The following is a 72,089-nucleotide window of genomic DNA, read 5'->3' as shown; positions in this document are numbered from 1 at the left end:
GTATGGACTTTATGTACACATTACTTTATTATAATAAATTGGCCTATTTTTTTACCACAAGAAGAATATTTGATAAAATTGTCACATTCTCAATGATATGTGATAAAAATGAATGTCTCTGAATTGCAATGAATTCAGTTCCACTTCCTGTAATTCCAATTCAAATTCAATGTAACATCCTGTAGGGTGGATTCTATTCAAATTCAAATTCACTAATGGAATTGAATTAAATTCTGAAATTTGCACAGCCCTGCCTCTGAGGCAGCAGTCATAAGACAAATGTGCAGGAAATTACTTCATCCAAATCTACCTCAGAAGCAGCAGATCATTCTGAGGCACTGATTTACAGAACTACGTGTATAGTATATTGTATGTTTATTTCTTTCAATATCATGTCTGGCAGCTAGAGCAGGCAAACATGAGGGTCTAGACAAAGCATTATTGATTAATGTTGCTATATTTAAAAATCTCTGTCCAACGTGTGCTACCCAGTTATGTGCATCCCACCTGTTGGCTGGTAACCAATTACATTTCTTCTGCCTAAAATGCAGCACTTCCTCAGAACCATTTTGAGTATTGATTTTAAACACAGGCTCAGAATCTCACGAGCTCAGATTATTTGACCTGTTTACATTGGCATTTTAGTCCTGGTTTTCTTAGCATTCTCACAGAATTAGACTGATGATGAAAATAAGAGGCTACATCCACTCAGGATGTCAGTCATGAAACATGGAGTTTCTAATTTCATGTACAGTTCATTTAAATTGTATTCATTAAAAATGCACATAACAAAATACTTGGAGATGTAGAATTTGTTTGGGAACTCCCGTTCTGGAACAATAGTCATGAGTTACCCTGACCTTTTCACGTTGAATGGGCTGAAGTGGTTGTAACAAATGATTTAAGTGAATTTCTAAATGAATGAAACATGCATTAATGCTTCTATATGTATATGTTAAGTTTTGAAAGTGCAATAATCTTATTTTTAAAATGGAAGCTATCTGTTGTATATTTGCAGGCTCCTAAAAAAAAGATTAAATACATTAACATGACAAAACAGCAACAAACAATTCCTGAACAAGGGTTTGTTTGAGTAGATGCCAATAGGTCAATTTTAGTTTTACATTTCAAAGTGCACCAGAGTTTGAATCATAGTTTACTTGATCCAAGTCTTGATCCAATTTTAAATTGCAGTGTTCATAGTTGTTCTTATGAATCCTACTGACAGAGCAATCACAGTGGAGCTAGCAGACAAGTATGAACCAATCTCACTGCAGTGTGCACCTTTTAATAACGGTCACATAGCAAAGAGAAAGAATTAAGGTTAAATTGGCAAAAACATTCCACTGTAGATGGTTTAAAGTGTTAAATAAGTTAGTCTGCTTCTACAGTAAACTTCTACTGTTAATGTTTAATGGGATACAATCACTTAGTCAGTGTGTATGTCACTTATTCATTCACTTAATTTAATTTCTTACTTTTTTCAGGAAAATCAAAACTCACTCACATCATAATTCCAATCGTAGCTGTGCTTGGAAGTGCTCTTTTATTTGGAGGGATTTGTTATTTTATGAGCAAGAAATATAAGTAAGTCTAAGGAATATATATTATTTTTACATACAAACATTTGACATCATTTACATTCATTGTAATTATATGTTGCACTGTATTAGTGTTACAATGCAGTAGAAATATTTGTTGTTTTATTTATGACATTGTCTTGTGGTCTTGCTTTTTTCATATGCAACAGGAGACGTATTCAAGAGCTCCAGTCTAGAAATGAAAATGGGTAAGTAAATGCCTTGCTGACATTCAGTCTTTTTTTAATTAATTCCTGATAATGTTGAAACAACAGATTAAACTGTGCTTTTCATGGAGTTGTAATGTCTAAAAGACAGCTGCCATGTTAATTTCAAGAAGGGAAAAACCCATTAACCTGTACATTTTAATTAGGGCATGTAATACTCAACCAAAATTATACATATTTAAACGAAATATAAATTGACTTAAGTTTCCAGGAATGTACTTCTTCAGAATATGCCTTAGATGCAGCAGAGCATTATAACATTCTGCAGCTTCCTGTAAGGCAGGAAGTTTCATTATCCTTCATTCAAGTTAAACAACATACTGGGATTTTTGCAGCACTTTCAACACATTATGAAACAGAACTATATTTACAGCAACAACAAAAGTTACATTGCACATTTGTTCTTTCAGAAACATTTCTGACAAACAGAAAATCTCTCACAAACCAATCTGTGCCGAGTTGGTTTTAACCAATCACATTTATCCCTGGTATCCAGTTCTGTTCCTTCTGCCTCAAGGGCAGTGCTGCTTCCAGAACCATTTTAAATGATATTGCACACATGCTTCAGCATCACCACACAGCAGGTATTACTGCGGTGGTTGATCATTCATGACACACTAGGGACACAGTTTTGGTAGTGGCATGTATGTATGTATGTCTTGCACAGGTATGAGTGGATCAGACACAGTAGTGCTGTGGGTGTGTTTATACAGTGCCCATTCACAAGCCACTTGGAAATCACACCATAGTCCATCTGTTACTAAACACTTTCTGTTAACTGTCCTATCGTCCTTCACTAATGGTCACTGGATGCTGTCCATGCTCATGGAGAAATCACCACTCAAGATGGTTCTGAAGGCAGCACTTCCTTCAAGGAAGAACTAATGTGTTTGGTTACCAGCCAACAGATGGCATGAACATTGAACTGGGCAGAGATTTTCAAATACAGTGTCACAGGATGATGTTGACTGGGTAGTTTTTGGGTTGTAGGAGTTTTCTTACTCAGACAGTAACACTGATATGTTTTAAAATTCCACTCACACCGTGTCTGATCCATGGTTACCAGCACAACAATTACTGACATGTCACCCCCATGTCAATCTCACTGCAGTGCCAAGAATGAGCCACCACACAAATAATATTTGCTCCATTGTGGTCTTGGCCATTGAACAACAGGGTAAAAATGAGATAAGTATTCAGAGAAACAGATAGAAACCTGTCATAAATGGTGGAACTACAAGGTGTATCTATATGGTAATTCGAGCTGATGAAATGCACAAGTATAGAAACAAGTAATTTTTATAATATGACTAATCAGTGCATTATCTTTGGATTACCAGTCAAACGTATTACAACTTTAGCATAATGTTCTTTACAGAAACATTTCAAAGCACCTGAATATATTTATTTATTTGTTTATTTATTTATGTATATGCACAGACTTTGGAACCGAATGTCTAGAATGTCCCGAAGGTAAAGTAGATCTCATCCAAGGATTTATTTATTATTTTATTATTGTTGTTTTTACTGTTATCATTATTATGGTTATTGTTGTTGATGTTGTTTCTAAATGTATTCTGTCAAAAATCCTGATTGTATTCTCTCACTCTGTAATCAACAGGTTCAGGTGGGTGGATTCAAATTTTCAAGCACACCTCTTAGAACAAGGCTTTGAATGTCCCTAAGTGGTCTAAGTATCTCAACATTTTTATTTAAAAAAATAACTTAGTAATAGACGTTATTACAATTAAATGAGATTATCTGGAGCAGCTGCAAATGAGCCTATTGTCACCATGCTCATTGGCAAGTTCCTGCTAGGGGTCTATAAAGACTCGCTAACCTTTTTGAGTGGAGAAATGGAGCTGCAATCTCTCAAGTGACAGAGCGCAGGCTGTGAATGGTGGGCAGTCATTTTAAAATGAACTTGTAGTGTTTCTTTTTACTCACAAGTTCAAATCTGTCCATGACAGAATGGAATAAGAAAAGATGCAAAATTAAAAAGGCTCAAGTGGGTGTGTAGTATAAATTATTTTGAGTAATTCAAACATGCAAATGATTTTTCACTTCTGAGATGTTGCTGAGAATTCGCTCAATGGCTGTGGAGAAATCTGTTTAACATTGACATGTTTTTTAATAATGTAATCAATGGTGTATATTTGTTCTTGGCATTGGTGGGGACCTATGAATCTACCACTCTGTTTATAAATTTCAGCCTGCAGTAACCCTGTAGTTGGGTGCTATTCACTGGCTTGTACTCTCTGTATTTCTATGTTTTGTTCATTTTTGGTGACATTTGTACTATTCTTGTAAGCACTTTAAACACTATATAAATTCAAGGTATTGTTATTATTATTATTATTATTAAATATTCAATTGGGTTTTACTTTTTGGTGTGAGCTAAATGAGTGAGGGGTAGGGGTGACATTATTTCAAGATAATGATGTAATAGTGACCTACATTCTGCAACTGTAAGGAGAGCCCAGAAGCAAGTATTTCTTTAACTGTTCCAGAGGCTAATGTGTGGGGGCCTTATTGTAACTGTTTCATTCAAACATAGGACTATTTTGGAAGAGTGCACTACATTATTTTAATATTTGTATTCAAACAGTATGGCCTTTGTTGACTGTTTATTTGGCATACATTGTTAAACCTTAGGTTCAGGAAAAATTGTCAAGATCATAGCACTATGATATAGTATCAGATAACTTCTTTCTGCATTCTTCTGCTGGATCATTCTACACATCTGTCTCTACTGCAGTTTCCTTTTTAGTGTAGAATAAGAGACATATGTCTATATTCCTGGATACTGAGCTTTATTTGTGCCATTAACAATATTAATTATATGAATAAAGAATGCAATGTTAACACATTGGGGCAGATTTGACACCATTCATGGCCAGGAGCCAAAGACAGCTTTATTATCCTTACTCTGCTTGTGTGGAAAGTGGCCTCTCCCTCTCCCAACATCCCTCAGCATGACGCTAGTCAATAGACTGCTGTTAGCTAACAAAATGGAATTGCAAAATTTGAAAGGGCATTACAGATAAAAACAGTCACCAATTAACATGCATTTATTTATTTTGCCTTAACTCTGCTGAGTTTTTTTTAATCGCATTTAATGTTTAATCCCTGTATCTCATAAACCTAGTGTAATTAGTATTTTGTAGCTGGTAAGTATGATTTGATAAAGCCAGTTGATTTCTCAACTCACTGTTAACTTGTATTCACTGTCATTTTACAGTTACAGAAGCCGTCAGAGTCGTGAGCCTAACCTGAATATGGGCACAAAGTAAGGAACTTAGTTTGGCTTATGCTGTGTGATGTATGATGATGTAATTTTTAGTAAAACTTATCAGCATAAGATGTTTTCTGTGACTGAATAGTAAACCAACTATGTAAGTACTGTCTGGATCCAAATTATTCTCCAAACATATATTTTGACAGATTGGACTGATATTTATGTATAATGCATGGAAATGATCTGCTTTCTGTATTTAAAGATCATGACCAAAACCAAAATAATAAAATTGAAGCTAAAATAATTATATTTTAAAAGTATAGTATTTTGCAGGTCACTTTTATCTGAACATCGACTTGAAATTTTTACACTGTAGAAAATAATAGGCATTGGAGGTAATTATTTTCAGTTCTTTTTTTTTTCTCTCTCTCCTCCAAACTATCTCAGTGAGCAAACAACCTGCAACAAAAGTCAGTACAAACGATCTGGTGTAAGTATCATTAAATTTTATTTCACAAAAGTGTTATTGGTACAGGTGATAAATAATGTAAAATAAATAGCATTTTAAATCATATTGCAACTTTTTCAAATTTTGTATTTTCTGTATTCTATTATTATTATTATTATTATTATTATTATTATTATTATTATTATTATTATTATTGTGTGCCAGTTCAAATGTTATGTTTATATTGTTATAAATTTATCTGGTTAAAACCACCGAACTTAAGGTATTTAGTAGAATTCAAAGTGTTTTCAAAATGTTCTTAATTGTGAATGCTACAGTGTTTGTCTTTGTCATTTGTTTCTCAACAGGAAAAAGACAGCATTTATGAGTAGGGTAAAGCAGCGGTCCCCAACCTTTTTCGCGCCACGGACCGGTTTCATCTAAGACAATATTTTCACGGACCGGCCTTCATATGCTCAGGCCTACATTTGCTGATAATCGTTAATGACGTAATCTAATAATAAATCATCCGTAGTGGTCTTATGTCAAATGCAAACATCAACAGACAATAAACAACATTTGTTAATAAATTAATCAACAATATCTCTGTAACCGAAAATATTTATTTTAGAACGAAAAATCCTTTCTAATAAGAAATAATTATGATAAAAAACTAAACTCGATTCAAGTGACAATACTGGTCATTTCTATATAAAAGGGTGAACAAGTCAATCAAATAATAATAATAATTTCAATTAGTGAGAGCACTGAACCTTTAGCCGTTGATTCAGCTTTGAAATAACGTAATGACTGCCGTCTAATCAACGTTCTCCTTTGAGAACGTTGAAAATGAAACGTTCTCAAAATTTTCAGGTTGAAAATGAAAGTTGAAAAGACGCCCAAACACGGACATTGAAAAGACGACTATTAGACGTATTTTGGACGTCCATTGACGTTATTAATTGGTCCCGAAATAAACTACTTGTATGAAAAATAGACTCAAAAAAATCCTCTTTTGTAAGTCTTTGGATAAAAGCGTCTGCCAAATGCATAAATGTAAATGTAAATATAAACGCATTTTGGACGTCCACTGACGTTATCGATTGGTCACCACTTAACTAACTTATTAAGATGGATTTTGGACGTCCATTGACGTTTAAAAAATGTCCTTGACGGACAGGCTACTTTTAGACCTATTTTTAACGTCCAGGGACGTTCCTTGTTTACTGGGTGAGCTTGTTTCTCTGCAACAAGCTGGTCCCATCTCGGGGTAATGGGAGACAGTGACACCCGAAGTGTGTTCCGTACTGCTACGTACAGTCTGTTCCGTAGTTTCGTTTTGGTTGCGAATCACCTGTAGGAATAAACCCGTATTTTAAGTAGGAATCCTGATATTGTCTTTTAAATGCAGATTTCGTTTTCTTGGAAGTCGTAGGCTCTTCTTCTGTCTTCTTATTGGGTCTTTTCCCCTTTCCAAAGAAGCTCGCCAAAGATGTTTGTTTTTCACTCATTGTTGCTAGCTTTTGTGGTAACGGCTGGTTACGCATGTATGCGTCTGTGCGGAATGACTTTTCAGAGTGCAGAGTCACTTCTCAAAATAAAACATCAACATTTAGACTGATAATCAATAAAAAAAAAAGAAAAATTCAAACGTTCTGTGCGGCCCGGTACCTAATGGCCCACGGCCCGGTATCGGGGTAAAGACTGAAGAACAAACTGAGAAATATAATGGATCAAATTCCACTGTTTTCTTTATTCTTAATACACAGTAACATTTTATTTTTGATAAAAATGTCATTGATAACAAAGGAAAATCTATCTTCTAGATAATCGTATTAAATGCTTCAGTTTTCACTAATAAACTAAACTAGTTTATTTACATTTGTTACATTCTTAAAATTACTGTATCTCCATTATTATTTTAATAAACATTAATATGCAAAATGGTAATGTTCATAATGCCATGTGTGTGTGTGTTTTTTTTAAGAAATATACTTTGTAATACAAATATGTGTTATATGTAAATTTCTTTTAGTCTTATCTCCTTTCATCTGTGAACTCATGAGCAGCATTGCTCAGCTTTTTCAGTCACAGCACACTCTGCATCTATCTGATAGCAATAACACCCACAAAGACAGATTAATTGGAGATTTCAGTGAACATTTTGCTTGAAAAGTAAATTCATACTTTGTCTCACTTGTGAGTGAGTAAACATAAACATGAGTTAGCCTTTCCTCACTGTCCTTTACATCTAAAGTGTATTTATTTACAACTGACAATATCCGTGATGAGGTACTCTTCTGTTTAAACAAAACATTACTAATAACAATTTGGGAAACATATGGCGTTCAACCAAAGAGGGCAGTGTCTCTTTACAATTATATTCGAAGAAGAAATCAGTAAAATACCAGTAAATGTATGCAAGCATGCAATGCATTCTGCGCATGCGCAGTCCAAATCGGGCAGCAGCGCAGATCTGGTAGAGACAAGCCACTCCACCGCGAGTTGGAGCTGGCGCATGGCGCATCGACACCATGCCACCTAGGTTGAGAAAGGTTGCTTTAAAGTAATGTCCCGTGGAATGGTGCAATGTGCAACGCGTCATTCAGAAAACAGTCAGATTATATGGCAGCCTCTTTTAGGAGAGAGTCTGCAGTAAAGGAGGAGAGGAGACACATAAACATACTGGCCAGGAATGCTCTTTATTAAACCTTAGGGCATAGTGAATTAAGAAACAGATCTGATTGGGCTGGCTCTTAGTGGGTAAACCACAGATCTTTACGTGCCAGCCACACAAAACCCAAAAACATTACGTTCACACATACCTCTGTACTGGCTTACTAAGGTACACATTTCACTGCATAGCAGTTGATACAACACACAAATAAGAACCCCAAACATGTCTCAAACTCTACAAGTGGTGGAGCACTAAATATAAATCAGCTTTCCCTGATAGTTACCTGAAAATATCAGTGGAGGACACCACAATATTTTAAGCTCTGTCTTACTAGGCAAAGTAAAGTATTGTCTGGGGCCAAAGGATTCCCAAAATACACCATCAGGTATCATTTTCACAGATAGGACATAGCTGACAAACATATCAAAATGAACATGTTATCAGGTAACTGTTCTTAAACTGTGGGTCACAAGGTGAGCAGGCTAGTTTTTCCGAGTACTGTTCCTCCAAAATATAGAAATGGACCAGTGTGACGCTCGTACATGTAAATCCCCATTTTGTTCCCCCCTCTCTAAGGACCCTTGAGCACCTGATGTGATGTCTGATAAAAAACATGACTTACTCAAAGTCACACAGCTCCAGGGACCTGGAGGTTGTGGGTTCCAGTCCTGCTCCAGGTGACTGCCTGTGAGGAGTTTGGTGTGTTATCCCTGTGTCTATCTGCGTGGGTTTCCTCTGGGTGCTCTGGTTTCCAGAACTGGATAAGGTTTACAGACAATGAATATTATAAGGTATAGAATTTTGGTAACATTTTATAGGCCTAATACAGCCTGACAATCAGTGTATATTTTTTGTCCATACAGTGTAACAAACCATGTTTTAGAGTGTTATGGCAAGCCAAACAAGAAATATTTAATGAACTTTGATATATATAGAATGAACGCTGATATATATAGAATGAACTTTGATATATATAGAATGAACGCTGATATATATAGAATGAACTTTGATATATATAGAATGAACGCTGATATATATAGAATGAACGCTGATATATATAGAATGAACTTTGATATATATATAGAATGAACTTTGATATATATAGAATGAACGCTGATATATATAGAATGAAAGTTGATATATATATATACAATGAACTTTGATATATATAGAATGAACTTTGATATATATAGAATGAACGCTGAGATATATACAATGAACTTTGATATATATAGAATGAACGCTGATATATATAGAATGAAAGTTGATATATATAGAATGAACTTTGATATATATAGAATGAACGCTGATATATATACAATGAACTTTGATATATATAGAATGAATGCTGATATATATAGAATGAAAGTTGATATATATATATACAATGAACTTTGATATATATAGAATGAACTTTGATATATATAGAATGAACGCTGATATATATAGAATGAAAGTTGATATATATACAATGAACTTTGATATATATAGAATGAAAGTTGATATATATAGAATGAACTTTGATATATATAGAATGAACGCTGATATATATAGAATGAACATTGATATATATAGAATGAACGCTGATATATATAGAATGAACGCTGATATATATAGAATGAACTTTGATATATATATATAATGAACTTTGATATATATAGAATGAACGCTGATATATATATAGAATGAACATTGATATATATAGAATGAAATTTGATATATATAGAATGAACGCTGATATATATAGAATGAACTTTGATATATATAGAATGAACGCTGATATATATAGAATGAACTTTGATATATATAGAATGAACTTTGATATATATAGAATGAACGCTGATATATATAGAATGAACTTTGATATATATAGAATGAACGCTGATATATATAGAATGAACTTTGATATATATAGAATGAACGCTGATATATATAGAATGAACTTTGATATATATAGAATGAACGCTGATATATATAGAATGAACATTGATATATATAGAATGAACTTTGATATATATAGAATGAACATTGATATATATAGAATGAACTTTGATATATATAGAATGAACGCTGATATATATAGAATGAACTTTGATATATATAGAATGAACGCTGATATATATAGAATGAACTTTGATATATATAGAATGAACGCTGATATATATAGAATGAACATTGATATATATAGAATGAACGCTGATATATATAGAATGAAAGTTGATATATATAGAATGAACGCTGATATATATAGAATGAAAGTTGATATATATAGAATGAACTTTGATATATATAGAATGAAAGTTGATATATATAGAATGAACATTGATATATATAGAATGAACTTTGATATATATACAATGAACGCTGATATATATAGAATGAAAGTTGATATATATAGAATGAACTTTGATATATATAGAATGAACGCTGATATATATAGAATGAAAGTTGATATATATATAGAATGAACTTTGATATATATATAGAATGAAAGTTGATATATATAGAATGAACTTTGATATATATAGAATGAACGCTGATATATATAGAATGAAAGTTGATATATATATAGAATGAACTTTGATATATATAGAATGAACGCTGATATATATAGAATGAACATTGATATATATAGAATGAAAGTTGATATATATAGAATGAACTTTGATATATATAGAATGAACTTTGATATATATAGAATGAAAGTTTATATATATAGAATGAACATTGATATATGTAGAATGAACTATCTGTTTATTGTTGCCATGGAGGCAATCACCAGCCTCGCGGTGCGCGATTTCAAAATAAGAGCGGACAGCGCGATTGGAAAAAGAAAAATCATAATAAAAAAAAACTTTTCAAAACAGCTCTCGTGCCAGAAATAGATGCCCAATGGGCCTAAAAAGGCCAGGAGGCCGCTATTTGAGTATGGGGGATATAGAATGAACGCTGATATATATAGAATGATCATGGCCAAGGACTTCCGAACCATTCTGGAGGATCATGTGCATTCAATGGTTCAAACATTGTATCCTGAAGGCGATTCCGTGTATCAGGATGACAATGCACCAATACACACAGCAAAACTGGTGAAAGATTGGTTTGATGAACACGAAAGTGAAGTTGAACATCTCCCATAGCCTGCACAGTCACCAGATCTAAATATTATTGAGCCACTTTGGGGTGTTTTGGAGGAGCGAGTCAGGAAACGTTTTCCTCCACCAGCATCACGTAGAGACCTGGCCACTATCCTGCAAGAAGAATGGCTTAAAATCCCTCTGACCACTGTGCAGGACTTTCTCAAGACAAATTGCTGCTGTATTGGCCACAAAAGGAGGCCCTACACCACACTAATACATTATTGTTGTCTAAAACCAGGTGTTTTAGTTTCATTGTCCAACCCCTTTATGTCAGCTTTCATTCTATATATATCAGCGTTCATTCTATATATATCAAAGTTCATTCTATATATATCAGCGTTCATTCTATATATATCAGTGTTCATTCTAAATATATCAAAGTTCATTCTATATATATCAGTTTTCATTCTATATATATCAAAGTTCATTCTATATATATCAGTGTTCATTCTATATATATCAAAGTTCATTCTATATATATCAAAGTTCATTCTATATATATCAAAGTTCATTCTATATATATCAGCGTTCATTCTATATATATCAAAGTTCATTCTATATATATCAGCGTTCATTCTATATATATCAGCGTTCATTCTATATATATCAGTGTTCATTCTATATATATCAGCGTTCATTCTATATATATCAAAGTTCATTCTATATATATCAAAGTTCATTCTATATATATCAGCGTTCATTCTGTATATATCAAAGTTCATTCTATATATATCAGCTTTCATTTTATATATATCAGCGTTCATTCTATATATATCAGCGTTCATTCTATATATATATATCAGTTTTCATTCTATATATATCAAAGTTCATTCTATATATATCAGTGTTCATTCTATATATATGAAAGTTCATTCTATATATATCAAAGTTCATTCTATATATATCAGTGTTCATTCTATATATATCAAAGTTCATTCTATATATATCAGCGTTCATTCTATATATATCAAAGTTCATTCTATATATATCAGTGTTCATTCTATATATATCAGCGTTCATTCTATATATATCAAAGTTCATTCTATATATATCAGCGTTCATTCTATATATATCAGTGTTCATTCTATATATATCAGCGTTCATTCTATATATATCAAAGTTCATTCTATATATATCAGCGTTCATTCTATATATATCAAAGTTCATTCTATATATATCAAAGTTCATTCTATATATATCAGTGTTCATTCTATATATATCAAAGTTCATTCTATATATATCAGCGTTCATTCTATATATATCAGTTTTCATTCTATATATATCAAAGTTCATTCTATATATATCAGTGTTCATTCTATATATATATCAAAGTTCATTCTATATATATCAGCGTTCATTCTATATATATCAGCGTTCATTCTATATATAAAGTTCATTCTATATATATCAGTGTTCATTCTATATATATCAGCGTTCATTCTATATATATCAAAGTTCATTCTATATATATCAGTGTTCATTCTATATATATCAGAGTTCATTCTATATATATATCAAAGTTCATTCTATATATATCAGCGTTCATTCTATATATATCAGCGTTCATTCTATATATATCAAAGTTCATTCTATATATATCAGTGTTCATTCTATACATATCAGTGTTCATTCTATATATATCAGTGTTCATTCTATATATATCAGCGTTCATTCTATATATATCAGTGTTCATTCTATATCTATCAAAGTTCATTCTATATATATCAAAGTTCATTCTATATATATCAAAGTTCATTAAATATTTCCTTTTTGGCTTGCCATAGAGTGTACTTTACTGGTATTTATAGTGTAACTTCACCATAAGAATCTGTGTATAATACTACACACACAAACACAACTCATTTGTGCATGTTTGTGTGTGTGTATATACAAAAAAGGGCACTAGTGTGCTCGTGTGTGTATATAAAAAACTGTAGAAAACGAGCAAATGAACATTGTAGTATTTGGTCTTGGTGTATGGCAGGATTGGCAGAGTCATAATCCACTATCACACAAGCCCTCCTGAGAGTTTCCACTGCTCTGCCCACTTCAAATGCCACACACCAAGCTTAAACATACAACAAATTAATCCCAATAATCACAAATAGCAATCTCCAAAGGCATGGCATGCTGGGAGCTCCCCTGTAAGTCCCAGTCCCACCCAGTCTCTGGCCATCATCCCTCAACTACCCAGCCTCAATGGTCAAATGTTCTCATAGGCTCTAATGCCCCATCACTGTAAACAGTCAACCCACAGCCCCCATCTGTGGTTAAAGCTATCCCACACTATATTTCAAAGTTTCCCAGGACTGTTCATTTTGCCTGCCACCTGGCTCTGCGCCACAGTTCCTTGCAGATAGCCTCAGCCTTAGTTGTAAATTTAGTCTTAGCAGCATCACTAGCTACAAGTCCTCTCTGACTCCCACCGCCAGCTCCAACCTCCCCTGTGTCGTTAGATAAAGCCCCATGGCAAGCCCCAGTCTCTTGCTAGCATAAGCGGCTATTTCAATGGGATTCCTTACCTTGTTCTCCACAGCCCATGCATCTGGCTTTCCTCAGTAAATAATCCTTTCTCTGGTAGCTTGCACTGGGCCTGCTCAGCACACCATCCCACCATCAATAGGGTGCACTGTATAACATGGCACCTTGCACTGCAGTGGTCCCTGCATGCATTTCCATGACAATGGCCACCAAATGCCAGCCACAAATGACACTTTAAATCCCCTGGCATTAGTGCATTCACAAAGTTTTTGAGAACCAGTTCCTCTTATGCTTCCTTTTGTCATCACTCATGTCACTGCAGAACTGAAAATGATCCACCAGGAGTTGGACAGAATATAATGATGGAACAGGTGGCCAAAATGAAAATAGAGAAATTGGTGACGGCAAGTGGAAAATCACACTCACACAGAAAGGCATTGTGAAGTCTGAAACTCAGAGATTTGACTGTCTTGTCATACATACTGGTGGTCTCTCAGCTTCAGCTACCAAAAAACATACTGCAGAGTGTAAGTGGCTTTTCTGTATTTGTACATTTCTGAATTTAAAAAAATATATATATATTGTGTTGAAAGCAAGGAACATCAACAAGTGCTTTCTCATTTGCTTCTTTTCACCATTCGGTTACTCACTGGTAAACCAAATAAATTTGATCTGAATTATCATTAGGTCCCATTGACAGAGCTCAGATCACGCCTGGCTCCAGCACTGAGTTTCTTGAGGGTGTGAAAACAGATATTGTTTGCTCAGTCACCTACATGTGCCCCAAAGACCGACCTTCCATCGCATGGAACGATGGACAGTTATATGGAAGCACAACTCTGCAAACACGTGGAAGTAAAATAGAAGTTCGATCAACATTAAAATTCACTGCAAAGGCTAGTGACCATGGACGGGTCATTACCTGCAAAATTAATTTTGAAGAAAATATTCAAACAGAAAGAATTGTTTAAAGGTAAAACGTGAGTAATATCTTTTCTTAAGACTTCTATTCACTGATTCCACCATGACTCTTCTCATTTATTTAAGCTGCACAAGGTTTAGTTTTAGTACTTTGCATATGAAGACAAGTCAAAAACTGGAAGGACAAATCAGTGGTTATTAAATTAAGATCATTTCTTTACCACAGGTCTAAAGCAAGTTAGTAAATGAATCTGACACCACTTTGCCATCTAGTGTTTGAAATAATGTCATTTTACAACACTGGATCTTCCAATTGAAAATGGTAACACAAACAACATCTTACAGAGACTAAAGATTATTATAGAAGTAATATAAAACACTAGATAAATTGTATAGCAAGATAAGATATTACAATGAGGCTAATGCCCTTGTGAAGCAGTCATTAACTATGATGTGACTATTGCCCTGGAGGTAACAGGTAAGACCAGCACATTTAATTTCTTCATTCATTGTCTGTAAGCATTTATCCAGTTCAGGGTGGTGGTGAGTCCAGAGCCTACCTAGAATCACTGGGGAAAAGATGCAAACACACCCAGGAGGGGGCACCAGTCCTTCACAGGACGACACACACTCATACGTTCACACCTATTGTCACCAGTCCACCTACGAACGTGTGTTTTTGGACTGTGGGAGGAAACCACATGCAGCCGGAGGAAAACCACATGGACACTGGGAGAACACACCAAATTCCTCACAGACAGTTACCCAGAATGTGGCTCGAACCCCCAAACTACTACCTCCTGCGCCAACGTGCCGCCCCAGCACTTTTAAAACTTATTTTTATTATAGCCTGACACAACAGAACCTTACATCTCCAAAAAGATAAATTCACAGAACCTTTCAAACCACAAATAAATCTGAAGAATTTCTATTGATTCTTCTTTAAGAAATGGGCACATTAAATAAGATTATCTTCCAGCAGCATGGTTGATTAATTTTACTGTAGCTAGTGTATCATTGTACTGTATTAATTGCACTGTATAGATTGCTATGAAAATTGGATTGCATTCAAGAGCCTTAATAAGGTCAGATATTTTGGACTTATAGATACTGTTGATAAGCCAGTGGTGGACATTATTGGTAATGAGAAAGTGGGACAGCCAATCACCTTGTCCTGCAGCGTGATACACACCTGTCCTCCAGCACCCCCGACACTGAAGCTGAGTGTCTCTAGTGAAAATAAGCGTGATACACACGTACCCCTGAGTGATGGAAAATGGAAGTTAACCAAAGAAATTACTTGGAATATCCAGGAAGAAGATGTGTCCACTACGTGCACAGTTAGTTATTCGAATGGACTGAGTTCTGTGACTGAAGTTCAGCTGAATCTCTTGTGTGAGTCTGATATAGATCTCTTCATTACTACAAGCCTTATCAGTAAACTATGAATTAATAACATAATTATTATTGTCTTTAATGTTATTAAAATACATATTAATATTTAAACAGTTTACAGCCAATATTACCCAAAGTATGTGTGGTGTATTTTGTGATCGTATTGCACTTGTTGTTAGACTGAAAGCACCTCATGAAACTCACTTACATGTTCACATACACACTAACTCACTCACTCACTATTTGGCACACTCATATACAAACTCACCACTCATACTTAAGAATAGCACCATAAGGGGCATTATTGCAGACCGCTGACCAAGAGGATGAATATTCTAGAATATGTCGATCATGTTTTGCATCAGCCAGTTGCAAGATCAAGCTGTCCGTCATTTTCTGCTTGTTATTTTCAGCCCCCAGTGATTTTACAGCTATGTTTATCAGTTAGAATGTGATGTGGAAGTGATTTTGTCTCATGTGTGTGAACTCATGTCTGTTGGCACAGTCTTTTAAAGTGCATTTAAAAAGTTGTGGTGCTTGTTTCTGTCTTAAAATCTTTTATGTTAAGTCTCACCTTTAAGTTATTACGCATCGTGTTAACGTCTCTAGTGTTAAGCATTTTGTTAATGTGAGCTATAAAACCCTAAGTATAATTTAACAAGGACCATTACAATCTTTGTACAAACAAGATATTTGTGAAGAGGAGTCGTCTCTGCTTAAACCTTAATTTACATCTGGAGGATCTTAGTTACATGGACTTCCGTGAACTGGATGATAACCTGGACAAGGGGAAATAAGACACAGTGCTGTATTTGCACTTTATATACCCTAAGAAGGGTGTGGTAAACATGACCAAGAATTTAAACAGAATTGGGCTTAATGTGTGATGGGACTAAAGCCGGGGTTTGCACCTTCACATAAAACTTCGTAATGCTCTGCCCATGCTAGTCACCACACACACAAACACACAACAGAACAAATAACTCCCACACAATCTTAAACTTCCAAATAACCCCTAAATAGTCAGTGGGGGAGCTCTGTGGTGAGCCCCAGGCCTTCCTTTAGTTGATAAAAAAACAAAACAAACCAAAAAGCAGATAGACAAGTACTTCTCCCATTGGTCTCAAGACAGCAAATAATAAATTGTTCACATTTAGGAATTACTCCACTAAGTTGCTTTTCTCCACTAAGAAATGCTTCTTAGGGTCCCTCTTTGCTCTACTAATGTTTTAATATATATATATATATATATATATATATATATATATATATATATATTATTTTTATTTTTTTATTTTTTTTAAGAAATTACTCTTGAATCTGTGAATTCTTATGTTTTTTCCAACAGGTTCTTTTGAGAAACCTAAAATAAGCCCCACACAAAATGAACTCATGGAAGGAATAGAAAAGATCTTTACTTGTACAGTACACCACACGTGTCAAAAAAAGAAACCAATGCTCACCTGGAACTACCAAAGCATGCCAACCTCTGTTGCAACACAACAAATCTCCACCACCTGGAATACATTTTCTACATTAAAATTCAAAGCAGCCAAAGATGACAATGGGAAGATGTTGACCTGCACAGCTCAGCTTTCAGGGTTAGAGTCTGTGGTTTTAAAAGTGAAGAGTAAGTGCACTTACATCTTTCAGATTACAAGCATACACACATCTTTCTTTAGGCACAATGTTTCAGTTAGAACTATCAAAAAATGTAAATAATCTTTCACGAATAATCACACACCTGATCATGATGCAGTTCATCATGATCTACTGTATTTGTTTAAGTTTGTCAAGATAGTTTTGTAGGTCACAGTTCTATTGGTTTAGTTTGTTTGGCTGAAATTTTGAAAAAGCTGAGGTTTTTTTTCTTAATGTGTGATTCTACCTTGGATTGTACATGAACCACAATGAAACAGCTATATCTCTTAAGGTGAACCCACAAATATGAATAAAAAGCAGATTTAAGCTTCATGAAAAAGTGAATATTTGGTAAGTTTTGCATTCTCTGCTGATGGCATTCTTTGGTTCTACATTAAAGGAGGAATGTCTTCACTGGACTGGTGAAGACTCAATGCCGAGTAAAATCAAAGGACTTCAGGGCTCCTGCCTGATCATTCCCTGCAGCTTCACCTTCAAAACTACAATGCCCAGCAATGTCATGGTGAAGTTTTACGAGTACTCCACTACACAGTACCCTTTAGCGTTTAGTGAAGATAAAAGTGCAGAAATCACTGGAAAGTTCTGGAGAAAGACATAACTTTTTGGATCGCCGAGTGAGGGCAGTTGCAGTTTGAATATTAACCCACTAATACGGAGCATAACAGAGTGAGACTATATCCCTGGATGGATCCAAAACCAGTTAACACATTCCACAGGGAAAACTATGAGAATTGGGTTGAAGTCCAGGTAACAGGTAAACAGATTTCTTTTAATGATAAGTCAAGTTACACACAGACAAAGTATAATTGACTGAATTCCCCATTGTTACTGCTTTCTACTGACAGATCAAGCTGACGAACCCAAACTCAGCATTACTGGCATGCCTCGAGTGGGAGAGCAAATCACAGTGTCCTGCAGTGTCTTCCATTATTGTCAGCCCAGTCCTCCCACACTCGACATGGGAGAGGGTACACAGCACCTCACTACTGTAAACTCTGCAGTGCAGGATGCCTGGATGACCACCAAACAAACAGTACTGAATTTGATTTGATTCACTCAGCACACATATCTAATCCAACACATTGTCACATTAATATATATCAACTACTTCACCTGTGTTTTAGATCCTGTTTAGAAACAAATCCAAAACAGTTGAGAACCAAAAAGCAGAATCCATAACCAAGAATCAAAATTTTGAAAACGAGAGGGTTGTTATTAATTTTGAGAGTTTTAAAAATAGTATATAAAGAGAATATTTCCACATTGGCTCGCTTATATAAGTTTTTTATTGTGCTTCCTCTCAGTAACACTTCTTTCAATTTCGCTTTCATTTCCCAAACCTTATCACTTTTGAATTCCATGGTTTCACTTTCATTTCAAAAAGCTTCGGTATTGATGCTGCATTCAAGTGGTGTTGTTATCAAAAACAAATGAGTTTCCCACAAGGAGGCATGAACAACCTCTGAAGTTGGAAGCTGAAGTCTGATACACTGAAATTTTCATTGAAGCACGATCTGGATTAGTTGTGATGTAAAAACATATGTTAAAATGTTAAAATGGTGGAACATCCACCAACAGCAAATATCAAATAGTGATGTCATTTTTTAACATCTACAATGAGCACATATGTTGTTTTGTGATGTTCAAAAAATTACATGACAAAAAGTCTGAAGAGCGTTCATGTTTTTTTTTTTCTCACACACACCACACGACCAAGACCAAGCCTGGAGAATGACTTGGACATCAGAGGATGCTACCACCCGACTTGCACTTAAAAGCAGCATGAGCATGAACTAAAGAGTTGGATCTAGAGGATGAACAATGAGAGTAGAAACAAGGGGGTCATTATATTATGATGTGTTTTAAAGTGTGTACATGAGATATTGATGCTTAGACTATGATTTGACTAGAGTACTAAACATATTTCATGTGGTAAAAACAGTTAAACTGGTATTAAATAGTTTCACTCAGTTGAAGCAATGCAAAATTGTAGTTTGAAAATTCTTTAATCTCACCAACCCTTCAAAGTGTGCTTGGTCCATTTGTTTGTACAGTACAAGATCTCTACACTATTCCCAGCTGGGACTCAGTTCGATTTTGTAAAGACCTGCTCAGTTTTTTTCTTCTACTTTACTGTTTCAGGTGTTTGTGAGGATATACTGATCGAGCCAGAGGTGGCAGATGTCACAGAGGGGATCGCAAAGAACTTCACCTGCAAAGTTTTCCATTCCTGCAAGAGAGATTCTCCGACAATCAGCTGGAACTATGCAGACATGCCTGAGACTGTAGAGACTAAAGAGAACCGCGGGTCAGGCTGGATCACCTCTTCAAATGTTTTATTTTTGGCTTCGATGGAAGATCATGGAAAGGAGCTCATCTGCACCACAAAGTTTCTTAATGAGGAGACCACTACGTCTGTTGTTTTACAGGTTCAAAGTGAGTTCACTGCACAGTTAAAGCCTGTAGTACACCAGCACTGGGGAGTATGTGTTTCACCCTGGAAAGAGCAACGTCCTGGACAACTTTAAAGGACGCACAAAGCTGCTGGGGGAGATAGACGAACAGAACTGCACTTTAGAGATTGACGATGTCAAAGCTCATGATAATGGACCATTTTGTTTCCGCGCAGAAAAAGACAACGACAAGTACGGCTTTAACCACAGCTGTGTTTGAAAGTTGTGTGAAAGGTGAGAAGAACATTTCTTCACAGGATAGAAATTCACATGTGCACCAGCATGTGCTCTCAGAACTCTCCGTGCAAATCTTGGGTTTGTAAAGTCTTCTCAGTGTTAAAACTGCTCCTGTTGAGCTGAAATAACTATCAGACTCTGGGATATGGAGCTAAATCACTGAACTACAGTAAGAATCTTAGTCTGAAGTTTTTAATTATATTGATCTGAATATTTAATATTTAAATTATACCTTTATGGCATTTGATAAACTTGAAATTGTAAAATTTCAAATTTGAAACATTCTAATTCAATGGTGGATGGCACAGTGGTGCAGCAGAGACTGGGAGGTTGTGGGTTCAAGTCCCGCTCCGGGGGACTGTCTGTGAGGAGTGTGGTGTGTTCTCCCTGTGTCTGTGTGGGTTTTCTCCGGGTGCTCGGGTTTCCTCCCACGCTCCAAAAACACACATTGATAGGTGGATTGGCAACTCAAAAGTGTCAATAGGTGTGAGTGAATGTGTAAGTGTGTGTCGCCTTGTGAAGGACTGATACTGCCTTGCACCCAGTGTTTCTGGGTAGGCTCCGGACCCACCACAACCATGAACTCAATAAGGATTACAGAAAATGAATGAATGAATAAACACGTTCTCTTGTATAAACGAGTTTCCTGTGGCCTAGACTTGAATTTATTAAATCTGAATTTCTCCAGCACAGGGAGAGGAGCTGTGTATGAAATAAATATATTAATTACGTTCCTAGAGCATATAAAACATGCAAATAAGGTAAGGGCAAACAAAGTTAATGGAGTCAATAATTACCCATTTACTTAATGTAGAACACAGAATAACAAAACAAAAAGGCCACTCAATATTTACAACACAGAACACGGGTTTGACATACAATATGAAGAGGCACAACAGACATAACGTGAGATTAACTGTGGGGAAGTAGAACCAACATTTAAAGACAAACATATACAACTCCTAAATTGCCTAAGGGTGGACGGAGGACGGTGCCAAAGAACAGTAAATAATAAAAGTACTACAAACTACCCTCTTATTAACCAATTTAAGCTAAGCTCACCCAACATACAGTAGTGGCACCCGCCCCTAGCCTAGTGTGTATATACAAAGAGGTTCCTAACGTGAGTGTGTATGTAAGACGCCTCAAACTACCCTGTCCACACCATAGAGCTGCAGAAAGTTGCAATCAAGTGTAACGTTGCACAAGTGAACGGTTGCACCCATTCATTATCAAGCTTTCCTGAGACCAAACAATGCCGCAAAAACCATTCACACACACACACACCGGAAGAAACGCACATTCAAACGAACAAAAAAATGCTCTCACTTTTCCCGCTGCTCCGCTCTCGAGATCCTTTAAGGTGAAAAAGCCCGCCCCTTCCGAACTCTTTGAAGGGTTGTAATAGGCCGGTTGAGTAGCACGAAGGACTCCATTGGTTGATGGAGAAGAAGAAGAAATCAGCCAATGACCTCACGGACGAACACGCGGGAGCCCTGAGAGAATGAGGACAAGACAAACAAAAACACATAGCATGTGTACTCCGTGCACGTAACACACGTTTTCTTGTATAAACAAGTTTCCTGTGGCCTAGACTTCAATTTATTAAATCTGCACAGGGAGAGGAGCTGTGTGTGAAATAAATATATTCTTTTTCCACATTTTTTTTCATTAGCGCCCTGCTCTGGAACCAGACAATCATTAACCAATATGTCAGCAACACCAATAAATGTATGACTAAAAAACAAATGTGAATCAATGTTAGCTCAGCACTAAAATCCTAATATTAGAATCCCCACTGCGCTGATTCAGAGATGTACCACAGTGTTATAAAAGTGTTATTAAACTTGCTTTAATACACATACATGTTTTAATGCAGGATCTCCAAACAAGCCGGAGGTTTCGCCTCTTCCTGAAGAGATGGAGCCAGGAAAAAAATTCACTATAAGTTGCTCTGTCACCCACACCTGCCCCTCACACCCTCCAACTATAAAGTGGAGTATACCCACAGCCAGAGAGAAAGTGAGCCATGAGGAGTCCAGTGGAGGTCAGTGGAAAACAACCTCAGAAATTGCATTCGTACCAACTGGCTACGAGAAAGAAGATGAAGACCTCATCTGTACAGCGACATTCTGGAAAGGAAAACAACAAGAGAGAGCTATTTATCTACCTGTGACACGTGAGTGAACAAAAAGGGAAAACAAATGATGCTGTGATGTTTCAGTGTATGAGTGAATGCTAATGAAGACTCTCTTTCAGGGTACGAGGGGCTGAGAATGGAGACCATAGGACCCTACGTCCTCGCACCTCTGTTTTTATGTCTGCTTCTTTGTGCCGTAGCTGTAGCCGGAGCTGTAATTTACAGGAAAAGGGTTAGGCGGTACGTTTTGTTTATTTTAATTTCTTTGTTATGTTATTATATTAACATGTTGTTAAGCTCCTCCTTTGGGCTGTAACCCTAGTTTCATTATTGTTTTTCAAATTCTTTACCAAATTACAGAATGCCTTCAGATGGTGAAGAACCTGAATGGAAGTAAGCAACATTTATTTTTATTAAAAAATCATTATGCAGTGGATTTACCAGATGATATTACATTTTCCACTGCCCTAAACTACAAAATAAATCAATAAGAAATGTAACTGAAAAGTTTTAAAACAGCTGCTTGGGGGTTACTGTACATTCATTACAAGCATTTACTATTTAAAATGTGTTTTTTTTTTGATAGGAGATCATTATGGAGCCAAATTTCCAGGTCAGATTTAATTATCACTGCTGTAGACTACGCTGACCTTAATTATTTGCACCCTCTCTAATTTCTCTCAAAACCTCTTTATAACACTAATTTCATCTTTCTCTTTGCTCAGTAACACCATACACATACTGCATGTATCTTACTGTGACAGCACTATTCAAAGGAAATAATCAGTTACACAACGCACAAACTATAGGTTTCTTACACAACTGAAAATTGTATTTATTATCCACTTTAATATATGTCTTTAAAAGGAGAACTGATGGGACTGCTAGCTGGATTACATCTTTTAAAAAAAAGTAAGTACTCAAGAAAATAGACACATAAGTTGAGACAGAGTACACTGTGTGTAAATAAGAAATATTAATCTTTTCTGTTTTGCACTGATGTAACATTGATTATTTATTCCATAGTGCACCGGAACGGCCTCCAAAACCTGAGAAAAGGTTTGTTATTAATATTTTTTTTAAATAAGGGCCAATTACATGTACAATTCTATTTATACTTTTTATCAAACATTTTAGGGCAATTTCTGAGACACAGATTAAAGTTGGTAAGCTGTGGGGTTTGTGGTGTAGCTCAGTGGATGACACTGCTGGTTTCTGTTCAGAAGGCCAGAGTTCAGCACCAGACTAAACTATTAAATTAATGGAGTTCTACACCAGACTTCAATTTCAAATTCAAATGATACGGTTAAGAGAGTTTTCAAAATGCAGTAAATGTAAATACAAGCCCAGGACACCTTTCAGTGGTAAATCCATATTCAAACCCTGTTTAGATTTGGACTAGGCTTAATCCCTGTCTAGGAATCTGGCCTTAAGTGTTCATTTTTTAATTTAAATTTGTTCATATTATGTTTGTTTTGATGGAATTAGACGCAGCATCTGGAGCCGCTTTTCCAGGTGATTATCACTGATATACTTTTTGTACTATTTATTCCGTTATTGTGCTGCATTATTTAAAATCCTTTCAGTTAAGTAACACTTTTAATGTTGTTTTGTAATCATAGAAGGGGTCCAGACATAACGGAGCATAAGTAAGTAATACATCAATAAACAAGCAGTAAAACACAATGGCTAAAGGCTTTAGTTTAACGTAAAGCTGTGTGTGGGCCATGTAGCCTTTCTCACACTTGCGTTCCACCCTTATGTTCCTTATATTTACTTTCATTTGTGTAACAGAACGTAAAATATTCATCATATTCCACAGTAACATTGTTTTATTTCATCCCCAGTGCACCTCTAAGACCACCAAAACCTGAAAAAAGGCAAGATCCCAATAATCTAATCACAGAACAAATGTTAACAGTTGTACAATAAGGCAAAATAACTTGTTTTCTGTTTTTTATTTGTCCTTGAAATAGGTACAAATAAATAATATGAAATAAGTATTTGGAGCCGCTTTTCAAGGTGATTTTTTTAAATATTTTATATTTTAATCAGTGTTGTAGTCATACAGCTCCAGGAACCTGGAGGTTGTGGGTTCGAGTCCTGCTCTGGGTCACTGTCTGTGAGGAGTGTGGTGTTTTCTGCCCATGTCAGTGTGGGTTTCCTCCAGGTGTTCCTCCCACGCTCCAAAAACACACATTGGTAGGTGGATTGGCAACTCAAAAGTGTCCGTAGGTGTGAGTGAATGTGTGTATGTCACCCTGTGAAGGACTGGCGCCCCCTCCAGGGTGTGTTCCCGCCTTGTGCCCAGAGATTCCGGGTAGGCTCCGGACCTACTGTGACCCTGAACACAGGGTTACAGACAATAAATGAATGAATGAATGTATTTTATTCATAAACACACACTACATTCTGGGAAATTTGGAGAGAAAAAAAAAAAAAGAATCTGTTCTTTGTTTATTCTCTTTAATCTTTATTACAAAGAAAACTTGTTGTCATTTTGCAAATACAAACAAAAACACAAACATACAAATGAAAATTTCATGCCTGCAACAGCACTGTTTTATGAAAATCACAACTTTTCTAGTTAATGCACTCAGTGTCCATTATATAATTACAGATTGTGGTATCTGTTGCTCTGCATACACCGTTCCCCCCCTTCAGCCTTTGGAAGACCCCCTGTTGTTTTGGCTGGTGAACCATTTTTGAAGTGGTGTTGTGTTAGAGTGTATTGTGCTAACAGGAGTGGATCAGACACAGCAGTGCTGCTTGAGTTTTTGAACATTGATTTTTTAAATAAAATTTGTTTTGACAACTTGATTCCAACAAAAATGATTTTATCACAGAAGGGGTCCAGACCTGTCAGTGGGGTATAAGTAAGTACTGTTTTAATTTAACAGCTTAATAACTCTAATAGAAATTGTATTATAGTATATTTTGTGGATTAACCTCATTTTCAGTACTGCTTTAATAAATGTTCTAACAGTAACATATAAAGTTGTAAGCAAATATTGGTACACATCTAGTTCAGTGGCAGATGCTGGTCTTTCAAGGAGGGGAAGCTCAATTTCGGCCTACATCATAAAATGTGTCGGTTTATTTATATGTAAATTCTACCCTCCATTCCTTTTCAAGAAAATGATCTGTGACCCTGTCGTACCAAGAAGGCGTCTTTTCCAGGGACTTGACTAGTGTCCTCTCAATGGCCAGCAGAGCTAGGCTGCTTAAACGGCCTTGGCCCTTGTGAAGTGTGTCCGCCTGTGAGTGCTTTGTGACAGTGAAAGGGCTCAGCAGCACCCGCTGGACAGAAACTGCAATAGAAGTCAGAAAGAGTGATAGAAGTCAGTCTCCAAACACAAGCAGCTACAAAAAACCCACCAGAAGTAGAAGCTCGATTTGTCGCTAGTCGTTTTTAACAAAGAAAATGCCGCTAAGAGGTTTAAGAAAGTCTGGTTCAACTCAGAACAGAATGAAAATTTAATGCTCCCACAGATCTTTACACCAAAGGATCGCTGAAAGCCCAGCATTTATCCAATGACTTGTCTTGTATCACTGCACTTCGCTGCTTTGCTATTGAACTCTGAGGACGCTATACGGAAATACAAGATGATGGATGTGAAAATTCTATGAAAGACAAAAGAATCTCTGATAATCACTTAAACCAGAACTGGAAATGTTTTGTATTTGTTTGATGATTAACAATATTAATTAACTAGACTTAGACATGTACATGCTTCCAAAACTCTGGGAAGACATGTTTCATATGAGTAAATTGAGTTGACACCTGTTCATATATTTCATTTTATAATTCCTTGCTGGAACTGGATTTTTTTTACATAATATGTTAATGCCAGTTGTCCTTTTCAATTAAATAAAATTCATTAATTTCATTCATTGTCTGTAACCCGTATCCAGTTCAGGGTCGCGGTGGATCTGGAGCCTACCCAGATTCATTGGGCGCAAGGCAGGAACACACCCTGGAGGGGGTGCAAGTCCTTCACAGGGCAACACACACACACTTACACCTATGGACAATTTTGAGTCGCTAATCCACCTACTAATGCGTTTAAATGTAAATGTAAATGCAATATTAAAACTATGGCCCCAAAACTGAACCCTGCCAAACCCCACATGATAATGGAGTACACTCAGACACAAAATCTTACAAAATTTTAGCCAAAAAATGAAGTTTCAGTATATGCCTGTAATTGTTAAGCACAGCTGTGTCTAAATTGGATTTCTTTATTAAAGGCTGAACAGTAGCATTTTTAAAGTAAGACGAAACACAACCTGTAGACAATGAGGAATTAATACTATTTAATACTGCAGGGCAGATACTTGGTAAAAGTTTTAAAAATAAAGAAAAAAGTATCAAATCCAAAGCACTAGTGGAAGGCTTTAATTTCCTAGTTGCATCCAACTTATCTTCAAAGCTGATAGGCTGGAAGAATTCCAAAACAGAAGGAGATGATGAGAGACTAACTTTAGAAATGCACAACACAGGTTAATACTAGACCTAATGGTCATGACCTTATCAACAAAAAATGAGAGAAACCTATTACAATCATTGACAGAAAAACATGGCAATGTTCCACGTGGTGTTGAAACAATATTATTAGCATTTAATAAAATCTCAGGATTTCTTTTAGAAAGTGAAGTTAAATTAACGAAGTTAGCATTAAACAAAGATTAAACAACAAAGATCTTTAAGGTACAGGTGATTCACTTCTAACCCAGTAGGCTTCCATAATCTCTCAGACCTGCAGCACTTCTGTCTCAAAGAACAAACCTTATCTGTCATCCACAGACCTTTATCACTGATTGACTAAGACCTGACCTTTAAAGGTACCGCTTTCTCCAGTAACACAGAACTATGCTCATTAAAAGATTGTATTAAAAACTCAACATCATTACAATTTACATTAAAGTCACAACAGAATTGTGCTGAGAACTGGTCGACCGAATTTTGGGTGATAATACGAGTATGGGACGCTTTTTTTTAGGGCAGAGAGGGTCTGTATTACCAGAAAGACTAAAAATATACATTTATAATAACTTATCAAAAGGTCTTCACAGCAGATGTGATCAATACAGTTGCAAGAAAAAGTATGTGAACCACTGGGAATTTCATGTTTTTCTGCATACATTGGTCAAAAATGTGATCTGATCCTCATCAAAATCAAAGGTACTGACAAATATAATGTGACTAAAATAATAACCCCCAAACATTCTAATAATTTGGGTCTTTATGGAGAACACCCATAAAAAACACACAGTGCTAGTGGATAAAGTATGTGAACACTTGGGAGTTTGGATGTGTGGACTAGAGCTACTTTGACTGATAAGATCCACTCAAACTTTTTAAGATTGCTCTGCACAAGGAGTGTATGCATATGCGAGCCATGCCTCACCAAAAAAGAGCTTTCAGCGTATCTACAATCAAAAATTGTTGATTTAAATAAAGCTGGAAAAGGTTAAAACATGATTTTTAAAGACTTTAGATATCACAAGTCTACAGTAAGGAAAACAATCTACAAATGGAGACAATTTGGGACTGTGGCTACTCTGCCAACAAGTGGGTGCCCAATCAAAATGACCCCAAGAGCACAACAGAGATTCATCAATACGGTCAAGAAAAAACCCAGAGTGACAGCCAAAGATTTGAAGGAGTCATTGGTACAGGCTCACATCTGTGTTCATGAGTCTACAGTTATTAAAATATTGAACAAATAGGGTATCTATGGCAGGACACCACAAAGGAAGCCATTGCTTACTAAGTACATTGCTGCATGCTTGAAGTTTGCAAAAGACCACACAGACAATCCACAGTGATACTGGCATAAGGTTTTCTGGACTAATTAATTTAAGATTTAACTATTTGGAAAGAACATGCAGCATTACATCTTGCGTAAAAAAAGCACTACACATCACCATGAAAATATCATCCCAACCACAAAGTATGGTGGAGGGAGCATCATGATTTGAAACTGCTTTTCTGCACCAGGTCCTGCCACCTTACAATCACTGAGGGGAAGAGGAATTCCCAAGTGTATAAAAAATTCTACAGGATAATGTGTGCGTGGCTGTACATCATCTGAAACTCTATAGTCGTTGGTTGATGCAACAGGATAATGACCCAAAACACTGGAGCAAGTCCACAGCAGAATGGCTTATGAAAAACTAAATCCGCCATTTGCAGCGGCCAAGTCAGAGCCCAGATCTCAACCCTATAAAGATGCTATAGATTCACTTGAAGAGAGCTGTACACATGAGACGTCTATGGAATATGTCAGAAATAAAGCAGTTCTGCCAAGAATAATCGGAAAAAATTCCTCCTGACCAATGTGCAGGTCTGATCTACAGCTACAGGAAGCACCTGGTTGAGGTTACTGCTGCCAAGGGAGGGTCAACCAGCTATTAATCCCATGGGTTCACTTACTTTTTCCACTTTGAATGTAGAATAAGGGTGTTTAATAAAGACTGGAAAGATCATGTTTTTCTTTGGGTTATTATTTTAGACATATTTGTCAGGACCCTTGACTTGGATGAAGATCAGATCACATTTTATAACAAATATATGCAGAAAACCCTGAAATTCCAAACTTTTTCTTGCAACTGCATATAACCCCAAAGCAAAAACAAGGCCCAAAATATGACCACCTGTATGAGTGGCACCTGAAACAAACTGCTTAAAATGAAAATATTCAACATTATTAGAAATTCAGTGGCTACACAATCCATGTCATCATCAATATGCAAATAGCAGTGTGTTCATTTGAACTTTCCAGTGTTCTTTTTTTATCTCAAGTCGATGATTTTCAATCAGTGGTAATATGCTAAATATTCTAATTACTCATTGAACTTCTACTTATTATCAAACGTACTTGCAGCAAAATGTAGGCAAACCTTTTTGAAATGTTTTATCTACTATACTGTGCAAAGTCAGATGTCACATTTTTATTATTAATTACTATTCATTTGGAAAACTTGCTGTGCTCCAATACCCACACTTATGTGGGTACAAAAGTAAATACATTTGCTTCTGAATATGTTGAATTGCACATTTTAATGTGTCTGTGTGTGTGTGGTCAGTTTCTTGCAGGGCTTACAGTAGAATGAATACAGTAATGCATCACTTGAAAATGACTAGGTCCCATACTATGATGTTTCTACACTGTGACTGAATGGTTTACAGTAAAATATCAGCAGATAGAACAGTTGGCATACAGGACTACAGTCATCAAGGCTGCAACCTATGATATTTTTAAATATTAATAATGATTGAAAAAATATTATTCCCGCCTTGCGCCCGATGATTCCAGGTAGGCTCTGGACCCCCCGCGACCCTAAATTGGATAAGCGGTTACAGATAATGGATGGATGGATGGATTGAAAAAATATTATATTTCGATTGTCAGTTGTGCACATTACAGAGGGAGTAACAGAGCCCACATTCAGCGACAATTCAATGCTCAACAATTTGAATTAATCTTAAGGCGATTTATCTCAGCTCTATGACATGAGTGACATAATTCAAAATCAAATAATAATATGGGCGGCACGGTGGCGCAGCCACACAGCTCCAGGGACCTGGAGGTTGTGGGTTTGATTCCCGCTCCACGTGACTTGTCTGTGAAGAGTTGGTGTGTTCTCCCCGTGTCCGCGTGGGTTTCCTCTGGGTGCTCCGGTTTCCTCCCACAGTTCACACGGTTTTTGTGTCTGCTGCTTACAAGTTGGAAGGAAATCACATATTAAGTGCACAATTACATACATATGGGGGCGGCCGTGGCTTATAGACCAGGCTTGGTCACGGAAGGAACATCCACAGCTGAAGTGCCCTTGAGCAAGGCACTGAATCCCCAAATGCTTCCTGGGTGACGGGGATGACTGCCTGCCGATCCTGACCCAGAAAGGGAGCACATATCGGTCCACTGGCATAAACAGGCTGTCACACCACTGACTGTAGACCACTGCTGATCCACCATCGGACCACTCAGATTATTGTCCTGTACAGAATATAACTCATTATTAATCTCCTCAAACAGATTTTACATCCACAGAGACTTTTATTCTGGAAAACAAACTAACACAAATATTACCAACAACTATGAGAGATATAATAATGAGTATAAGCCTGATATAAAATGATTAAATGCTGAAAATGTTGACACTGTGCTGGATTAAAATTATTTACTAATCTTATTTATAAAGAATAACAAAAAGAACCTAATGAAGGAAAAAAATGTAAATTTGACTGTGAATGGATAAGTGCTAAAATGTGGCATTTTGTATAAAATTATAGTTTAATCACCAGAGGTCCACCCAGAAAATGCTGTGCAAAACACTAGTATCTACTCAAAAAGACCCATTTAAACTCAGCAATTAACAGAGGAGTTGATCCTGTTGTGTTTGACCATGAAAATCATCAAACTGTGTTGGACACCAGCCCTCTAGGACAGGAAATAAATATCCCAGCTATGGACTACATATGAGGAATACATTTACAAAGTTAATATGGTCATTTTATGGTCATGTATTTATTATTTTTTTTGTATAATTTAATGCAACAATATTTTAGTTAGAGCTGGTGGTCCTTCTGTGTCTGCTGTTTACCAGGAATGTCTCCTAAAGATCCTGATCGTGCCAGTTTCCGGCAGTGTTGGGAAATTTCCCGACGTAATTAAGAAAGGTACTTTCCGTAAGACCCAGCAGTGAGAGGCGCTTTTCTAAGTGTTACATGTCGGAGGAGCGTCGCATCGCAATCGGTGTGAAGCTGTCATTTCAAGGTAAAAAAATACTGTCATTTTAAGGTAAAAAATGCTGTCATTTTAAGGTAAAAAATCTTCATTTAAGTCGATTACAATACGTTTTAGCAATGAATTCAAGGAGAACAGATGACTGCCTTTTTCGCCCCTTTTGTAACAGGGGGTCCTGAAATTGACACAGTTTACTAAGTGTCTTTAAGGGAGGTAAGACTATTTTTATTCATATTAATATTTTAATAGTTTTACGTTGAGAACGAGCTCACACTGCGAACTCTGCTGGAAGCTGTGTATTTAGGTCCAGCACACGGGCTCCGGGGGCGAAAAGAAAAAACCCGAACTCGCTGTGGTTTAATTGGACGGTGGAAGCAAGCGACGGTGGAAGGAGTAACTACAGGTTCAGCTTAAAAAACCGATTTCCAGCCTTAGCTCCTAGAAAGGTTTTATTTGTCTCCCGCCCGCCTCTGCCCTTCTCCACAGAGGGTGCCTCGTTCCTGTTTGGAGTTGCGTTCCTCTGCCGGAGCTGCGGTGCAGCGGTGGAAAGTTCTCCTCGGACAGTGTTTCTACACATAACTCTTGAACTGATAGAGCTGATGCCAGAAGTGCAGGTGCTCACAGCGGATCCATTTAAACCAATAAGTGTCATGACGTTTCGATGGTCCTCTTTTAAAACAGCATTTTGTTCTGTAATTTCACGAGGAAATCTCATTTTAAATCTTGAGGATAATGTTTTCCATTAAGTTTAATCCCCATGCTGATGATGAAAACATTTCATAAAGTTCTCTATTTGGTGCCTCGTAGTGAATTTTGATTTTATTTACATAAAAAACACTCGGGCTCTCCTTAATTCTGTGTCCGGAAAAGGTGCCTCCGGTCACGTCCACAGCTGCCTGTCTGCATCCTGCGGAAATTCATTTCGTCCACATCCAACTCGATATGAAACCTCGCCATGTCCACCGCCCCCTCAGTTTTAGGCTGTACACTGTTTCGTTTTGGTGCTCTAAACTGAATTTATTAATATATAATCTTATAAATGTACCTTTCATTCACTTGTTTTTCTTCATTCAGTTAATCACTCGCTTCCCCCAATAGGCACAGTAATCATAAATACCAAATTTAAAGTTTTAAACTACTCCTGTTTTGTCAGCTATGATGTACTGGTTGGTTAGTAGTGTGTTATATTATATATTAAATTATATATACACTGGCATTCTACAAGTTTCAAAAGTTACTTTTAGAGCTTGTGGACACCCCACCCCTCCCCCCATTCTCGCTCTGAGTTACTTTTTTCTTAGTAACTGATTGTCCACTTGTCCTGCATGACACGATGTAACACTGACCACTGGTGTCTCCGACCCTGGGATGTTGGTCAAAGGATATTTCTTTCTGTCTCTGGAGACTCATAACACAATGTTAATATCATATGCACCCCAAAAAGAAAACCAAAACTAACCACAGATTTTTCCATTTTCTGAGAAATTGTCTGTTCACCAGGGAGGACTGACTGTTCCTGCTATTCACCTCTGATGCCTTGCTCGCCTGCCATCAACTGCTGCATGCCTTTGATTGGCTTCCCACCCACTGCCACCAACACTGAAGTTACTAATAATTTTCCCATTAACCAGTATTAATTTTAATTATTTTATGGTCACCACTATTGTTTTTATATCAGTCACCCAGAACATAACAGATTATTGTGATGGTACTGTGAATCTGAAATTCCTTCCTCTCTGACTTTTCACGTATTTTGCAGGAATCATTCATTTCTGGTAGAAGAGCCCAGGAACTGACATACTGAAATAAGTGAAACTTTTTGATGTTATTCAAACTTATTGAAATATAGTTATAGTTATTGTGATTATTGCAGTTTAAACTGGAAAGTATTTCAGCTGAAATAACTGAAGAAACACCTATGACACTTTGAATTGAATGCAGAATAATATTAAAATAATACATTTCACTTTTTTTTGTCAGTTCTATATTCAGTTCAGCTCGACTGCATTCAAGAACATGGCCAGACTTCTGCTACTGCATTTAATTTTTAACGGTCAGTGTTATGATAATTCTCTTGTACTTTATTATATCAATACCACAGTTTTCCGTAAGAAAAGACATGGATTCCTAATTGTTTTTCTTTAATCAATTCACTTAATACTTTTTTACTGAAATAGAAGGCGGTACAGAGTTTTAGATGCGTCAGGAAATACACAAAATATATAGAATTTACCATTTGTAAAGAATTCTCAATAACACACTTTTATTTTTTCTGGCGTACAGGTGTCCTGTTCAGTGTGACCTGGCGTGGATTGTCCACATGCCAAACAGCATTCAAGGCCTGCGCGGTTCCTGCCCTGTCATACCGTGTTCATTCTCTTACTCTTATTCTCCACCTACAAACCCTGATCGAATAGTGTGGTATCAGTATGTTAGTCGAGGCTACCCTTTAGTTTATGACCGTTGGAATCCTCAAAATGAGATTGAAAAATTCAGAGGAAAAACCAGTTTATATCCGAGAATAAAGCAAAGGGACTTCAGCCTGCTGATTAAGGACCTCAGTCTTTCCCACCATGAAGAAAAAATTTACACCTGGATAGACCCAGAACATGTTGGATCGAGTACTTACCATTTCTATGATGTTACAAGTACAATTTTAATTAAGAGTCAGAATCTCATCTGTATTTTCTTGCTTCTCAAACTTTTCTCTTCATTAACTGTACAACATTGAACCACATTTGACCAGTGCCTCTTTCTCCATAATGTCAATTTTGAACTTCACTGTTCAGTGCATCACCTCCCACACCTGCCCTTACAACAAACCTACTCTGAGTTTCAGTGGGATAGAAAAAAAGGAAGGAACCAGTGACCAGTGGAAAAACATAGACATTGGTGACGGCAAGTGGAAAATCATACTCACACGACAAGGCATTGTGAAGTCTGAAAGTCAAACAATTGAGTGTTTTGTCAGACATCCTGGGGGTCTCTCAGCATCTGGTGGTCATTACAACATACTGCCAAGTGTAAGTGGCTTTTCTGAATTTGTAAAAAATTCTATTGTGCTGTCTCTGGAAAAGCAAAGAACATCAACAAGGTCTTTCTAATGTGCCCCTTTTCACCATTCGGTTGCACACTGTTCAAAAAATGACTGCACTGTCCTCAAATACATTTGATCTGAATTGTCAATAGGTGCCATTGAGACACCTCTGATCACACCTGACTCCAGCACTGAGTTTCTTGAGGGTGTGGAAACAGATATTGTTTGCTTAGACCTACATGTGCCTCAAAGCCCAACTTTCCATCACCTGGAATAATGGACAGTTATCTGGCAGCACAACTCAGGAAACATGGAAATAAAGTGGAAGCTCGATCAACATTAAAATTCACGGCAATTTTCACTGTGATTTTTTTTATGTATTTAAGCTGCACATTTACAGTACTTAATAGTAGTTAATTTATTGTACTATGTATATGAAGTCAAGTCAAGAACAGTGGTTATTAAACTGAGATTATACAGGTCTGAAATGAGTTTAAATTAATCCGACACCAATTTGCTATCTAGAGTTTGAAATAATGTAATTTTACATATTTGAACACTCAAACTAAAAATGACAATGTTTAGACATACAATAACTTACAGAGAAACAAATTTTGTCCAGTTTTCAACAAATGAATACACACGTTATTATTACATATCCAAAAATGTATTAAAGATTATTATAGAAGTAATATACAGCACTAGAGAAATTGTATAGTAAGTTAATGAAAGGTATGATAAAAGTTAAAGTAATACATTTAACGCAGTTGAAAAATGCAGTTGTTTGAGGCTAATGCCCTTGTGAAGCAGTCATCAGAAAAGGTTTGTTGTTGTTATTATTATTATTATTATTATTATTATTATTAATAATAATAATAATAATAATAATTTTAAATGAGGGCCAATTACATGTACAATTCTATTTATATATTTTATCAAACATTTTAGGGCAGTTTCTGAGACACAGATTAAAGTTGGTAAGCTGTGGGGTTTGTGGTGTAGCTCAGTGGATGACACTGCTGGTTTCTGTTCAGAAGGCCAGAGTTCAGCACCAGACTAAACTATTAAATTAATGGAGTTCTACACCAGACTTCAACTTCAAATTCAAATGATATGGACTGTAGTTCATTCTGATTAAGAGAGTTTGCAAAATGCAGTAAATGTAAATACAAGCCCAGGACACCTTTCAGTGGTAAATCCATATTCAAACCCTGTTTAGATTTGGACTAGGCTTAATACCTGTCTAGGAATCTGGCCTTAAGTGTTCATTTTTTAAATTTGTTCATGTTATGTTTGTTTTGATGGAATTAGACGCAGCATCTGGAGCCGCTTTTCCAGGTGATTATCACTAGTGTACTTTTTGTACTTTTTATTCAGATTATTGCGCTGCATTATTTAAAAGCATTCAATTAAGTAACACTTTTAATGTTGTTTTGTAATCATAGAAGGGGTCCAGACATAAAGGAGCATAAGTAAGTAATACATAAATAAACAAGCAGTAAAACACAATGGCTAAAGGCTTTAGTTTAACGTAAAGCTGTGTGTGGGCCGTGCAGCCTTTCTCACACTTGCGTTCCACCCTTATGTTCCTTATATTTACTTTCATTTGTGCAACAGAACGTAAAATATTCATCATATTCCACTGTAACATTGTTTTATTTCATCCCCAGTGCACCTCTAAGACCACCAAAACCTGAAAAAAGGCAAGATCCCAATAATCTAATCACAGAACAAATGTTAACAGCTGTACTACAGCAAAATAACTTGTTTTCTGTTTTTTATTTTTTCATGGCACAGTATTTGGAGCCGCATTTCAAGGTGATTTTTTATACATATATATATTTTGTATTTTATTCAGTATTTTATTCAGTGTGGTGTGTTCTGCCCATGTCAGCGTGGGTTTCCTCCAGGTGTTCCTCCCACGCTCTAAAAACACACATTAGTAGGTGGATTGGCAACTCAAAAGTGGACGTAGATGTGAGTGAATGTGTGAGTGTTTGTCACCCTGTGAAGGACTGGCGCCCCCTCCAGGGTGTGTGCCCGCCTTGCACCCAGAGATTCCGGGTAGGCTCCGGACCTACTGTGACCCTGAACTAGATAAGGGTTACAGACAAAGAATGAATGAATGAATTAATTTTATTCATAAACACAAATTGGAGAGAAATTTGGAGAGAAAAAAAACAATAATCTGTTCTTTGTTTAGGGCGGCACGGTGGCGCAGCAGGTAGTGTCGCAGTCCTGGGGACCTGGAGGTTGTGGCTTCGATTCCCGCTCCGGATGACTGTCTGTGAGGAGTTGGTGTGTTCTTCGGGTGCTCCGGTTTCCTCCCACAGTCCAAACAACACACATTAGTAGGTGGATTGGCGACTCAAAAGTGTCCGTAGGTGTGAGTGAATGTGTATCTGTGTGTCTGTGTTGCCCTGTGAAGGACTGCCGCCCCCTCCAGGGTGTATTCCCGCCTTGCGCCCAATGATTCCAGGTAGGCTCTGGACACACCGCAACCCTGAAATGGATAAGCAGTTACAGATAATGAATGAATGAAATGAAACCAACATACAAATATAAAACATACAAACAAACAAAAACACAAACATACAAATGAAAATTTGATGCCTGCAACAGCACTGTTTTATGAAAATTACAACTTTTCTAGTTAATGCACTCAGTGGCCATTATATCAGCTCCACTGACCATACAGATTCACTCTGGATTTCTACAATTACAGACTGTGGTAACTGTTGCTCTGTATACTTCATTAGCCCCCTTTCAGCCTTTTGAAGACCCCCTGTTGTTTTGGCTTGTGAACCATTTTTGAAGTGGTGTGTTAGAGTGTATTGTGCTAACAGGAGTGGATCAGACACAGCAGTGCTGCTTGAGTTTGAACATTGATTTTTTAAATAAAATTTTTGACAACCTGATTCCAACAAAAATGATTTTATCACAGAAGGGGTCCAGACCTGTCAGTGGGGTATAAGTAAGTACTGTTTTAATTTAACAGCTTAACAACTCTAATATAAATTGTATTATAGTATATCTTGTGGATTAACCTCATTTTCAGTACTGCTTTAATAAATGTTCTAACAGTAACATATACAGTTATAAGCAAATATTGGTACACATCTAGTCATATTACATTCACGTCTATAGAAATAATATTAATAAAAGTATAGAATTGGGGAATGGTATGTTTACCCTGGTGGGAGTATGCTATATTAAAGTTCTAGTACCTGGTGTGTTTTCATGCTGTTGTCATACATGAGCCTGAAAAAGAGGTCGTCACATGGCCCCCAGCTCTCTGAAAGTAATATGTTTATATTTTGTTTTCATAGTGCAGCATCTGGAGCTGCAGATTTCTCAAAACCTTACATTCCATCACCCAAGAGGTAGAGCTCAGTTCAATGCATACACACCAATACATACAAATAATTAACTTGAAGGAACTCAGCCATGGTGTATACTCACAATAAGCTCACGATATGATACGATGCATAATCTCCTATGAATTAACCATCTCTCTCTCTCTCTCTCTCTCTCTCTCTCTCTCTCTCTCTCTCTCTCTCTCTCTCTCTATTTGTAAAGTATCATTGTAGGGGACAAAAATCCTATGGAAGATCAGCTGTGAGTATAATATAGTTTTAAATCCATTTTGTTTTAAATGGTAAAAGTAAAAAACTGATCAAATACATTTCAGTATTTTGTCCTGTTTATGATAGTGAACATCTACTAGTGTAGTGCTCCAGTGATTGACAGCACTCAATGATGCGTGTATTTCTCTACAGGATTATGAGGCTGACTGCAACCTATACGGAAATACAAGATGATGGATGTGAAAATTCTATGAAAGACAAAGGAATCTCTGATAATCACTTAAACCAGAACTGGAAATGTTTTGTATTTGTTTGATGATTAGCATTATTAATTAACTAGACATAAACATGTACATGCTTCCAAAACTCTGGGAAGACATGTTTCATATGAGTAAATTGCATGAGCTGACACCTCTCCATATATTTCATTTTATAATTCCTTGCTGGAACTGGATTTTTTTGTTGTTGTTGTCCTTTCAATTAAATAAACTTCATTCATTTCATTCATTGTCTCTAAAAGTTTTAAAAATAAAGAAAAAAGTATCAAATCCAGAGCACTAGTGGATGGCTTTAATTTCCTAGTCACATCCAACATATCTTCAAAGCTGATAGGCTGGAAGAAATCCAAAACAGAAGGAGATGATGAGAGACTAACTTTAGAAATGCACAACACAGGTTTAATACTGGACCTAATGGCCATGACCTTGTCAACAAAAAATTAAAGAAGCCTATTGCAATCATTGACAGAAAATCATGGCAATGTTGCACGTGGTGTTGAAACAATATTATTAGCATTTAATAAAATCTCAGGATTTCTTTTAGAAAGTGAAGTTAAATTAGTAAATTAAGCAGACCTAGCCTCTTTTAATAAAGCATTAAAACAACAAAGATATTTAAGGTACAGGTGATTCACTTCTAACCCAGTAGGCTTCCATAATCTCTCAGACCTTCGACACTGCTGTCTCAAAGAACAAACCTCATCTGTCATCCACAGACCTTTATCACTGAACTTTATCACTGAACTTTATCACTAAGACCTGACCTTTAAAGGTACCACTTTCTCCAGTAACACAGAACTATACTCATTAAAAGATTGTATTAAAAACTCAACATCATTACAATTTACCTTAAAGTCACAACAGAATCGTGCTGAGAAATGGTTGACCGAATTATGGGTGATAATACGAGTATGGGACACTTTTTTTTTTTTTGGGCAGAGAGGGTCAGTATTACCAGAAAGACTAAAAATATACATCTTTAATAACTTATCAAAAGGTCTTCACAGCAGATTTGATCAATACAGTTGTAAGAAAAAGTATGTGAACCATTTGGAATTGCATGATTTTCTGCATACATTTGTCAAAAAATGTGATCTGATCCTCATCAAAATCAAAGATACTGACAAATATATCCATCCATCCATCCATTATCCACTGCTTATCCGGATCCGGGTCGTGGGGGAAGCAGTCGGAGCAAAGAAACCCAGACCTCTCTCTCCCCAGCCACGGCCTCCAGCTCCTCCGGTGGTATACTGAGGCGTTGGGGTATACCGAGGCGAGGTGCTGATCCTCATCCCTACCGCTTCACACTCGGCTGCAAACTGGTCCAGCAAGAGGTCCTGGCTCGATGAAGCCAACAAGAACACATCATCCGCAAAAAGCAGACATGGAATCCTGAAACCACCAAACCGGACACCTTCAGCCACTTGGCTACGCCAAGAAATTCTGTCCATAAAAATTATGAACAGAACCGGTGACAACGGGCAGCCCTGACGGACTCCAACTTACTGCCAGCCATACGAACCAGACTCCTGCTCTGTTTATACAGGGACTGGATGGCTCATAGCAAAGAGCCCAGTACCCCATACTCCGTACAGAATACCCCCCACAGAATACCCTGAGGGACACAGTCGAATGCCTTCTCCAGATCCACAAAACACATGTAGACTGGTTGAGCAAACTCCCATGCACCCTCCAGGATCCTAGCGAGGGTAAAGAGCTGGTCCTGTGTTCCACGACTGGGGCGGAATCCGCATTGATCCTCCTTGATCCGAGGTTCAACTATCAGTCGGACCCTCTTCTCCAGTACCCCCTCATAGACCTTACCGGGGAGGCTGAGGAGTGTGATCCCCTATAGTTGGAACACACCCTCCGATCCCCCTGATGTCCAAGCGATTTTGCAAAGACGTGTCAGCCAGGACAGCCCCACGACATCCAGAGCCTTGAGGAACCCGGGGCGAACTTCATCCACCCCCGGAGCCCTACCGCCAAGGAGTTTCCCTACCACCTCGGCCACCTCAGCCCCAGTGATAGACGAGCAAACCAGGCTCAATAGGACTCTTTCTTCAGATTGCCATGCCGACAGGCACCGACAACCTTGCTGCCACAGCTCCATTCAGCCGCCTCAACAATGGAGGTCTGGAACATGGTCCACTCAGACTCAATGTCAACAGCCTCCCCCAGGATGCACTCGAAGCTTTGTTGGATGTGGGAGTTAAAGATCTTTCTGACAGGTTCCTCTGCCAAATGTTCCCACCAAACCCTCAGCACATGTTTGGGCCTGCCAGGTCTGTCCGGCATCCTCCCCCGCCATCTGATCCAACTCACCACAAGGTGGTGATTAGTTGACAGCTCAGCGCCTCTCTTCAACCAAGTGTCTAGAACATATGGCCACAGATCCGATGATACGACTATAAAGTTGATCATCGAAACGCGGCCTAGGGTATCCTGATGCCAGGTGTACTTGTGGACACCCTTATGCTCGAACATGGTGTTCGTAATGGACAAACTATGACGAGCACAGAAATCCAATAACTGAACACCACTCGGGTTCAGATCAGCGGGGCCGTTCCTCCCAATCACGCCCCTCCAGGTCACACTGTCATTACCCACAAGCGTTGAAGTCCCCCAGCAGAACAATGGAGTCCCCTGAATGAGTGTTCTCCAGCACCCCCTCTAGAGTCCCCAAGAAGGCATGGTACTCTGAACTGCTGTTCGGTGCATAAGCACAAACAACAGTCAGAGCCCTTTCCCCAACCCGAAGGTGCAGGGAAATAACCCTCTCGTCCACTGGGGTAAACCCCAATGTACAGGTGCTAAGCCGGGGGGCTATGAGTAAGCCCACTCCTGCCTTACGCAGGACTCCAGTGTGAAAGACCATCCAGCCCCGCTCAAGGAGATTGGTTCCAGAGCCCATATTGTGTGTCGAGGTGAACCCATTAAAAAACACATAGTGCTAGTGGATAAAGTATGTGAACCCTTGGGAGTTTGGAGGTGTGGACTAGAGCTACTTTGACTGATAAGATCCACTCAAACTTTTTAAGATTGCTTTGCACAAGGTGTATATGCATATGTGAGCCATGCCTCACCAAGAATTGCTTTCAGAGGATCTACAATCAAAAATTGTTGATTTAAATAAAGCTGGAAAAGGTTAAAACATGATTTTTAAAGACTTTAAATATTCACAAGTCTGCAGTAAGGAAAACAATCTACAAATGGAGACGATTTGGGACTGTGGCTACTCTGCCAACTAGTGGGTGCCCAATCAAAATGACCCCAAAAGCCCAACAGAGACTCATCAATACGGTCAAGAAAAAACCCAGAGTGACAGCCAAGGATTTAAAGGAGTCACTGGTACAGGCTCACATCTGTGTTCATGAGTCTACAGTTATGAAAATATTAAACAAGTAGGGTGTCTATGGCAGGACACCACGAAGGAAGCCATTGCTTACTAAGTACATTGCTGCATGCTTGAAGTTTGCAAAAGACCACACAGATAATCCGCAATGATACTGGCAAAAAGTTTTCTGGACTGATTAATTTTAGATTTAACTATTTGGAAAGAACATGCAGCATTGCATCTGTCATAAAAAAAGCACTGCACATCACCATGAAAATATCATCCCAACCATAAAGTATGATGGAGGGAAAATCATGATTTGAAACTGCTTTTCTGCACCAGGTCCTGCCACCTTACAATCACTGAGGGGAAGAGGAATTCCCAAGTGTATAAAAAAATATCTACAGGATAATGTGTGCATGGCTGTACATCAGCTGAAACTCTATAGATGTTGGTTGATGCAACAGGATAATGACCCAAAACACTGGAGCAAGTTCACAGCAGAATGGCTCATTAAAAACTAAATCCGCCATTTGCAGCGGCCAAGTCAGAGCCCAGATCTCAACCCTATAAAGATGCTATAGATTCACTTGAAGAGAGCTGTACACATGTGGCATCTAAGGAATATGTCAGAAATAAAGCAGTTCTGCCAAGAAGAATCGGAAAAAATTCCTCCTGACCGATGTGCAGGTCTGATCTACAGCTACAGGAAGCACCTGGTTGAGGTTACTGCTGCCAAGGGAGGGTCAACCGGCTATTAATCCCATGGGTTCACTTACTTTTTCCACTTTGAATGTAGAATAAGGGTGTTTAGTAAAGACTGGGAAGATCATGTTTTTCTTTGGGTTATTATTTTAGACATATTTGTCAGGACCCTTGACTTGGATGAAGATCAGATCACATTTTATAACAAATATATGCAGAAAACCCTGAAATTCCAAAAGGTTCACATACTTTTTCTTGCAACTGCATATAACCCCAAAGCAAAAACAAGGTCCAAAGTATGACCACCTGTATGAGTGGCACCTGAAACAAACTGATTAAAATGAAGAGATTCAACATTATTAGAAATTCAGTGGCTACACAATCTATGTCATCAGCAGTATGCAAATAGCAGTCTGTTCATTTTAACTCTTCCAGTGTTCTTTTTTATCTCAAGTTGATGATTTTCAATCAGTGGTAATATGCTAAATATTCTAATTACTCATTGAACTTCTACTTATATCATCAAAGAATTCTGGTTCAACTGTATAACACATATTTAAATATGAATTACTATTCTATAAACCAGGCAGAAAAGCACTTATTACCAGAATTGATATCTAATGTTTATAAGTGAGCTAATCTGGCTAAAACTGGCAGCTGCAAACCCTGGCTCACTGTTCAGTAACTGAGGCAAAAAAGGTGAGGCTCTTCCAACCTGTAATAGGAGAATAATGCTTCTCACAGCTCCCAGCCCTTCACCTCTAAAAACCTGGCCATGCAAGTTCAGAACCATGAGATGGAGATCTCTCATGAGAACTGCGTGATGCTTTACAGCACAGTTCACAAGCGTTTACCTAGCTACAAGAAGAATCTATCTCGGTTTTCCCAGTACAGACATAATGGCCTTAACCAGATTAACTCACGTTTTAGCATTTGACATTGATTCTGGTAATAAATTTTGTTCTCTGGTTGTTGTGTTCTTATAAATGCCATGTTGTGTACAAGTTCAGTGCATACAACAGTCCAAAAAGCATAATGAAGAATGTGGTGAAATGAAAAAACTTTCCATAACCACTGCTCCTTCGATGACAACGGCCATGTTCACAAGTGTCTGTGGTGTTGCCTGAGCTAGGACATACTCCATCATTTCAATGAATAAAAAATGATGGTGCCCTTTCAAGCTCACTCAAAATTTTCATTACATTCTTTCTGAAACATGTCTCAATAATAGTAAATATTAATATTTTCATATATATGAATTGTCTGGCTCATTTACATTTGATTTTGTTATCAAACGTACTTGCAGAAAAATGCAGGCAAACCTTTTTAAAATGTTTTATCTACTATACCGTGCAAAGTCAGATGTCACCCGTTTATTATTAATTACTATTAATTTGGAAAACTTGCTGTGCTCCAGTACCCACACTTATGTGGGTACAAAAGTAAATACATTTGTTTCTGAATATGTTGAATTACACATTTTAATGTGTCTGTATGTGTGTGGTCAGTTACTTTCAGGGCTTACAGTAGAACGAATACAGTAATGTATCACTTGAAAATGACTAGGTCCCATACTGTGATGCTTTTACACTTTAGCACAATGGTTTACAGTAAAATATCAGCAGATAGAACCCCCAAATGCTTCCTGGGTGACGGGGATGGCTGCCCGCCGCTCCTGACCCAGAGAGCAAGCATATATCAGCCCACTGGCATAAAAAGTCTGGCACACCACTGACTGTAGACCACCATCGGACTATGAGAGATATAATAATGAGTATAAGCCTGATATAAAATGATTATGATAAAAATGTTGACACTGTGCTGGATTAAAATTATTTATTAATCTTATTTATAAAGAATAACAAAAAGAACCTAATGAAGGAAAAAATGTAAATTTGACTGTGAATGGAAAAGTGCTAAAATGTGGCATTTTGTCTAAAATTCTGTTTAATCACCAGAGGTCCACCCAGAAAATGCTGTGCAAAACACTAGTGGACCTCCAACTTTACCCTCTTTCTACTTGCCCTCAGGGGAAGAGTCTGTGTCCAGCATTGTTGGGAATTTATCTACTTAAATAGACCCATTTAAACTCAGCAATTAATAGAGGAGTTGATCCTGTTGTGTTTGACCATGAAAATCATCAAACTGTGTTGGACACCAGCCCTCTAGGACAGGAAATAAATAGCCCAGCTATGGACTACATATGATGAATACATTTACAATCTTAATATAGCATTTTATGGTCATGTATTTAGTTTTTTGTATAATTTAATGCAAACAATATTTTAGTTAGAGCTGGTGGTCCTTCTGTGTCTGCTGTTTACCAGGAATGCCTCCTAAAGATCCTGATCGTGCCTGTTTCCGGCAGTGTTGGAAAATTTCCCGACGTAATTAAGAAAGGTACTTTCCGTAAGACCCAGCAGTGAGAGGCGCTATTCTAAGTGTTACATGTCGGAGGAGCGTCGCGTTGCGATCGGTTTGAAGCTGTCATTTTAAGGTAAAAAATGTTCATTTAAGTCTATTACACTACGTTTTAGCAATGAATTCAAGGAGAACAGATGATTGCCTTTTTCGTCCCTTTTGTAACAGGGGGTCCTGAAATTGACACAGTTTACTAAGTGTCATTAAGGGAGGTAAGAATATATTTATTTATATTTATTAATATTTTAATATTTTTTTACGTTGAGAACGAGCTCACACTGCGAACTCTGCTGGAAGCTGTGTATTTAGGTTCAGCACACGGGCTCCGGGGGCGAAAAGAAAGAACCCGAACTCACTGTGGTTTATTTGGACGGTGGAAGGAGTAACTACAGGTTCAGCTTAAAAGTTTTATTTGTCTCCCGCCCGCCTCTGCCCTTCTCCACAGAGGGTGCCTCGTTCCTGTTTGGAGTTGCGTTCCTCTGCCGGAGCTGCGGTGCAGCGGTGGAAAGTTCTCCTCGGACAGTGTTTCTACACATAACTCTTGAACTGATAGAGCTGATGCCAGAAGTGCAGGTGCTCACAGCGGATCCATTTAAACCAATAAGTGTCATGACGTTTCGATGTGCCTCTTTTAAAACAGCATTTTGTTCTGTAATTTCACGAGGAAATATTATATTAAATCTTGCAGATAATGTTTTCAATTAAGTTTAATCACCATGCTGAAGATGAAAACATTTCACATGAACTCATCTCACGAGTTTTCATTTTGGTGCCTCTACTGGGCTTGCTTTCGGTCGTAGTGAACTTTCATTTTCGGTCTCTCCTTAATTCTGTGTCCAGAAAAGGTGCCTCCGGTCACGTCCACAGCTGTCAATTATGTCTGTCTGCTGCCTGCGGAAACTCATTTCGCCCACTTCCAACTCCACCAATACCAAACCTCGCCATGTCCACCGCCCCTTCATTTTTAGGCTGTGCTCTGTTTGGTTTGTATCGTATAAATGTACCTTTCATTCACTTGTTTTTCTTGATTCAGTTAATAACTTGCTCCCCTTAATAGGCACAACGGATGATCTCATAAATACTAAATTTAAAGTTTTAAACTACTCTTGTCAGCTATGATGTACATGGATGGGGGTGGGGGAAGGGTAGATATGGGCTTTCCTACAGGCTGCAGATGCTTCTCAATAGCAGGGCACTAGAAATGTGAGATAAAAACACATTGTATCTCCTTGTGGTTATATAAGTTAAAACTCGAACTAAGTCAAACTAAAGATAAAATGGTTAAAGACAGATAAACTTCCACATTTCAGCAGCACATTTTAGCCAGTTCCACAACTATGAAATCTTCCAGATTATGATCGGGACAGTGGCATCTTACAAGGTTCAAAATTTACCTTTATAGCTTGTGGAACCCCCCGCATGACACGATGTAACACTGACCACTGGTGTCTCCGACCCTGATGTTGGTCAAAGGATATTTCTTTCTGTCTCTGCAGACTCATAACACAATGTTAATTTCATATGCAGCCCAAAAAGAAAACCAAAACTAACCACATATTGTTCCATTTTCTGAGAAATTGTCTGTTCACCAGGGAGGACAGACTGTTCCTGCTATTCACCTCTGATGCCTTGCTCACCTGCCATCCACTGCTTCATGCCTTGGATTGGCTTCCCACCCACTGCCACCAACACTGAAGTTACTAATAATTTTTCCATTAACCAGTATTAATTTTAATCATTTTATGGTCACCACTATTGTTTTTATATCAGTACACCAGGACATAACAAATTTATGTGATGGTATTGTGAATCCTTCCTTCCTCTCTGACTTTTCACGCATTTTGCCTGAACCATTAATTTCTGGTAGAAGAGCCCAGGAAATTAGACAAGCTACAAACCACCACCCGTGATTTTACAATCAGTCAGGTGTGACACTGAAAGCAGGACTTTGTTTAAGAGCTTATTTTGCCTTTTACATGGTTTTGATGAGTGTTCTCCCTGTGTCGGCGTGGGTTTCCTCCGGGTGCTCCGGTTTCCTCCCACAGTCCATAAACACACGTTGGTAGGTGGATTGGAGACACAAAAGTGTCCGTAGGTGTGTGTGTTGCCCTGTGAAGGACTGGTGACCCCTCCAGGGTGTATTCCCGCCTTGCGCCCAATGATTCCAGGTAGGCTTTGGACCCACCGCGACCCTGAACTGGATAAGCGGTTACAGATAATGAATGAATGAATTGTTTTAATTAATTTATCCAAATATTATGAGTGGAAGGAGCCAATCTGATAAGTTAAAGATCAGTCATGGATGTTTAGTGTTGTTTTGCTATGTAAATTGATGTTAGGGCAGACACATTTTAAGGGAAAGTTTAAGCTTTTCAAAGTATTTATAAACAGCTTATTATTTTAATATCAGCTGCTTTTAATTTACAATTTTCATGATAATAATAAAATCATTTATAAATATAAATATTATAAAAAATATATAATATAAAATAATAATTTCATTTATTTCAGTAATTCACTTAAAAAAGTGAAACTCATTATATAGATTCATTACAAACAGAGTGATCTATTTCAAGCATTTATTTCTTTTTATGTTAATGATTATGACTTACAGCCAATGAAAATCAAAAAGTCATTATCTCAGAAAATTAGAATAATATATAAGACCAATTTAAAAAATGATTTTAAATACAGAAATGTTGGCCTACTGCAAAACATGCACAGTATATTCACTCAATACTTGGTTAGGGCTCCTTTTGCATTGATTAGTGCACCAATGTGCAATGTGTCACTGCTGAGGTGTTATGGAAGCTCAGGTTGCTTTGTCTGTCATCTTCCTCTTGACAATACCTCATAGATTCTCTAAGGGGTTTAGGTCAGGTGAGTTTGCTGGCCAATCAAACAGTGACGCTGTGGTTATTAAACCAGGTATTGGTACATTTGGCAGTGTGGACACTTGCCAACTCCTGCTGGAAAATGAAGTGCTCTAAAATGTCCTGGTAGATGGCTGTGCTGACTTTGGACTGAATACAACACAGTGGACCAACACCAGCAGATGACATGGCTCCCAAAACCAGCACTGATTGTGGAAACTTCACACTAGACTCAAGCAACTTGGATTGTACCTCTCCACTCTTCCTGCAGTCTCTGGGGCCTTGATTTCCAAATGAAATGCAACATTTACAAGACACTTTGGGCATTGAGCAACAGCCACTGCTTTTTCTCCTTGGCCCATGTGAGACGCTTCTGGCGTTGTCTCTGGGTCATGAGTGGCTTGACACAAGGAACACCACAGTTGTGGCCCATGTCCTTGATACATCTGTGCATGATAGCTCTAGAAGCACAGACCCCAGCAGCTGTCCACTCTTTCTAAATCTCCCCAAAATTTTGAATGGCATTTTCTGCACAGTCTTTTCAAGGCTGCTGTTGGAAAGACTGCTCTTGGAGGCCTAGCTCTTTAAGGACCGCCTACCTTCATAACTAGAAGCTGCAGATTCTGCCATATTGACCTGCACAGTTAGTTGGAGAAGAGACATTGGGGTACATGTAACTTCCCTGATAGGAAGGAGATGGCAGACTGCTGTTGTCCCACTGAGGGAAAAGTTGGTGGTCCACTAGTGATTGCACATCATTTTCTGGACGGGCTGCTGGTGATTAAACAGATTTTTAGACAGAATTCAACATTTTAGCACTTTTCCATTCACAGTCCAATTTACATTTTTTTCCTTCATTAGGTTCTTTTTGTAATTCTTTATAAATAAGATTAGTAAATAATTTTAATCCAGCACAGTGTCAACCTTTTTATCATAATCATTTTATATCAGGCTTTTACTCATATGCATGCTTCACCCAATGTAAGTTGAATAATTACAATTACAATTATAATTATTTATATAAAGTAGATAATAATACAGTGTTTGCCATTACTAATCTTTCTTGGTGGAGATTGCAGAAGTTAACTGCATTAAACTATTTCTCCTCTTTAGTAAGGTTTCATGCAATATTAGGGTGGATTGAACGGTTAATTGCAAAGTTTGTGATGTTTGTGGTTTTGTTTGACAGTAAACATTTTTAGCTCTGTGTTGAATGACTTTTGAATGTTCTAGAACATTGTATGTAATAATAGAAGTGAACTACCATATTTCCCCACTAGAGGACATTATTGGATAAACTAAATGGTTATTGTACTGCCTTTGAATGATTAGCATTCTAGTTTGAGAATAATTACTAGAATGTGTGTTTTGTTTTCAATCTCAGACCATACTTCTCATTCTCCTTACTTAATTACTCTCATCATAACTTCCCATCTCTAATCTACAACCCGAGCCTGTGAATTAGTGTTGAATGATTGTGCTGGGCCCTGTGAAGGACTGGCGCCCCCTCCAGGGTGTATTCCCGCCTTGCGCCCAATGATTCCAGGTGGGCTCTGGACCCCCCGCGACCCTAAATTGGATAAGCGGTTACAGATAATGAATGAATGAATGATTGTGCTGGTGTGTAGACGTGCCTACTATTTTATTTGCTGAATCCCAGTTAAAGACTGAAATCACCACTAACACTCCACTGTTCTGACTGATACTCCAAACAGGTTGTCTCTGTTACTTGTGCACCTTTTTCTACTACACTTTTTCCATCCAATCAACTTGCTTGGTTACAGCAGGAGGGTGTCATGTTCTGGACAGCTGTCAAGTCAGCAGTCTTCCTCGTGATTTTTTAGCCTACTGAATCAGACTAAGGGGCCATTTTAAAGGCTTAGGAAACATTTGCAGGTGTTTTGTGTTGATTATTCTAATCTTCGGAGATAGTGATTGTTGGGTTTTCATTGGGATTCCATTGTAAGCCATAATCATCAGCATTAAAAGAAATACACGATTGAAATAGATCACTCTGTTTGTAATGCATCTATGCGAGCTTCAGTTTTGGTAATGACTTACTGAAATAAATGAACTGTTATTCTAATTTATTGAAATACAGTTATAGTTATTGTGATTATTGCAGTGTAATCTGGAATACTAGCTGAAATAACTAAAGAAACAGATATGATACATTGAATTAATTGCAAAATTATATTAAAATAATCAAATAAATTTCTCTCTCTTTTATTTGCTTTTTTGTCAGTTCTATATTCAGTTCAGCTAGGCCGCATTCAAGAACATGGCCAGACTTCTGCTACTGCATTTAATTTTAAACGGTCAGTGTTTTATGATATTTCTCTTGTACTTTATTGTATCAATACCACAGTTTTCTTAAAAATGAAAAAAAAACTCCAAAAAGAGAAATGGATTCCTAAAACTTTTTCTTTAAACAATTCACTTAATACTGTTTCACTAAAATATAATGCTGTACAGAGTCTTAGATGCATCAGGAAATACAAAAAAATATAGAATTTACAGTTTGTAAAGAATTCTCAATAACACAATTTTATTTTTTCTGGTGTACAGGTGTCCTGTTCAGTGTGACCTGGGCGTGGTCTGTCAACATGCCAAGGAACATTCAAGGCCTACATGGTTCCTGCCTTGTCATACCATGTTCATTCTCTTACTCTTACTCTCCACCTACAAACCCTGATCGAATAGTGTGGTATCAATATGTTAGTCGAGGCTACCCTTTAGTTTATGACGGTTTGTTCCCTGAAAAGGTAATTGGAAAATTCAGAGGAAAAACCAGTTTATATTTGAGTAAAGAACCAAATAAATGCAGCCTGCTGATTAAGGACCTTGATCAGTCCCATCATGAAGAAAAAATATACACCTGGATAGACCCAGAACATGTTGGATCGAGTACTTACCATTTCTATGATGTTACAAGTACAATTTTAATTAAAAGTAAGAATCTCATGTGTATTCTCTTGCTTCTCAAACAGGTCTCTTCATTAACTGTACAATACTGAACTACATTTGACCAGTGTCTTTCTTTCTCCATGATGTTAATTTTGAACTGTTGCAGCATCAGCTGAAAGGCCCAGTATTCACAGTTTTGGAGGTAGTCAAATTGGAGAAACTATCACAGTTCAGTGCAGCACCTCCCACACCTGCCCTGCCAACAAACCTACTCTGACTTTGAGTGGGATAGAAAATAAAGAAGGAACCAGTGACAAATTTGAAGACGATGACATTGGTGATGGCAAGTGGAAAATCACACTCATACGGAAAGGCATTCTGAAGTCTGACAATCAGAGATTTGATTGTATTGTTAATCATCCTGGTGGTCTCTCAGCTTCAGCTACCAAAGAACATACTGGAAAGTGTAAGTGGCTTTTCTGAACTTGTACATTTCTGAATTTTTAAATATGAATTTTATTGACTCTGGAAAAGCAAAGAACATCAACAAGTGCTTTCTAATGTGCTCATTTTCACCATTTGTTTGCACACTGTTAAAAAAAATGGCCACACTGTTCTCAAATAAATTAGATTTGATAAAGTGGAAGCTCGATCAACATTAAAATTACGTAAGTAAGAACTTTTCTTAAGCCTTCTATTTAGTGATTCCACTATGATTTTTCTTATTTATTCAAGCTGCACATAGTTAATGTCTAGTACTTTGTATATGATGTCAAATCAAGAACTTAAAAGACAATTCAGTGATTATTGAACTGAGATTATGATTATTTACCACAGGTCTGAAACGAGGGTAAATTAACCTGACATTTTACTTTGCTATCTAGTGTTTGAAATAATGTCAATTTACATATTTGAACACTCAAACTAAAAATGACAATGTTTACACATACAATACAACACACTTTTTGTCCAGTTTTCAACAAATGAATACACACGTTATTATTACATATCCAAATAAGTATTAAAGATTATTATAGAAGTAATATACAGCACTAGAGAAATTGTATAGTAAGTTAATGAAAGTTAAGATAATAAATTTAACACAGATGAAAAATGTAGTTGCTTGAGGCTAATGCCCTTGTGAAGCAGTCATTAATTTCTAATGTCAGTAATTGGTAAATCACCGGCTTCTCATTACCACATTATTAATCAATTACTAAGGTGTATTAAACATTTTCCAGAATTCCAGCTTTTTAATTATTTTCTATTATTTTTATTATTAACCCCACACTTTATTTTAAGGTCAATTTTTTTATTTTACTATTACTTAATTGTAACATTTTAGGTGTAAACACTTACAAATGTGTAAAATGAAATGTTCATACAATGTATTTTTAACATTTTTAAATAGATTATTAACTGTTTATTTACTGATGTCCTAAATATTTTAGCATTGTAATACTTTAGTTGCAAGCAGACCTCAAATATCTTTATATGGCATGTTGACCCTAGAATAATTCATAATTCATAGAATTAATTAATTCATTGTCTGTAAACGCTTATCCAGTTCAGGGCAGCTAGGTGCAGAGCCTACCCAGAATCACTGTGTGCAAGGCAGAAACTCACGCTGGAGGGGGCGCCAGTCCTTCACAGGGCGCCCCACACTCACTCACACCTATGGACACTTTTTTGTGTTTTTGGAGCGTGAGAGGAAACCGGAGCACTGGGAGAAAACCCACGTGAACATGTAGAGAAACTGCCGTAAACACACAATATACTCCTTGGCATCTACAGTAATAGTGAATATTCCTTGCATCTTGCAAAAGTTTTAAAATTGTAGTAAAGTGGTTACTCTGAATGTCTGGTAAGTTACCAGTATCCAAAGCATTATATAAATATATTTATATCACGTTTGTAAAATCTCTTACAAATATTGCTGATTTTAAATGTAACTATTAACTCTTTGTTAATTGGTAATTTACTGCTTGTTAATTGTTAATAAACTGTCAAGAATCAGACATTAAAATGTTACCCATATTCTTTTGATCTCAGGCAATAGGAACAATTTCAACATCTCTTATCAAATAAGAATTCCTTGAACATGATGAATAATCAAATATCATAAATATAAGTATAAATATATATAAACATAACACAAAAAGTAAGGAAATTATTTCTTTGTTGTATCAATACTCCTTTGCAATAAATCTTATACCGTTGGAAAGCCTGTTAATTTCCCTTTTAAATGTTGCCACATTTGTAAGAGCTGAGTATGTGGATTGCACCCATGAAAAATTTGCCAAATCATCTCCATTGCAGGCGGAGGAGCTGTGTATGAGAAATTTATCAGTTTTTCACATTCATTTACTCTCTTTCAGGGTACGAGGAGCTGAGAATGGAGACCATAGGACTCTATGTCCTCACACCTCTGTTTATATGTCTGCTTCTTTGTGCCGTAGCTGGAGTTGTAATTTACAGGAAAAGGGTAAGGCGGCAAGTTTTTGTTTATTTTAATAATGTAAACATGTTATTAAGCTCCTACTGTGGGCGGTAATACTATTTTCATTATTGTTCATTAAATTCCAGGATGCCTTCAGATGGTGAAGAACATAAGAAAATGCAAACAACATGTTTTATTTATGTATTTATCTATGTATTTATGTGTTTGTGAGTTATCATGCAGATTTATTTTTTAATCAAAATATTTTCCAAGATGAAAAGATTTTCCAGATGATATTAAATTGTCATATGCCTTTTCCATTGCCATAAACTACAAAAAATATATACTGTAACTGAAATGGGTTAAACCAGCTGCTTGGGGGTTACTGTACATTAATTACAAGCATATAATTTTTTAAATGGGCTTTGTTTTTTAAAAGGAGATCATTATGGAGCCAATTTTATAGATTAGATTTAATTATCACTGCTATAGACTACACTGTAGAGCACTGTGCAAATGTCTTAGGCCCCTAAAATGACCATTATTTTAAATAATGTATCCTCTAAATAAGAGTGGTGATTATATACAATTGTATATATTTATAAATACAAAATATACTTTTCTAAAAGTATCTGTGTTGGTTTCCAGATGTTCTCCTTGATCATATGGATTTGTGAAATCACACTTATAGTTTATGATAACCTCAAATAAAAGATAGAAGTTAAAGGTTAAACCAATTCATTAACACACAGAAAATAACTAATAAATTGATTTGTTTTTATATTTATTTGAGCACATAAACTCTTACTGTTCAGATAATAGCTTCTTAAATCAAATTTTCTTATTTGCCAAAAACTTCTGCACAGTATTATGTAACTTTCCCATTTTATTTCCCATAAGTGAGTAAAAAATATACAAAGAATGAAACTAAAAAGTGCAGATTTGAATGCACTTAAATAAAATTGGATTCCTCTAAGAATATTTGTTTACTTTTGCTTTTTGTGGAGATTTTAAAGGCTTTTTACTGTTCCTCAGAACGAGCGCTTCCTTAAAAGGCAGTCATTTGAAATTCATGGGCGGAGATTATGGTATTCATACAACGAACATATTGATAAATCTGGATATTTACGAAAGAAGTGATTTGTAACAATTTTCGTGCAAATTTGTGTGTGTGTGTGTGTGTGTGTGTGTGTGTGTGTGTGTGTGTGTGTGTTTGTTTAAATTTTGCTTGTTTTGGCATCCTAATTCCAACAAAAATTATTTTGATTTCACAGAAGGAATCCAGACCTGTCAGTGGAGTATAAGTAAGTACTGGGTTAATTTAACAGCTTAAAAACTCTCAATTCTAATATAAATTCTAATATAGTATATCTTGTGGATTTACCTCATATTTTCAATCCTGTTTTAATAAATATTTTAACAGTAACATATACAGTTATAAGCAAATGTTGCACACTTATTTACTTATTATCGTATTTGCTTTAATAGAAGAAAAAAACCCAGAAATGGGGAATTCTTCAAAAGCTCTATTGGTAGGTTGACACTGTTGGGAAAATATTGTATAAAGGTCCATTACCTGGTGTGTTTCCACGCTGTTGTCATATATGCACCTGTGCAAGAGAGCTTCATAGCCCCCAGCTTTCAGAATGACATTGTAGCACATATGAATGGTCACAAATGAAGCTCCAATTACTACAATTACATTTTTAATTATGAATCATTCCAGGTCCATCATTTACATATTGTAAAGACCAGCTGCTTGTTCAGATTATTTACATAAAAATTGAACAAAAGATTTTTTTGCTTTTCCTGTAAAGAGAGTAATATGTTTATATTTTGTTTTCATAGTGCAGCATCTGGAACCCACATTCTGTCATCCAAGAGGTAGAGGATGTTCCTTAAAAGAGACAAAATGGCTTAATTTAATGCAATCAAATATATACAAATAATTAATAAAGGAATGAGGCTGTGGTGTATACCTCAAATTAGGGCTTGTTTTTTTTTTAAATACCATACATAAACTATTATGAATTAAGTTAACCATCTTCTCTCTCTCTCTCTCTCTCTCTCTCTCTCTCTCTCTCTCTCTCTGGTTGTATGTTTGTTTCCATTTGTAAATATTATTGTAGGGGACAAAAATATACTATAGGAATATATATTATATGAATATAATAAACTTTTAAATCCATTTTGTTTTTAATGGTGAAAACATGATTCCCCTCACATATTCATCAGTATTTAGTAACACTAAATGCTATTTTTTCTCTCAGCACTACCATGTGTTTTGAAGAGATCAGTTTAAACATTTCAGTGTTTTGTCCTGTTTATGGGTGTGTACATCTACCAGTGTAGTGCTCTAGTGATTGACAGCACTGAATGTTGTGTTGATTTTTCTGATTTCTTTTTCTGAATCTTTTTGATTTTCTGAATTATAAAGATGACTTCAACTTACATGGACGTACATGGTGATGGAGGTGAAATTCCTATGAAAGGCAAAATAATTTTTTTTGAATGATTTTAATGAGCGTCAATATCTAAAGCCAGTAACACTAATATTTACTTATATAGCATATTCATATAGTACAAATCCGCTTACAACTATTATCAACAACTGAAGTGTAACCTGTTTTGATTTTCTTTACTGCAGTGTATTCCTCCAATAATCGCTTAAACCAGAACTGGAAATGTTTTGTATTTGTTTGACAAATAAAATTCTCTCAGAGATAACTGCACACACATATAACCAATGGCAGACTGCACTCTACTGATATTTTTTATTGATATATTGATGTTACTGGTAAAATGAAAATAATTAGCTATGTTAACCTGAAAGATTATTGATGGTATTTTATTATAAAAGATTTGCAACAACATATTTTTTAATAAAGTGTATGAGTTGACACCTGCTCTGTTTTTATGTTTTCTTTTATGTCATGTGTTTTTTGTACCTCTTTAGCTCATGGTTTTATTTTGGTTCCTGTCTCCTCCCTTGTCTCTCCTCCTGTCATATCCTGGCCCAATCTTGTTTGTTTTCCCCCGCCATGTGGCTATGTCTGTTTGTTGTTGTCCCTATCTCCGCCCTGGTTCCACCCTAGCCCCACCTTAGTCCTGCCTCTGTCTCGTTATTGTCTCCAGGTGTTCCTCGTTTGCCTTGTTCTTATATAGTCCCTTTGCTGCAGTGCTCCCTTGTCTGGTGTTGTGTGCGTAGATGTGTGTTACTCCTTTTTTGTGTGTCTCACATATCTACCCCCAGTTCATGGCTGTCTCCTTTCTGTCTTTGGTTAATTCATAATTTAGTCTTGTCTAGTTTCCGTGTATCTACCCGTGTTTATTTTGATTCTATCTGTGTTTAATAAAACTTCCTTGCGTTTACGTCCGTCTCCTCGTCCTCCCTGCACTGCCATGACAGAGACAGAACACCAGACCCACACTATGGACGTAGCGAGAAATCCGTTTGCTCGGTGTGCAATTAGACGTACTCCTTTCAGTTCGGGTCCTGGCACTCCAGTGGGGTTTGTAGTGGAGGCTAAGGTGTCCTCCACACCCCGCAAACAACAGAGTCGGCGGAAGCAGCATGCTGGAGTCCCCCCCTCACCAGTGAACTACCCCCTCAAGTCTGGGGAAAAGTTTGGGGGGCGCTGAGGGTTGATATTGTTAGCCTCAAGCCTCAGAGCAAAGGAGGTGAGGCTAACAGGGGAGCATTTCGTGAGGATCCTTGTTCAGGGGACATCTGGGATTTCCTCATGAATGCGCCCATTGGACCTCTCGAACCCTCAACAGCTCCAGCACGTGCCGTGCGAGTAGCCCAAGCCCATGTCTCCAAGGGCGATTCCAGAGGACTTCACACTCCAGATCCAGCGAGGGCGGCAATCTAGGCCGCTACGGATCCAGAGAAGGCGGCGCCTCCAGCCGCGCCTGTCCTCGTGAAAGCGGCGCCTCCAGCCGCGCCTGTCCTCGTGAAGGCGGCTCCCCCAGCCGCTCCAGTCCCTGTGAAGGCGACTCCCGCAGCTGCACATGCCCCAGAGAAGGCGGCTTCCTCAGCCGCACATGCCCCAGAGAAGGAGGTTTCTACGGCCTTTCTGCCCCTGTGACTGTGGCTACGGCTGTTTCTGCCCCTGTGACTGTGGCTACGGCCGTTTCTGCTCCCGTGACTGTGGCTTCGGCTGTTTCTGAACCCGTGACTCTGGCCCCGGCTGCTCCGGGTCGTGTCCATAGGTCGGCCCCATGGACTTCGGGGACGATTCCCAGAACTGTGCCCAGGCTGGTACCTCAGGTTTCCCAACAGACTTTTGCCAGTCCTGGGCACCATCCAGTTGTGTTAATTCCCATGTCTGCCCCTGTCATAGTTCCTGTCTCTGTCATCATCCCTGTACCTGTGTCTGCTTTTGTTTCGATTCCTGTCCCTGTCATGGTGTTCGTGTCTGTCCCTTTAAACGTCATGGTCCCTGTTCCCCTGCCAAGTCCAGTCCAGTCCTCTGTTAGGTTTGTTTCAGTGCTCCCTTGTCTGGTGTTCTGTGCGTAGATGTGTGTTACTCCTTTTTTGTGTGTCTCACATATCTACCCCCAGTTCATGGCTGTCTCCTTTCTGTCTTTGGTTAATTCATAGTTTAGTCTTGTCTAGTTTCCGTGTATCTACCCGTGTTTATTTTAATTCTATCTGTGTTTAATAAAACTTCCTTGCGTTTACGTCCGTCTCCTCGTCCTCCCTGCACTGCCATGACACCTCCCATACTTGCCTTGTTTTCAGTGCTCCCTTGTCTTGTCTTGTGGGTAGATGATTTTCTTTGTATATTTCCAAAACAGTTCACAGTGATTTTTGTTTCTGCTCGGTTTTATCCTGTTCAGTTCTTTGTGTTTTCTTTTTCCTACCCGTGTTTACATTCCAAGTATGTTGTATCTGGTTTTTGGTTCACAATAATGCCTTGCTGGAACTGCTTTTTTTAAAAACATAATTTGTTAATGCCAGTTGTCCTTTCTATTAAATAAACTTGTCCAGTGATATAAAAAAGATCCAGACATGACATTTAAAAAAAAACTAAACCAACTAAAGCCAAGAATTTATTCCATTGTAATTTTCCATTAATGTGTGTGAGACAGTGATGATTTAAGTTCATCATGAGGTTCTGTGCTGAATGAAGATTTGAATTGTTTAAACCTCAAGTTAAGTACAGGTGCAACTAAAGATATACCACTGAAAATATACAATTTACAATAGACTTCATGACTGTGGTCAGCTGGAGTTAGTTCATTTGAACTCTTCCAGGGATATTGCTTTTCAGTCACTGGAAATTTACTAAATATGTTAATTACTCATTGAACTTTCAACTTACAGCTTGTGAATTCTTGCTCATAACAATGGCATAACTCACATTTAAAATACTATACTTGATTTTATATGTTATTTGTTGTGGTCATTGAAATTGTTTATTGAAGATGATTTATTTTTACGCATTTGCAAAATATTTTGATGCACTTTTTTTTGTTTGTTTGTTTTTGCACTTTTGCGACACTTTCTGCTTCGCCTTATGAAGGCTGGTTAAATAATAAAAAAAAATTTGCAAAATGGCTGAAATCTTTCAACTTTATAAATAATCAGACATCCATGTAAATGTCTTTGCATCATATCACAGAATGTCACAGAAACTAAAGGTAGCAACCTAAATGCCTTTCTACCCATGTTGTCTCATGATTCAGTGCCTTGGAAAGCAGTTTTGTTTGCCATGAAGATAACTCTAAATTAATCAAATTTGACACATACTTTGAAGGCAGTTGTTCCCCCAACATTAACTAGGATACAGTTACACTGACGTTAGCTATATAGAATAGTTACAGATCCAGGTCTGATAAACTCAGATTCATTAGACAGAGCGGCAGAATGTGAGCTGCATCTGTGAGGCTTCCTGGAGGTGCAGAAAATGTTTGAAATGTACACAGCATTTCAAATGCATCGGTGCAACTAATTGCAGAAGATCTGTTACAAACTTTGGTGACAATGTGGCTGGAATCTACAACGATTCCAATCAACTGAATGTTGCTCTAATGTTTGCTCTAAGATGACTGCAAGCCCCAGTTCTCTGACACAGGCCTGGAGGTTCACAGATGTCTGAAAACGCATGCTTTCATATAGGGGAGCATATTAGCCAGTTGCCCAAGTATGGAATGGGTTACATGCCAGTATGCAGAGCACATATGAACGTGTGTATGCAGCCTGAAATTTGCACCATGTGAGCCTTGAATATGTGGTGAGCTCTGCAGTGAGGGTGAGGAGCAGAGTGTGATCTCAGAAATGGCACAAACAGGCTCTGCCTGTGCCTTTGCCTTTACAGGTAAAGAGTGTGTCTCTGAAAAATGTTGTCCTATGATGTGTGCCTAGTGTGAACCCTGACTATAAAGTAAGTTGTGGAGTAAGTTCTGGAGTGAGCAATGTATAGCACTAAGTTAAAACTGAGAGACAGGTGAAGTAACAGGCAGCCTACCTCAGAGTAAGTGAGTAGCTCTGCAAGGCTGATATTTTGAGGGAGAGCAACTCAATATCCATCTAAGGGTGGTCCACACCAAGGAAAGATGGGCACACAATGTGGCATTAAATTGCAGTTGTGTCAGACAAAAGCCATGAAGAAGTGGGAGTCTGAGGCAGGAAAACCTCAGACTCAGCATGGGGAAGGCACCACCATGTTAAAGCTCCAGCTAATAATAGAGTAGATGTGGGGCAAACAATGCATTAGCATTCAAAAAGACCCATAGTCAAACAGATTGAAGTGCACAGGGGAGTGTTAGCAATGAGCCTTTCGGATACAGAAGTAACAAAGCACAGGGAAGCCACTGTGTGACTCAATACTCACTTCAAGGAATAGAGTCAGAGGGAACCCCAGTCCAAAAAGAATCCACAGGCAAAGATATTCTAAATGGGAATTCCCAGCTCTTGAGGGCAGATATCTTGCTGCTCAAGGGAGCTGCCAAATGAATAGTCTGAATAGAAGAAAGAAAAGAATGAAGGTGACAGGTGGGGGCCCTTTTATAGGGCAGGCCCATAGACTGTATGTAAGTCAAGTCAAGAGAGTTTTATTGTCAATTCTGCATATGTACAGGACATAAAAAGGATTGAAATTACATTACTCTCCTCTCCAAGATGCAGTAACATTTAACAAAAAAAAGACTAAATTCAACTAAGCTAGGTATATAAATATATAAAATGAACAAACAGAAGACAAATGCAGGACATACGATACCAGCAGCTCACTGATAGACATACATGAGACAATGGGACACTGACTGAAGACAATAACCTGATTTGGAGGTAGGATAATGTATGTACAAGGCAGTGAAAAACAAAAGTGCAAGATAATCGTAATAGAAGGAGGTAGGATACTGGATGTACAGGGCAGAGTAAACAATAGTGCAAAATAATCATAATAGGATGAGGTAGGGTACTGGATGTACAAGGCAGAGTAGACAAAGTGCAAGATAAACATATAACAACTAAATAAAGTGAATAAGTACATACCTGTTATATTGAAAAAGTCGCAGTTAGGTCTGATGAGGAGCTTAAGTGACAGTACCAATATAAACAGGACAGGTGTAAGGGCTGAATGGAGAGCAGTGGAGACAGCATCATCAGTCAAACAATTTGATTGATATGCAAACTGGTAGGGGTCCAAGGAAGGGGGGAGGGAAGACCTGATATGTTGCATGACTAGCCGCTCGAAGCACTTCATGAGGATGGAGGTAAGTGCAACCGGGCAGTAGTTGTTGAAACAGGAGGGTGATGACTTCTTTGGGGCAGGGATTATAGTGGTGGCTTTGAAGCATACAGGGACCACAGACTGACTCAGTGAGTTGATGAAGATGTCAGAATACATCTCTGCAAGTTTGCCAGTGCAGTCGTTCAGCACATGACCAGGTGTTGTCACAGGTATGTGACGGGGGTTTGAAATCCGTAATGGACTGAATTCCCTGCCAAAGGCTCCAAGTGTCTCTGCTGTCACTAAAGCGTTGGGGTGCTGCCTTTTAGCCTTTCTGATGCCACGGGACAGGTTGGCCCTAGCTGTCTTCAGGCCTGCCTGGTCTCCAACTTTGAAGGCAGCATTTCTAACCTTCAGCAGCTTTTGGACCTCACCTATCAGCCATGGCTTCTGATTGGCACGAATGGTGATGGTCTTGATGACACTTACATCATCAACGCACTTGGTGATGTAAGCAGAGACAGTTTCTGTGTACTCCTGAATATATGTTGAGTTGTTGTAAGTAGCAGCCACTTTAAACACATTCCAGTCTGTGGTGCTAAAACAGTCCTGAAGTGCCTCTGATGAGCCATCCGGCCACACCCGTACCTGCTTTAGAACTGGTTTGATGACTTTAACCAGTGGTCTGAAAGCTGGCATTAACATAATAGTATGTAAGAGTGTATGGCATGTCCCCGTTCAAAAGATGGATGAACGGTGTGCACTGTAGAAGAAAATTGGAGCCAGAGCACGTGCATTAAAAATGGGAAGCAAGGCTGACTGTGACTGCCTGAATCCCACTCATATTTATTAGTGACACACCCTCCCCATCTCCTTACCACAAGCCTGTCATCCCCGTCTTGCTATGGTTGCAGCACGGATATATTCTCATACACGGCTCCTGTCCCAGTTATTCACACACCATATACAAGCTTATTTTTCTTGCGTATGCTTCCAGCGTGTAAGAGATTACAATCACAAGTCATTTCGTCTCATAATTTGTCAGCAAAACTAAAGGTTAATCAGTGTAAAAACCTTAAAGAGACACTATGTAATATTTTACATTACAAATAGAACTGCAGAGGCTACAGTATATAACTTTTAGAAGAAGATAGTAACTTCTGTTTTATCCTGGTTGAGCTATAAATAATTCTATGACAACCAAGCCTTTATATCCAAGATACTGTTAGCAAGCACATCTGTCAAAGATCAATAAAGAAATATAGCAAGTCAATACATTTCACCATATTTCAAGCAAGCATCTGGAACCCTATGGAATGCAATCCATATCACACACACATACACACACACACACACACACACACACACACACACATACACACACACACACACAGCATCTGAGCCAAGGTATATTCGCATGTTACAACTGGCTCTCTGGGGCTTCTACTGAAAACATGCACCTCCCCTCTCTCTACCAAACACATGAACACCTCTCTCCCTCTCTCTGATTCAGAGCCAGAGTCAGAGTAGTTTTGTCAGTTTTTCCAGACTCCTGTAACTGCTTCACTCTATAATGTATAACAAAAACATCAAAAATGCCAATGTTAGTGTGACTGTGTGAATATCGTGGCAGCATTTAAAGTGGAACTGAAATTTCAAAGAACTTAACTTAGCACTTGGAAATAACTACATGGTGTGTTTGGGGAAGTTAAATGAGTACTCGGCAGTATAAAAACATCAGTATATGTTCACTTTTCACCTATTTTCTTCAAAGTTTGGCTCATGCTACAGTGGCACTGCAAGGCTTTTAAGGTCGTGAAGAGCAGCTGCACAGTACATGTCACCTTTAATATATTCCCATGGCTATGTACGTAGACTATTATTTATTGACAATCCAACCTCAAGAAGAACACAGGTCTACCTGACTGCTTTTCCTGCAGCTCAGTCTTGTGGCATCTTTTTATCCTCTTTTCATATACTGAAGAATAGTTACACTTCATCTTCTGATGATACAAACCGGATTCCAAAAAAGTTGGGACACTAAACTAATTGTGAATAAAAACTGAATGCAATGATGTGGAGATGGCAAATGTCAATATTTTATTCGTAATAGAACATAGATGACAGATCAAAAGTTTAATCTGAGTAAATGTAACAATTTAAAGGAAAAATATGTTGATTCAAAATTTTACAGTGTCAACAAATCCCAAAAAAGTTGGGACAAGTAGCAATAAGTGGCTGGAAAAAGGAAATTGATCATATAATGAACAGCTCGAAGACCAATTAACATTAATTAGGTCAATTGACAACATGATTGTGTATAAAAAGAGCTTCTCAGTGTCAGCGTCTCTCTGAAGCCAAGATGGTAAGAGGATCACCAATTCCACCATTGTTGCGCAGAAAGATAGTGCAGCAATACCAGAATGTTGTTACCCAGCGTAAAATAGCAAAGACTTTTAAGTTATCATCATCAACCATGCATAACATCATCAAAAAATTCAGAGAATCTGGAATAATTGCTGTGCGTAAGGGTCAAGGCCGTAAAACTCTACTGGATGCTCATGATCTCCAGGTCCTTAAACGTCACTGCACCTCAAAGAGGAATGCCACTGTCAAGGAAATAACAGAATGGGCTCAGGAAAACTTCCAGAAAGCATTGTCAGTGAACACAATCTACCGTGCCATCCGCCGTTGCCAGCTGAAACTCTACAGTGCAAAGAGGAAGCCATTTCTAAGCAAGCTCCACAAGCTCAGATGTTTGCACTGGGCCAGGGGTCTTTTAAAATGGAGTGTGGCAAAATGGAAGATTGTTCTGTGGTCAGACGAGTCATGATTTGAAGTTCTTTATGGAACACTGGGACGCCATGTCATCCAGACCAGAGAGGACAAGGATAACCCAAGTTGTTATCAACGCTCCGTTCAGAAGCCTGCATCACTGATGGTATGGGGTTGCATGAGTGCATGGGCAGCTTGCATGTCTGGAAAGGCACCATTAATGCAGAGAACTATGTTCAGGTTCTAGAACAACATATGCTCCCATCTAGACGTCATCTCTTTCAGGGAAGACCCTGCATTTTTCAACAAGATAATGCCAGACCACATTCTGCAGCAATCACAACATCATGGCTATGTAGGAGAAGGATCCGGGTACTGAAATGACCAGCCTGCAGTCCAGATCTTTCACCTATAGAAAACATTTGGCGCATCATAAAGAGGAAGGTGCGATAAAGAAGGCCCAAGATGATTGAACAGTTAGAGGCCTGTATTAGACATGAATGGGAGAGCATTCCTATTTCTAAACTTGAGAAACTGGTCTCCTCTGTCCCCAGACGTCTGTTGAGTGTTGTAAGAAAAAGGGGATGCCACACAGTGGTAAACAATGGCCTTGTACCAACTTTTTTGGGATTTGTTGACGCCATGAAATTTTGAAACAACATATTTTTCCCTTAAAATGATACATTCTCTCAGTTTAAATTTTTGATCTGTGATTTGTGTTCTATTCTGAATAAAATATTAGATGTTGGCACCTCCACATCATTGCATTCAGTTTTTATTCACAATTTGTTTAGTGTCCCAACTTTTTTGGAATCTGGTTTGTACATTAACTTTAACAAGGGGGCCTTCATTGATTTGTGGGGCCCTACGCAGCATGCGTAGTAAGCGTATAGGGTGGTCCGGCTCTGCTCTGAGCCAGGGGATATTCACATCGTTGGCTTTTGTATGGAGAGAGATTAATCTCAGAATACTTGACAAATGCGTAAATGTTGATCCACAAATTAAACACAAGTCACAAATATGTTTCACAAATAAATATATCCCAATGTATATCTCATGGTCTGAGAATTGGTACAAATACAGTTTCATTCATGATACATTCCTTTTGCAATTCACTCATTCCACAAATGTGGCCACATTTTCAGCACTGACTTGTTGCTCTCAGGGCCGCCACAAAGCAACCCCCAGTAAGCGGGATTTCTTGACTCCGTTGGCTGCTGCAGTGAATGATTCTCCTAAAAGGACTCCTAAATCTGACTGCTGATTGGCTGACTGTGTTGAACTTTAAGTGGTATTTTTGCAGTATAAATATTTAAAGGTTGTTGTTAACTTTGCTGTGTTGTGAAGACAGGTGATGGACAAAAATCTCCACAGACACGGTTAAAGGTGTAAATACATCTCTATTTACAGAAACAGTGTCTTACGGGTTCTTAAGGATCCTGTGAGAGACTTTTCCAATTCAGTGCATGCACATCTCTGGTCTCTGCCCCATCCTCTCCTTCTCTATCTTCTCTCTCCTCTCTAACCTCTCTCCCCCATGTCTATTTTCTCTCCCCCCGCTCTTGGCTAGGACCCTGATCTATATGGTTCTTGCTCCTTTCCAAATATGGTGAACGTAGAGGTTAGTTTACATTTGCATGTTTAGGGAGGGGTAAAATTTATAGTCTCCTGCCCTCACTGACAGCTTATCCTAAATAGTTCTCTCTGTGGAGCACAGACACAGAGCATATGTCTAAACAGTGAACATTCCTCAATACTGCGCTTAAGGCCTTATGCTTAAATATACCTCATAATTTCCTCCCTTCGAGACTGTTAAAATCTCGTAAATTTTAAGCAGCCTATACATGTTAATGTCATAACAAATAAGTGATACCTTCCTAACAATTCAATAGGAACATATGACATAATATTGTCTTTTCAGCAATTTTGTCTTCTGATGTGATGTTGATGACATATTGAGCTTCAGCAAGTTTTCACCATTCTGTTTCAAAGTCCTTCTGTTTTATTGTCCTCTTTTGAGATTTTGGATCCCTGTAGCATTTCAGGAATCTCGAACAACCATCCACCCTTACTGTAACTGTTCTGGGATGATGTTATTAAAATGTTTAATTTCATGTGTTGTGATATACAATGTAAAAACGTTTAAAAAAGCAATAGTAACAAATGTATGTGGAATCTATTACTTTGAATATATGTTAGGTTAAAAAGATTGAGTTTGTATAAAAAACTAGTCACATGACAAGACTTTATTTAAGAGCTTGACGGTGGCATTGTGGGAAAAAGACAAACAAGGATGCAGAGACAGGACTTAACGTCTCTAATAATTTAATCCTACATGTGGTCCAAGAGGCGCACACGGTAAAACGCTTTATAATTTGTGCATTTGTGTACTTTTACATGGAATAATTCTTACATTTATGTGATTATATTAGAGTTCTCTGCTGTTTGTGTGCTATCATGTCTGGATTTGTTCAGTAATGGACACAGGCTTAAAAACCTTGAGGAGGGACCGATAGGATATATATTTCGAACTGAGTGTTTTTTGTTTATATTTTTTTGTAGTTTTCACGGTGTCCGATGAAGAATAAGAGCAGGAAAGAGTGAGAAATAAAGCTTCAAAAGACATCTGTATGATGCGTGGCCGTTATTTGTTGGACCAGTGTAGCTACAGTGAAAACGTACCGCCATCGCGGCCGAGAGTCCAGAGTAAAAGTGAGAGCAGCACAGTCGCTGGAGCAACGCGTGGCCCAAAACGAGCTTGCTGAATCCACGGGAAAAGACAGAGGTTTGGCTGCTGATACGTCGGATCAAGAGTGCAGCGCCTTCACCGGGGAAGTGCAGCGTTTACCAGCGTAGTTTACAAATACAAAACTCCTCTGCTCAGGCTTCGTTGTGCAGCGCCATATTCAATTATCATCTTCATGCAGAACAGTGCGGCTCGCCTTCAGGTTTGACTGAAGCTACCTCTACAAGTTTAAGCACGTAAAAAAAAAAAAAAAAAAAAACTGCTAAAAGAAATGCACTGATTTATTGATGAGAAAAGTAATTGATTTGTTATTCTTGTTTGATGAATGTATGATTGTCATTAATGCTCTAATGGTAATCAACAATAGTGCACTAGATAGTTTATTTGAGCGAATACATTAGTATCACTACTTACGTTGCACAGAGTTAAATAGCTGTTAATGTTAAACACATTTTAAGCAGTAACTTAGTTGTATACAGTGTGTTTTCTAAGACGTGTACAATGTCATATCAAGGAGAAAATTCACAGGGTGGTGAACAAATTGAGCCTTCTCAAATAGAATTAAATCAGTTTAATGAACAATCAAAATCACAGATGGATGATGTAGAACAGGATAGATTAGAGTCACTCAAATGTGGTAGCCATGCTAAATTAGAAATGCTCCAAACAGTTATGCTGGAGCCTACCTCCACCACTTCAAAGAGAGTAGAACCCAGGAAATCTTTACGGGAGAGAAAGATTACCCCAAAAATGCTGGAATTAATGCATCAAGAGGCTTCTCAGAGGGAGAATAAATTCATCATGCTATATAAACACTGGAAAGAACAAGCTAGAGTTATAAGAACGAAACTTAAAGAAGAGTGCTCTGACCAAGACTTGGCTGAAATGATGGATGTTATTGAAGGGCTGGAGACAAAACTTAAAGATACGTATGAAAAAATAAGATCTCAGCTGGCACCTTCTACTGAGGTTAGAAGAAAAATGGATTCCTGCATAGCAGTAACAACAGATTTGATGGGGCTAATGAAAGTGCGAATGAGTGAAGTGGGGCAGGAGGAATTTGATGCGAAAGCAGAAAATGCAAGGCTTCACAGAGTGCTTGATAGAGAGTATGCCCAGTCAATATTTGGGACGACAACCTCCAAATCAGTCAGAAGTTACCACTCTCACTCATCAGGACAGCAAAGCATTGCAGCAAAAATAGCAGAGTGTGCTGCTCAGTTGGCTGCAAAGAAGGCTGAAATAAAAATGGAAGAGGCAATTGCTACACAAAAACAAGAGCTTAAAAGATTAGAAAACCAGAGATATCTTCAAGTAATAGCTGCTAAGCTTAAGGCATACTCTGAAGCCGACTCAAATGAGGCCAGTGAAGAGAGTAGAACAGAATGTAGTGAGGTAGCTGATTATCCTCAAGTACATTGTAAAGAAATTAAAAGGGAACAAGCATGTAAGAACAATGAGAATGAGCAAATAAATAATACTAACAATGAAGCTTCTTTAGCACAAGTCCTGCGGGACACAATGGTTCTTACTAGACTTCCTACACCTGAGCCTGGTATCTTCTCGGGGGACCCACTCAAATTTCTTGAGTGGAGCACAAGTTTCAAAGCACTTATAGAACGGCGATGCACAAGCCCAGCTGACAGGTTGTTCTACCTACAAAAATACATTAGTGGTGAGGCACGGTCTGTATTAGAAGGAAGCTTCTACAGGAAGGATGATGAAGCCTACAAACAAGCATGGGAGACACTAAATGCTCGCTATGGCCACCCTTTTGTAATACAACGTGCATTTAGAGAAAAATTGAACAACTGGCCAAAGATTGGTTCGAGGGAGTCTGTTAAACTGAGACAATTCAGTGATTTTCTAGTAGCCTGTAGTAATGCTATGCCGTACGTTAAAGGGCTTCAGGTGTTAAATGACTGTGAAGAGAATCAAAGGATGCTTCAGAAAATCCCAGACTGGGTGACCTCTCGCTGGAATCGTCATGTCACAAAGTGCTTGCGACAAAATAAGGAATATCCCAGTTTCAAAGATTTTTCTGAATTTATGGCACAAGAAGCAGAGATTGCATGCAATCCTATAACATCCTTTCATGCATTGAAACACACTGAAGAAAAGCCATGTAAAGAAATAAGGCGTCCAAAGGCTAATGCATTTATCACAAATGTGAAAGCATCAGATAAATTAAGTACAGCAGTGAAAACATGTACATACTGTGGAGAAAATCACTCCATCCACAAATGCCAGAATTTTGCTAATAAATCTGTTGATGACAAGAGAAGTTTCATATTTGACAATAACCTGTGCTTTGGCTGTCTTAGGAGAGGACACAATTCAAGGGAATGCAAGAATAAAGCTATTTGTGGCATATGTAAGAAACACCATCCAACACCACTTCACGAAGATCGTCCTTCTGCTGCTGCAATCTCAGTTTCTAATGGTCGGCAAATTGAAGAAAACACAACTTCCCTTTCTTGCTGCCTAGACAGAGGCGATGGTGGGAGCACATCCATGATAGTGCCTGTATGGCTTTCCACAACCACTCCCAAGGAAAAGGAGATCTTAGTGTATGCCTTATTGGATACACAGAGTAGCAACACCTTTGTAGACAGAGAGGTATGTGAAAAAATGGGGGCAGAGTTAGAGCCAGTCAAATTAAAGCTTACCACCATGATGGGAAAAGATTCCATTGTTCAGAGTGAAAGGGTTAGTGGACTTAGAGTTAGAGGGTTTTCCTCACCATGCTTTATTAACTTGCCGACTGCCTATACCAGAGATTTCATACCACTTGAACGTTCTCATATTCCTACCTCTGAAACGGCTAAAGGGTGGAAACATCTAAAGAGAATAGCACAGGAAATGCCACAGTTGATGAATTGTGAGGTTGGACTTCTTATTGGCTATGACTGCTCCAGGGCATTGGCTCCACGACAAGTCATCACAGGACATGATGATGAGCCATATGCCATCAACACTGATTTGGGTTGGAGTATAGTCGGCAGCTCAACAAAGGCTGCAAAGGCAACAGAAGTGACAGGTCTGTGTCATCGTGTGTCCGTCAAGGAAATCCCAACATTAACACCAACCGCCATTCTGAGGGCACTTGAATCGGACTTCAAAGACACAAACCATGGGCAAAAGAGCATATCACAAGAAGATATACAATTCTTGCAATTACTGAATAAAGGAATACGTCAGAATGTAGATGGTCACCTAGAAATGCCCCTTCCCTTTAAGACACGTCCACAACTGCCAGAAAATAAACATCTGGCTCTGGTTCGATTGAAACGCCTAAAAGGGAAATTTGAGAAAAACCCAAAATTCAAGGATGACTATTGCAAGTTTATGGAAGGTGTCCTTAAGGATGGTGAAGCTGAGAGAGCTGAAAACCAGTCCAAAGCAGGAAATATGTGGTATATTCCTCATCAAGGTGTTTATCACCCTAGAAAACCTGAAAAAATTAGGGTGGTTTTTGACTGTTCTGCCAAATATGGTGGCACAGCTTTGAATGATCACTTACTGACTGGACCTGATCTTACAAATGGACTGACAGGAGTGCTTTGCAGATTCCGTAACTTCCCAATCGCAGTCATCGGTGATGTAGAAAAAATGTTTCACAGGTTCCATGTAAATCACGATGACAGAGATTTTTTAAGATTCATGTGGTGGGAAAACAGTGATACGAATACAGAGCCAAAGGAGTATCGCATGAAGGTCCATCTGTTTGGAGCAGCTTCCTCTCCTGGCTGTGCAAATTATGGAATGAAATATCTTGCAAGCCAAAATGAGAAGAAGTATCCTGCAGCAGCCAGTTTCATCAGGAGGAACTTTTACGTTGATGATGGGCTTATCAGCATGGAGTCTGTGGATTCAGCTATCAAGCTAATAAAGGATGCACAAAATGTGTGTGCGAAAGGGAGATTGCATCTCCACAAATTCATCTCCAATAACAGAGAAGTCTTGGAGTCGGTTCCTGAAAGTGAACGAGCTAATGGAATCCAAGATGTAGACTTGAATCATGAAGAGCTTCCATTTCAACATGTGTTGGGAGTAAGGTGGAGTGCAAACAGCGATACCTTCTCCTTTAAAGTTACCCTGGATGAGAAACCAGCAACACGGAGAGGACTACTCTCAACTGTAGCTTCTGTGTTTGACCCATTAGGATTCCTAGCTCCCTTTGTCCTTCTGGGAAAGAAAATACTACAGGAGATATGTCGAAAGGGTATTGGATGGGATGAACCACTGCCCTCACAATTAAAGCCACAGTGGGAGAGTTGGCTAAATGGCCTAGAGGATCTGCAGAAACTCCAGATCCCGAGGTGCTTCATTCCTGAAAATCTAAGGAAAGTCCAAAGAACTGAACTACATCATTTTTCGGATGCAAGCAGCCATGGATATGGTCAATGTTCATATATTTGAATAGTGAGTGAAGATAAAGTGCACTGCTCTCTAGTCATAGGTAAGGCAAGGGTTGCACCCACAAAGGTTGTAACCATACCAAGGCTGGAGTTAACAGCTGCAGTGGTTTCCTCAGCAGTCAGCCGTATGTTAAGGGAGGAGCTGGAGATTAAAATTTACCAGGAGTACTTCTGGACAGATTCACAGGTAGTCTTGGGATATATTCATAATGAAGCCCGACGATTTCATGTTTTTGTTGCCAATCGAGTCCAACAAACCAGAAAATTAACTGATCCAGCTCAGTGGTACTATATAGACACTGACCAAAATCCAGCAGATCACGCTTCCAGAGGCCTCAAGGTGGCAGATTTGATGAGTTCAGATTGGCTTACTGGACCCAAGTTCCTGTGGGAAAGAGAGATTGTCACACCAATATCAGCACCTGGGCTTCTAGTGGGTGATCCTGAAATCAAAACAACACAGGCACTACAAGCAAGAGTATTAGAAGAGAACAATTTCTTGGACAGACTGGAAAGGTTCTCAAAATGGCATACAGCATTGAATGTCATAGCTCGAATTCAACAACTAAGGAAAAGAGCAAAAACTTCAGAATTCTTAAATGTAGAAGACAGAAGAAATGCCAGTTTGGTACTTGTAAAATTAGCGCAAAAGCATGCATTCAAGGATGAAATGCAAATACTGAGACATGGCAAACTTCCCAATAACCATCGATTGTTTCAGCTTGACCCAGTAATATTAGACGATGTTCTAAGGGTGGGAGGACGATTAAAGAATGCTTCTCTACCTCTTGACTTGAAGCATCCAGTAATCCTACCAAAAGATGGTGTGGTCACACGTTTGATCTTAGATTACTGCCATGAAAAAACTCGGCATCAAGGTAGAGGACAAACCCTTAATGAATTGAGAGCAAATGGCTACTGGATTTTAGGTGGCAGCAAAGTAGTGGCGAATCACATTAAGCAATGTGTTACATGTAGGAGAATTCGCAGGCCAACAGAAACACAAATGATGGCTGATCTACCTGCTAGCAGGGTCAATCCTTCACCCCCATTTTCCTACTGTGGAATGGACTGTTTTGGACCATTTCATACTAAACAGGGTCGTAAAGAGTATAAGAGATATGGGCTCATATTTACCTGTCTGTCCTCGAGGGCAATTCACATAGAAATGCTTGAAGACCTAACAACTGATGCCTTCATAAATGCCTTTCGTTGTTTTATAGCAATTCGAGGTGCTGTAAGGCAAATCAGATCAGATCAAGGGACCAATTTTGTCGGGGCTAAAAATGTATGGGCAAAAAATTTAAAAGAATTAGACCAAAAAAGATTGACTGCCTTTCTTGTTGAAAAACAATGTGACTTCACAATGAATGTACCTGATGCCAGCCACATGGGAGGTGCTTGGGAAAGGCAGATCAGGACAATTAGGAGCGTTCTAAACTGTGTCCTTTCACAGAGCTCAGGAAGATTAGATGATGCTTCTTTAAGAACATTTTTCTACGAATCCATGTCAATCATAAAT

The 72,089-nt window shown here is 37.9% G+C and overlaps 2 protein-coding genes and 2 long non-coding RNA genes across 13 annotated transcripts in view; all 4 read left to right on the top strand.

Annotated features, from left to right (window-relative positions):
* The window catches only part of LOC136686144 (myeloid cell surface antigen CD33-like), a 6,876-nt gene extending 3,592 nt beyond the window's left edge, over nucleotides 1–3,284 (top strand). The window contains exons 5-7 of the mRNA XM_066659709.1: nucleotides 1,488–1,587; nucleotides 1,751–1,789; nucleotides 3,248–3,284. Of these exons, the coding sequence (XP_066515806.1) occupies nucleotides 1,488–1,587; nucleotides 1,751–1,789; nucleotides 3,248–3,284 (176 nt within the window). The remainder of the gene's footprint in view (nucleotides 1–1,487; nucleotides 1,588–1,750; nucleotides 1,790–3,247) is intronic.
* Nucleotides 3,285–5,045: 1,761 nt separating this feature from the next.
* On the top strand, nucleotides 5,046–6,475 carry LOC136686256 (uncharacterized). Its single transcript, XR_010800304.1, has 3 exons — nucleotides 5,046–5,096; nucleotides 5,493–5,535; nucleotides 5,862–6,475. It is a non-coding gene; the product is annotated as an uncharacterized lncRNA (long non-coding RNA).
* A 24,820-nt stretch (nucleotides 6,476–31,295) lies between these two features.
* LOC136686247 (uncharacterized) lies at nucleotides 31,296–38,524 on the top strand. Of its 4 annotated transcripts, none has more exons than XR_010800303.1 (13): nucleotides 31,297–31,385; nucleotides 31,525–31,568; nucleotides 33,115–33,164; nucleotides 33,336–33,408; nucleotides 33,639–34,378; nucleotides 35,704–35,730; nucleotides 35,838–35,864; nucleotides 36,063–36,095; nucleotides 36,190–36,210; nucleotides 36,596–37,366; nucleotides 37,722–37,775; nucleotides 37,972–38,010; nucleotides 38,172–38,524. It is a non-coding gene; the product is annotated as an uncharacterized lncRNA (long non-coding RNA). The 4 variants fall into 4 exon arrangements; XR_010800302.1 differs by having other exon boundaries at nucleotides 31,327–31,385; nucleotides 31,473–31,568; XR_010800301.1 differs by having other exon boundaries at nucleotides 31,296–31,385; nucleotides 33,115–33,408.
* Nucleotides 38,525–44,724: 6,200 nt separating this feature from the next.
* LOC136686151 (sialoadhesin-like) lies at nucleotides 44,725–55,840 on the top strand. Of its 7 annotated transcripts, none has more exons than XM_066659749.1 (11): nucleotides 44,725–44,799; nucleotides 44,892–44,935; nucleotides 45,169–45,296; nucleotides 45,569–45,706; nucleotides 49,842–49,914; nucleotides 50,165–50,548; nucleotides 50,670–50,969; nucleotides 52,882–52,988; nucleotides 54,218–54,247; nucleotides 54,792–54,827; nucleotides 55,073–55,840. In XM_066659749.1, exons 5-9 carry the CDS (start codon nucleotides 49,878–49,880, stop codon nucleotides 54,245–54,247), a joined length of 858 nt encoding a protein of 285 aa, XP_066515846.1. In that variant the 5' UTR covers nucleotides 44,725–44,799; nucleotides 44,892–44,935; nucleotides 45,169–45,296; nucleotides 45,569–45,706; nucleotides 49,842–49,877; the 3' UTR covers nucleotides 54,792–54,827; nucleotides 55,073–55,840. The 7 variants fall into 7 exon arrangements, with proteins under 7 accessions (XP_066515846.1, XP_066515838.1, XP_066515854.1 ...); XM_066659741.1 differs by having other exon boundaries at nucleotides 45,564–45,706; XM_066659757.1 differs by lacking the exon at nucleotides 45,569–45,706.
* The last annotated feature ends 16,249 nt before the right edge of the window (nucleotides 55,841–72,089 follow it).

This window comes from Hoplias malabaricus, chromosome 1 (assembly GCF_029633855.1).
Source record: "Hoplias malabaricus isolate fHopMal1 chromosome 1, fHopMal1.hap1, whole genome shotgun sequence".
NCBI classification, from domain to species: Eukaryota; Metazoa; Chordata; class Actinopteri; order Characiformes; family Erythrinidae; genus Hoplias; species Hoplias malabaricus.
The sequence above is the reverse complement of the archived record's forward strand: the minus strand, read 5'-3'. Positions and strand labels throughout refer to the sequence as shown.

Excerpts from the sequence above, each read along its gene's own strand:
- LOC136686151 (XM_066659776.1), top strand. The coding sequence starts at position 49,878 with ATGGCCAGACTTCTGCTACTGCATTTAATTTTAAACG. Across the intron at positions 49,915-50,164 it reads ACTGCATTTAATTTTAAACG|GTGTCCTGTTCAGTGTGACC; the intron begins GTCAGTGTTTTA and ends TCTGGTGTACAG. Across the intron at positions 52,989-54,217 it reads TTGTAATTTACAGGAAAAGG|AAGGAATCCAGACCTGTCAG; the intron begins GTAAGGCGGCAA and ends TTGATTTCACAG.